The sequence below is a fragment of the Plecotus auritus genome (assembly GCF_963455305.1).
Source record: "Plecotus auritus genome assembly, chromosome: 4".
NCBI classification, from domain to species: domain Eukaryota; kingdom Metazoa; phylum Chordata; class Mammalia; order Chiroptera; family Vespertilionidae; genus Plecotus; species Plecotus auritus.
Window position 1 is genome coordinate 81,554,612 of NC_137775.1, and position 72,089 is coordinate 81,626,700.

General features: G+C 40.6%; 1 protein-coding gene across 1 annotated transcript; it reads left to right on the forward strand.

The window, feature by feature from the left end:
- The first annotated feature begins 6,380 nt into the window (after positions 1-6,380).
- On the forward strand, positions 6,381-27,654 carry KLHL31 (kelch like family member 31). Its single transcript, XM_080664600.1, has 3 exons — positions 6,381-6,627; positions 20,231-21,435; positions 23,098-27,654. Exons 2-3 carry the CDS (start codon positions 20,264-20,266, stop codon positions 23,828-23,830), a joined length of 1,905 nt encoding a protein of 634 aa, XP_080520726.1. The 5' UTR covers positions 6,381-6,627; positions 20,231-20,263; the 3' UTR covers positions 23,831-27,654.
- Positions 27,655-72,089: the final 44,435 nt, after the last annotated feature.

Below are 72,089 nucleotides of genomic sequence, written 5' to 3' on the forward strand. Positions count from 1 at the left end.
TCTCCCTCAGTTCCCTTATTTTATTATGCATAAGAGCTGAGCTCCTGACCTAGTCTACTGAGTAACTAAAGAAGAAAGGAACCTTTTCAAAGGATACTGGCAGCTCACAGAACTAATGCTGGAGGGAAGTGAATGAAAAGCACCTGTAATTTTCAGTTGACTAGCATGCATGGAGAACCCATACCACAAAATGAAAAGAAGCCTTTGAGACCAAAGAGGCACAGTCGTACTGAGAATACTTTATAAAATTTACTTGCATAAACAACAGAAACGCTATTCATCATTCATTGAGCAATTTTCTAAATGAAGTAATCAATTAATTAATCAGATATTAAGCACTACTATGTGCCAAACACTGTGTTGTTGATTGGGACTACAGCTATGAACTCAAAGTCACTGCCATCATGCAATTGAGTAATTTAGAGCACAGGCTCTGGAACCTGACAATGTGGGTGCAAATTTTGGCTCCATTTCTTATCAGCATGTGCTCTAGAATAAGTGAAAGCTGCTCCAGTTTTCTTGTAAAACAGGAATCCTGTCTGTTAAAGATGTTATGAGGATTACATTAGTTGATACATGAAAAGCTCAGAGAAGGATACTGTATTAGTTACCTATTGCTGCATAACTTAACAGCTTAAAACAACATCCATTTACTATATCATAGTTTCTATGTGCCAGAGATCCAGGCAGAGCTTGACTAAGTCTCAGCTTTAGGGCCTTTCACAAGGCTACAACCAAGATGCTGGCCACTGACGTCTCATCTGAAGGCTCATCTGAGTAAGGATCCACTTGCAAGTTAATATAGTGGTAGTTGGCAGGATTCAGATCTTTGGGGGATTTGAGACTAAGGGCTTCTTTTTTTTTAGCTGGCTGCTTCTGGCCTGGGCATCTCCAGCATGGCACTGGGCTTCATCAAAGCCAGCAAGAGAGAAAGACTGCTATTAAGATGGAAGTCAGGATCTTTTGTAGCCTAACCCAGAAGTCACATCCCCTCAACTTTGAGGTATTCTATTACGGAGAAACAAGTTACTGAATGTGAGGAGATCACATAAGGTTATAAATCCCAAGATACAAAGATCATTTGGGGTCATCTTAGAAACTACCTTCCACAGAGACCTCATACAGAATAAGTACCAATACATGCAACCTTTTGTTATTTATGTCACTTATTGTCCATTGCGGAGTTGTTGAATTGTGACATGAAGGAAATAGAAGGCACTGTGGAAGCATAGAATATGCGATAAAAATTCAAGCAAGGACTTCTTGAGTAAGTGATATTTAAGCTAAGATGCAAAGGATGAGTTAGAAGACCTTAAACAGAATGAGGAGAAAGACCTCCTCAGGCAGTTGGGGGAGCAAGTAAGAAGACCTTACACAGGACAGTTAATGTGGTATATTTGAAGCACTTGGAGGGGACTGGTTTTGCTAGAGCATGAAGAGATTGCAGATGTAGAAGAATCAGATGGCTGAAAGTCTCTGCAAGCCAGAGAAGGATTTGGGATCTTATCCTGAGGATATGCAAAGCTGTTGAATTTTCTGCAGGGGAATTACATGATCACATTTAAAAATATCACTTCAGTTACACTGTGTGGAAAATGGATGGCAGGGAAGCAAGAGTGGACATAGGAAGGCCATTCAGAAGGATTTTGCACTGTTTCAGGTGAGAGGTGGTGATGTCTTGGACCACAATGATAGCATGGGGGTGGGGGGGTTAGAGATGTAATAACAGGATGTGGTGATTAAGCAGATGTGGCTATGGGAGTGCAGGGTGGTGAGGAAGAGGTAAATGATGACGCAGATTTACCCTTTAAGAAACTGGGTTGTTTACTATCAAAGTGACTGTTATAGGAGGAACATATTTGGGGGGAAAGGATGACTTTCGTCTTGGAAATAATGAGTTTAAGGGGCCTGTGAGACATTTAAGAGTGTATGAGCTCATCTGCTGGATGCAGTTTTGAGGATCGAAGAGAGTCTAGGATAGCTCCCAAGTATTTTAATCTTCAAGAGTTGGGTAGAAGACCTTCCACTAGGAAAGGAGACTGAGAAGAAATAACCAGGGCATTTGAAGAAAACAAAAACCAATGGGAAAAGAGTACTTTTAGTAGGAATGATTAGTCAGTCAACTGTGTGGAATACTTCTGAAAGGTCAAGTACTGGCAAATATCCAAAAAAAACTTAGTAACTCCATGTTATTTATGACTTTGGCCAACCCACTTTGGTAGAAGGTAACCAGGGAAGCCTGCTTGGATTGAGTTGAGGGAGAAATGGGAAGCAACATGATAGGGGAAGCAGATGTAGATACATATAATATAGCTGAGAATTTTGCCTATGAAGAAGTGGAGAGAAATATGGCATTACCTGGAGGGGAAGGAATGAAGACTAAATTAAAAGTTGTGTTTGTTGTATTTGTTTTAAATAGGAGAGTTTGAGTACCATTAGTGGTAGAAATTGCCTGGCAGATATGGAGGGTTGGGTACAGGTGAGTGGGGACAACTGAACAGGTTGTATCTGTAATCAAAAGCACTAGTAGAGGGGCTGGGTTTAGAAGGAGGGCTGTTCCATTTTAACAAATTAAAGGAGGAAAGATTGGGGACTTCTTCCAGGTAGAGTTGAAGATTTGGTGTTGGAATATTGAGTGCATTCTGACAGAATGGCTTCTATTGCCTTTTTGACAAACCTTTTCCCTTCAAATATTTAGTAGCCAAGTACTCTAAATCCTTGCTACTCTAAGTGTGGTCTTTAGACCAGCAATATCAGCATTACCTGTGAGTTTATTAGAAAAGCAGATATTGGGCTCCCTCCAGACATACCTTATCAGAATTGATATTTAACAAGGTCTTCAAGTAACTCCTCTGTATATTAAAGTTGAGAAGCAGCACACAAATTGACTTCCTATTGGTAGTATGAGTTGAGAAACTGATAAATTATCAGAGCTATAATCAACAGCAGATAGGTATATTTTGAGGACCATGGGTTATTGTCCCACTGTTTTTTTTTTCTTTTCGAAAAAACATTTGTGTGTTTTTTTTGCTAGAGAATCCCTGTGAATTGCTATAAGAAGCAACTAGAATAAGTACAAAGCAAAATATCACAATACTTTTCATCTTTGTATTTTACTCTGTTGTCAGTATTACTTTTTTATTCAACAAATATTTATTGAGTACCTACTATATGCTAGGCATTCTCTTGGTTCTGGGGTTATAGTCGTTAACAAAAAGAAGTCCTTGCCTTTGGGACTTCATTTCCCTCATTTAGCTCACGTTTACACCTGCCATTATAATAGTTCCTCATATACATCCTCAACTCTCTTGTCCTCTAACTTCATCTTATTCAATATTCATTAATTCATTCATCCTTTTATCCGGTTAATAAACAATTATTTATCATCTACTATGTGCCAGGCACTGTTTTAGGCATTTGAGATTCATCAGTTTTATCAAAATAGATAAAGATCTTTGCCCTCATGGAGCTTATATTTAAATTTATCTGTGGCAGAGGGTAGTAGGAAGTTGCTGAAGGAGAGATAGGCACTAACAATGAAAACAAATAAATTGCCCACCTTGAAAAAATCCTTTTGCAGTTAAATTCAACTCTCCGGTTTGTCTGCAGCTGAATTTGGCTTAAGAAAAACATACAGGCAAGCTGACAGGTCTCAGACCAACAGTCATGGCTGTTACCCTCAAGTGGGTCTCCTATCCTGCCTGGTCCATGTGGCCCATGTTCCCCCTCACTCTTCTAGACAATTCGATACCTTTTCCTCCTCAAACAACTGATACCACCTACTTTATCCCAATAACTTATCTAATATTTTAATACTAGAGGCTCAGGGCACGAAATCGCGTGAGACCCAGAATCCCACCGTGCCGCAAGACCCATTAGTGCACCTCCTGGTGACCAGTTGTTTGGTTGTTATGGCGTTACGGCATTACAATGTTACGGTCACTGGCCCTTTATAATATAGATTTTCATAAAACTAAATTCTGCTGAGGTTATACTCCCCAAATGCCACAACATTCTTTCTAATGTTGTGGGGAGAAATATGGCATTATGGCACACTTTTAAAAAACATAAACATTAATAAGTAGGCCCCATTACTTTAAGGGTAAAAATCAAATTTCAAATACATTGCAGTTGTCCAGGCTCCTTATCTACCCATGTTTCATGTCCCCAATATTTCCAGCATATCAACCACAGCGGTAATTGAATGCTTGCATGTGGTAGCTACTCTGTAAATGTGTTTTTGATTGAAATATTTTTTTAGATTTTCCATTTTTGCCATTTACTCTTCCAATTGTGTTCATAACACTGCATCAAATAATATTCTATTAAAAGGAGTATCTCAGTGTTGTTCCAGTAAAACTGAAAGTAATCATCTTGAACCCTTGAAGGCAATAGTGTTGGTTCCAACACCTACTTCTTTGAAGGCCCTTTCCATCATCATTCAGCATTATCATAAATACTGATATAAGACTGATTTTTATCATAGTCAGAGTAGAGTTGAATGCTCTGGGCCTTTGCTGGAGTTGATGAGGTGGAAACAAGAAGGATCACTTGGGAATCATTCTTTATTAGCTTAATATAAGCCACAGAATTAAGTACTCCTGATTTACTTCTGATTCATTCTGAGCTAGAGATCTATGGGTGAAAGCAAAGAATGAAAAACACAACCAAAATAATTATCCCTACTAAAGAGCTGGGTGTAATTCAAATAGAAGTGGTAACTAAGATGCTATCCAATGAGTTGAGAGGTGTCAGGAGAACTGGAACCCAACACTTAGAGTCTTAGAGTTTTGGAAAATATCAGCGACGATCCAGTGCAAGCCCAGCCAGAGCGAGAGTCCCCTCTATGTCACCCCAGTCCCATAGCTTCTTTTACTTCCATCCTTTTAATCATTAGAAACTGGCTCCTTTTCTTCATTAGAACCCAGTTGTCATCAGAGTTTTCTTTCCTTATTTTTAAATCAGTTCCCTGGAATTTCTACCCATTGGGCCTAATTTTTGACACCTTAAGCTGCAAAAATTGTAAATGAATGTCTTTGCTGCACAACACCCCCTAAAACACTAGCACTCAGAAGTCTCATGTGTCCTAATCCTCTCTTAGTCCTACCTTTTTGCAGATGGTCCCAATATGCACAGCTCTGGAGTTTTCTTCATTCCAGCTATCTCCTTCAGGGTGCAGGATAATTTCTCATTGTGCCAAGACATCAAAGCAATACTTAACACATGATCTGACTAATGAAGAATAATCAGAACATTTATTTTTTATGACTTTTATTAATTTTTAAAGATTTAAAAATTTTATTTTTTAGAGGGAGAAGGTAGGGAGAGGAAGAGAGAGAGAGAAACATCCATGTGAGAGGGAAACATTGTTGGCTGTCTCCTACACACCCCCTACCAAGGATGGAGCCTGCAACAAAGACATGTGCCCTGATGGCAAATCAAACCAACAACGCTTTGGTGCACAGGATGACACCCAACCAACTGAGCCACATGGGCCTGGGCCTGAACATTTATTTTCCATGACCTATTTTTCTATTATTGCAGCCTAATATCAAGCTAATGTTTTTAGCATCCATTTCACACTCTTGGTGCCTATTAAAAGCTTGTGGTCAATTATAATCCTCTGAATTTTCTTTTTCACATGAAGTGTTGCCAAAGTAGATATTTTTTCCATCCTGCATGGGTACCAGAGTATGTGTTAATCCTAGACGTCCCTATGAATCACTGGATAATCAAGGACTGGTCGTGAACTTCACCTTATGAACTAGACATTGACTCTAATAATGCAAGTGCCATATGTCAGGTACCATAGACAGCACCTGGTCCTCCTAAACATGTGCTCTTCTTCTAAAGAGCATCCATTTATACACTCAGTCTTTTCCCAGGACCTGAGGTCACCAGGTGACTTATCTTTCTAGAAGCTAATTTTTATCCACAACCTTCCCTTCCTCTTATGAAGTATATTCACTCTAATCACTGCTCCCACCAATTAAATACACACCTGATCAATTTTCTTTTCTCACACCAAAATTGATTGAGCTCTTGATTTAAAAAAAAAAAAACAACGCAAAATCAATCCTCCGCCCCCCGCTCCCCTTCCACTGCCCCTGGCTGGTGTGGCTTAATGGTTGAGCATCGACCTAAGAACCAGGAGGTAACAGTTCAATTTTGGTCAGAGCACATGCCGGGGTTGCGGGCTCAATCCCCAGTGGGGGATGTGCAGGAGGCAGCGAATCAATGATTCTCATCATTGAGGTTTCAATCTCTCGCTTTTCCTCTCTGAAATCAATTAAAAAAACACACACCGACAAAACAAAAAATAACTGGGCAGGTCAAGAAACCCAACTCCCCTCCTCCAACCAGAGCTCCGCCCTCTGCCCGGGGTAGCCTGAAGTTGAAGGCCAAGAGGGAGAGGAGGACTCACACTGCTGCTGGGGCGACAGCACAGGCTCAGCTGCTTCAGACAGTGGGACTGCAAAGGGTCACTCTAAAAATTGCTGCTGGGACTTGTCAGGTGGCTGCTGGTGGCTCCCCTTCTTCCTTCTCTCCCCATAGATTGCTTCCCAAGAGGAGTCTGCTGCTGACACTTCATCATCACAAGTCGGGGACGGTACTCAACACAGGAGGGTAAGGAGCTGGGGCCATACTCCCCAATTCCTGTCTTCCAGATTCTGAGGTGTGTGGCTCTGTGGGTGGGAGAGGGTGGCGTGTCTGAGTGTTTGCAGAGCAATTTCACTGAAGGCGTCTGCAGCTGGGTCAGATTGCCCAGGTCCCTGATTTGAATTTGGGAACCAGAAGCCATTTTCTTGAAATCGAAGGAATGTGATACATTAGGCAAAGGTCATACATAGTCATAGAAATTCATGAGAGGATGCTTTAGAATAGTAACATTACTTGTAATTTCTAACAATCATTTTAAGTCTCTAAAGTCTGATGTATGTTTTTCTTCCTCTATTTTATAGAAAAAAGATGGGGAAATTAAAATTTTTAGTATTGTTCACAGAGCTTAACATTTCTTCTCCATTTTTTCAATCAGGAACCAGGTACACATTAGGTACCCAATAATTTTAGATAAAATTAATTCATTGTAATGAGATGGTAGCAAAATAAATTAGGAAACTTTTCAAATTCCCAGTAATATAACCTATTGACAAAATAGAACACCCCTCCCCGGCCCCCTCCCCTGCCGCAAAAATGAACAAATTTGTAATTTAACTGTAAAACAAGTTTTTGTTCTAAATGTGCACATATGGTTATACGGACATAGGTTTTAGATTAGAAATCATGTTGGAAATGAAACAGTAAAGTGGAATCCCCCTCCCCCCTCCCCTCCCCCCCCCCCCCCCCCCCCCCCGCCCCTTATGCTGGACTTAACTTAAAATGGCAAGCAGCAGGGCCTGAGCCCAGCGTTTCTATTCCGGGAGTCGGTGCTGATGAACCGGGACAGATGCAGCGCTTGGAATGTGGCCGGACCGGAGCTCGGGCAGCTGATTCGCCCCTTTGGCAGGAAGACATTCTGGGATCCCAGCTCACTCTGGCATGGGAGTGACAGTGACACTTTAGCACACATGGCTTTTCAGCTTGCCCTGTGTAGTCGCTCCCTGGGGCAAGGATGGAAGGCAGCGGGAAAAAGAATGTTCTTAAATATAAAGTGACAATTCTTTTCTATAATCAGTCCTAGGAGCTTTTCATCTAGATCTGTTTCAGGGCAGGAGGAACTTGATTTCAAGGGTGATACTTTCACATAGACTTGCCCACTCGTAGAAGAGGGTAGAATTGTGTTACCCATTTCATGACAGCATCGTGGTTCTGGGTCTGTTTTGGGTTGTGGACCTTTTTGAGAACCTCGTGAAAGCTTTGGGCCCACGCTACAGAAAAAAGCACATAAACACACATGCCCAACCTGTTTCACAATATTCCCGAAAATGTCATGGAATGCATGGACTCACCAACCCAGATAAAGTTTGCTAGATAAAATACAGGACACCCAGGTACATTTGAATTTTAGATAAATCATAAACCAGTTGTTAGTATAAGTATGTCCCAAATATTGCATGGGATATACTTACACTAAAATGTGATTCGTGGTTTATCTGAAATTCAGATTTAACTGGAAATCATGTATTCTTATTTGCTAAATCTGCCTACCCAGACGCGTACGTGTGACTTCCAGGTGAAGAATCCCCTGTCTCAGTTGGATTATCCATGTGTGAGTCGATTCCTAGATTCTAGAAGGCCATATTGGGGGAGAAGTCATACAGGACCAGACTTTGGCAATTCTGACAGCAAAACCCAGCATTTATTCTTAACTCTGTGTAAAATTTTAGAACTGGAAGGTACCCATCTCCTCATTTGGCAGGTGGCTAACCTGAAATCCTAAAAGGTTGGGTGTTTTGCTGCAGGTCCATCGGCTGGTTAGAGCAAAGTGAACACTAAAACCCAATTTTCATTTCTATGACAACCAAAGAGACATTAGTCTTAGAAACTATATTTCCAATCCTCCTTCCCACCCAACAATCTCCTCTCCCCAACCTTAAACACACACAGCAGAGTAGGAAAGAGAAAGAGCTATTTTAGTAAAATTTGCAACTAAACCAAAACCAAAAACTTTAGCACTGGCTCCTTGCATCGTGTATTCAGGATTGGAAAATAGAAGTTAACTTGATGTGTAAAGTCTGTATACTTCATCAGTAAAAGTAAGGCACAGGCATCTAGCTAAGTTGATCCATAAAAAATTGATACTATTTGTCTTTAAACAAAAATTGATAATTCTATATTCAACCTAACACAAGGAAGTATTTATTCTCTGGTCAACAAATTAATAGAACCTGTTTCTATTTTTGGCTTATCCACCTTTTGGAGTTTCATATCTTTTTTTAATTATTATTAATTTCAGAGAGGAAGGGAGAGGGAGGGAGAGATAGAAACATCAATGATGAAAGAGAATTATTGATTAGCTGCCTCCTGCATGCCCCCCACTGGGAATCGAGCCCGATACCTGGGCATGTGCCCTTGACCAGAATCAAACCCGGGATCCTTCAGTCCCCAAGCCAACGCTCTATCCACTGAGCCAAACCAGCCAGGGCTGGAGTTTCATATCTTTACTACCCCTAATAACATAACTAAATCCATAGACTCTGTCCGAAAATAAATGTATCTTACATTTAAAAGGGCAATGCATTTATTTCAATGTTTGGAGCTATAAAGAACCAGTTCATGTTCTCTGTATTCAGATTTTGAATTTATAAATCTCAGTCCTACCTCACTCAGTCTCTATCTTCTCCTATTGGAAAGAGCTAACTTTTTAAACTGCTACAGATTTTAACCTGCCCTGGATTTAAAGGAGGCAATATAGGGGGTCAGGGTTCAATCTGGGTTTGATTGTGACCTTGTGTGACGTTGAGTACATTTTTAAAACTCTCTCTGACCTTAATTTCTTCACCTGTAAATGAATTTAATATAACCTACATTTTAGAATTTTAGTGAGACTTAAATTCAAAAAAATAAAACACTTAAGGCTCAGCACACAGTAAGCCCTCAATTAATAAACGCTAGCTATATAATTATTATTCTAGGTAGAAATGGAGGTAACAATTTACATTTGATTCATTATATAGATTCATGCTTGGTAATTTATATTTAGGAATTATTTATTAACATACTTAAAATTGAAAAATACAAAAGATGATGAAAATTGTGATGGCTCACATAACTGCCCAACTATTTATTGGGTGTTGAATATATGACATGGTCGTCATAGAAATGACACAAGAGCCAAGATCTGCAGTGGGCAGTGGGAGGAGAGCATGGAATTGCATCTCTGTTACCCTTCTGCACAGTTTCTAATGGAGGAGACCCAAAAAGCTGCTCTGGGTGATAGTGGATGGAGCAGAGAGGGGAGGAGGCTGTGGTGTCCATGGCCAGAGAAGGAGAATTCTCTGGGTGCCCTCCACAGAATGAAGGGATCGCCCTGTAGCATGGGGAGCCTTCTACACCCCTCTGCACCCTGTGGAAAGTTTCTTCTTTCACTCACAAAAGGGAAGGGACAGGGACTGGAAATGCCTCCAAATGGCTGCTTGTCCCATTACACAACCTCAGCTGCTGTGCCCAGACCAATTCTTTCCACCATGGTAGGGACCGTGTGAAAAGTGCAAGCCACTAGTAGTCTGGGGAGGGGTGGAAGGTGGAGGAAGGCTCTGTATTGATCTTCCTCTCTTTGATTCCAAAGGGCAATTCATTAGAGTCTGCTCTGTTGGGAAGAAGAATCAAACCCTTTGTGCTTTGGAGAAAACAGAGAACCAGTCTTAAAACTTTCCCAGCCACAGGCAACTCAGCAAGGCTTTCCTCCTCATCATCCAGATCATAACCCCAGTCAAATCCATCCCTTGAGTATGGTAACCATGGTGATTGCCCTGGCTACCAAGCCTGGAGATTTCCCTGAGCAGATGGCCACAAAGCAGTCACTTGTTAAAAAAATAAAATAAATAAAAAACAACAATGATAATTAAAACTCCCTTCCAATTTTTAGTTAATATATAATTGAATCAGTAAGAATGAAATGCTTTCAGAATTTATTACTCAATGTCTAGGCTATGCTTTAGGTTATATATGAATATATACATCATTTTTGTAACCTTTTTCTTGCAGCCACATTTTTACTATCATGTGACCATCATTGGTAATCACTAATAACATGACCCAGAAGTGCAGAGTGAACATTTGTAAAATTGTAGGAAAAACAGTGAGAGTTTCTGTACAAATCGCTTTTGACTACATGCTCACATATGACCTAGTGACTAATACTTTTTTGTAAATATTCAGGTATTTTTCTATTCAGCCTCTATTAGCCCATAATATCAGCCTCAAAGCCCAGCACCATCACCAAATGAGTAAATAGAAGTGAATTAAATTGTTCCACTTGACTTTCACATATCTACTCCTAAGCTGTCTTTTCTTTCATAATTTCTTCCTTTTAAGCTTGCCCTTGCTCTTCATTTAAATGTGATTCTGGGAAAATGCTGGTTGATCAAGTGAATGTGTGTGTGTGTGTGTGTGTGTGTGTGTGTGTGTGTGTACCCAGTGTGACACGCCTTGTGTCTGTACTCTCCAGAAAGGCCCCAGTATGAGGGGCCTACAGAATTCTTGAGGGCTTCCCTGTCTGCTAGAGAGAACAGAGCCTCTTGGGTTTTGATCCCCCATAATGAGGAAGCCAGTCTTCTCTGCTGTAGGGTCCGGAGCACACAGTGCAGCTGCCCTTACCATTCTTACTGGCTTGCAATCCTCCTTCAATTGAGAAAAGTGGTGGCTGGAGCCCCAAGAGGGAATGGAAGAGCAGGGCCGGTGGAAGGGCACTTACCAGGCTATCAGAGCCAGTGAACATCTCTGCAGCCTGGAGGACATCAGAGCTTTGTCCAGCTTCAAAGAAGTGGCCCTGATCCCCAGACTCCTCTGAGGGGTCTGCAGAGACCTTATTGGAGGGACATGGCACAGACTGAGATCACCTGGGCAGGTGGATGCACAGCTTCACCCTCAAAGGTGCAAACCTAGGAATAGGATGTCATGGTAGCCTAGCCAGCATGGCTCAGTGGTTGAACATCGACCTATGAACCATGAGGTCACGGTTCAATTCCCAGTCAGGGCCCATTCCCAGGTTGCAGGCTCCATCCCCAGTGTGGGGCTTGCAGGAGGCAGCCAATCAATTCTCTCTCATCATTGATGCTTCTTTCTATCTCTCTCTCCCTCTCCCTTCCTTTCTAAAATCAATAAAAAAAATTATTTTTTCAATTCATGACAGCTCTAGTAAAGACAGGCAATTTATGAGCATATCTGGGAAAATACTTCCACCAGGAAAGGAAGTTGTCCAGAGGCTGTGATTTTAATAATCTTTTTTTTTTTCATATTTAGAAAAAATTTATTTTACTAAGTGTTTGAGATTATAGGTCACCTCTAATTATGGTGATTAATTAAAAATTCATCAAGTATCTGAAGATGGTTAGGTTAGAACCTCACATCCTACTCCTATTTCTTTTATGATGATAGCAGGTTTTTTATTTGAATTTATTGGGGTTACATTAGTTGATAAAGTTATATAGGTTTCAAGTGTACAGTTCTATAATATATCATATTGTACCGTGTGTTCACCATCCAAGGTCTAGTCTTCCATCACATTTGTCTCCTACCAGTTTCTCTCTCTACCTCCCCTAGAGAGAGCTAAAGAAGCCAGTTATTTCTACAGAGTGATTTTGAAGACTCTAAAAGCCCTTTCTTATTTTAAAAAATAGATATTAAAAATACTATTAAAATATTAATTAATAATATTATTAAAATTAAGTATTATTTAAAGCAGAAAATATATATACAGGGATGGGAAAAGTAGGTTTACAATTCTGAGTATGCAAAATTATTATTCTTGTATTATTTATTAATTATTGTATTTTTTACCATACAAACAACTGTAAACCTACTTTTGTCTGTGTGTGCATACGTGTGTGTGTGTGTGTGTGTGTGTGTTTCACAGTGGCTACTCCTAGAAATTTGTATGTGAGTCATAGAAGGACACTGATAAAATATAAATTAATTAATTTAAAAAGCCACCAAAAAGCATGCATATCTGGGAGGAAGAGTATACGTGCTCATTAATTGATTGGCTTGGATCATTTGTCAGACTAGTTAATGTATTACTGAGTAGGGCCCTGAAGAAATGGGACACAGGCAAGAACATTCAGATAGAGAGGGGCATGAGGGTTTCCATGGCAATGCCAAGGTCAGCGTGAAGGCCAGTCAATGGAGGGAAGAGAAGTGGCAACAGGAAATAAGAGAAGGAAGGCCATGGAAGAACTTTCACTGATTTCATCAGGTTGACCTCTTCCTTCGTGGAGATTTCTGAATCCTTCTCCATTACATACTAACTTTCCAAGTTCCAGCCCTTCCTGGCATATAAGAGCCTGTATGTCTTGGCCTAATATTATCTCCCCAACTGTCTCCCTCACGACTTCAGGCATCTTCATCTGCACATCCTATGCTGAGTCATGCCTTCCTGCTTCAGGTATTTCCTCCACTTGTAATGGCCTTCTGCCTCCTGTACCCATTCCTCTTAAAAACACTTTGGTACCAGGACTGGCAAGATTTTTGTCTGCAAACCTAACCATCATAACACCACCCCATCAAAATAGTTCCTTTAATTTGAATCTTTAAATCCATAGATTCAGTCTATTCCATGTAATCTGTTGTTTTGCTTATACAACCTATAACCAAATGTCACAGGTTTTCCAAACTTCCAGGATTATCATTATCATTTATATAAAAATAAAAATAATCTGTTCTTCAGCCTATCTAATTGCACACATTCCATTTCTCCCCCTGATATTTTCAAAAATCCCTTGGAAATGTTTATATATTCCAGAAATTCCCCTGGTTGCCGTTTGCCCGTTCTCAAGCTGGGTCACTCTGGATGCTTGTCCCATGTCGCCTCCTGCTCCTCATGATTGCTTCTCCATGATGTGGCAGCTTTCTCTGATTCGCCTCGTCCCAAAACTTAAACTTGCTTTACTCCCAAAGAAACAACGAACAAGGGTTGTTGATGTTAATGAAAATGATTCAAATTTTTTTGAACCCTCACTTTTTGCCAGATTCTCTTCCAAATGCTGTATGCATATTTCTTCACCAAGTTTTCACTGACAACCCTATAGGCAGACACTATTATAATCTTCACTTTAGATGATAGGTCAATGGAGACTCTTAGAGGTTAGATAATTTATCTATGGCAAGTTACACTTCAGGTAAGTAGTGCAGCTGGTATTTATATTATATTGTATTTTCATTTTTATTCACTATGAAATATTATCTAATTTCCTTTGTGATTTCTTTTTTGATTCATGGATTATTTAGAAGTATATTATTTAATATGCAAATAGTGGTGGCTTTCCTAGATAGTTCATTGCTATTAATTTCTAGTTTAATTACAATATGATAAGAGAACATACTCTGTATGACTTCAATGCTTTTAAATTTACTAAGACATGTTTTGAGACCCAACACAGAATCTGCCTTGGTGAATGCACTATATACACTTGAGAAGAATTGTTAGGTATGATGTTCTAGAATCAATTAAATCTGGGTGATTATAATGTTCAGATAATCTATACCTTTACTGATATTTTTTTCTAGTTATTCTATCAGTTGCTGAGAGAATTAATTAACATTTTAAAATATGACTGAGGAAATGCCCATTTCTCCCTTCACATATATTGAAGCTCTGTTATTTGCATATATACATTATGATTGCTATATCTTCATGATGATATATTATTGTAAAGTTCCCTTTTTATCCCCACTAATTTTTTCTTGAAGTATATTTTATCTGATACTAATATAGCCACTCCAGTCTTCTTATGCCTACTATTTCTATGATAAATCTTTTTCTAGCCATTTTTTTTTCCTACCTCTGTCTCTATGTTTATAGTAAGTCTCTTGTAGATAGCATGTATTTTTGGGTCTTGCTTTTTCCTTTTAATTAAAATGCTTCATCCATTAACATTTAAAGTAATTATTAATATAATTGGATTTAGGATTACATTAAATTATTTTTCAGTTTGTCCCCTCTAATTTTTATTCCTCTGTTTCAACTTTCCTGCCCTCTTTTGAATTTCATCTAAATTTATCTATTGGTTTTTCTGATATACTTTGCATTCTTAAGGAGGTTGTTCTAGGGCTCTGCTGTCCAGTACATGGTTGTCAGTCACCTGTATGTGTGGCTGAAGTGTGGCTAGTCCCAAATGAGCTATGTTCTAAGTATAACACACACTCTGGATTTTGAAGAGTTAGTAGGAAAAAAAGTAAAATATCACATTAATAATTGTCTGGCAATTACATTTTGAAATGGTATTTTGTGTATAGTAAGTTGAATAAAATGGTTTTAGGTTGTTTCACTGTGAGCATCTTTGCCACAAACATTTTGCCACATAACTAATTGACCATAAGGCAATTTTACAGTAAAAGATAAAAGAATCTACACTAATAAAAGAGAAATATGCAAATTGTACCTCCACGACGCCAATCAGACAATCAGGAGTGAGTATGCAAATTAACAAACAAAGATGGCGGGTTAATTTGCATATGCAGGCACAGAGTGACTGGGTGGGATGCCTGCTATGAGGGGGAGAACAGGGGGTGGAGGGAGCTACAGGAGCGGTGCTTTAGCTGGGAGCGAAGACTTGCAGGCTCCCGGGTGGCTGAGAGTGAAGCCAGGGGAAAGAAGGCCTATTCTTGCACGAATCTTCATGCAACAGGCTTCTAGTGAAATATAAGAGGCACTTGTAAAAAAGACTTGATGAAACATGAAAAGTTAATAACAAAATTAAAGACTTTATTGCAAAAATTGAAAATATATTGTCTTTGAAGTCTTTCATTCATAGTATTTTACTTCTTTTCTTTTTCACTACAATTTCTTCCTTCATAAAGAGATTTATCAGTTTCCAACTAAAGACTCAGTAATAAAGGCTCTGGAAGACTGTTGTGAATTAGTAGCTGCCTATTTTATATTTGCTATAGCTTGGCAAACTTTTGGTTTTGATGGGTGGAGGGGGATGCCAACTGAAGGATTTGCCAAAACTGATATGTCATTATTTTCCAGTATACAAGCTGGCTTTACACATAGCTTTGCAGCCTGGCTTTATATGCAGTTGTTTTAAGACCAACAGGTCTACCTGTCACTATATGGACCTTTATGAGAGCTAAGATTTACATAATATAATAAAATGTGAGTATGTGAGAAATGAAACCAAACTGACAACCTGTTATTTCATCTTTTATGGCAAAATTGCCAATGGCCAATTCGTTATACAGAAAAATGCTTGCAGAGAAAAATGCTTGGGGCAAAGATGTTTACTGCAAAACTACTGGACACAGAACAAAATATATTATTACAATTAATTTCACTGGTTTCTTTTTACCTTTTTAGTATGACTCCGGAAAATTTTTAATTTACATGTGGCTTATTTATATTTCTATTTGATAGCACTACCCTAGTGATTATATTAGGCAAAGTTAAAATTTTCACAGGCCCTATAATTAATATTGAACCAATTCACATAAAATATAGAAACCTTGCAACTGCACAGATTCCGTTACCACCATCTCCCCATCATTTATTGTCACATGCGCTACATCTACAGGCATGATCAATCCCACAAGACAATGTTACCATTTTTGTTTTGAAGAGTCAAATGCATTTTAAATAACTTCAGAGAAAAGGTAGTGTCTTATGTTTACCATCTCTGATGCTCTTCATTTCTTCCTGAAGATTTAAATTTCCACTGGGCCTCTCTTTTCCAGAATTCCCAACTCACTTCCCAGTAGCTGTGGTTGTCACAAACTCTGTCTTCTGGTTCTTCAATGAAGCAGTCCTAACTCCTGGATTTGTAGCTGCCCTGGGCAGTACCAATTGCAGCCTACTTGTAGGCAGAATGCCACCAAATCAAATTGTTTTTAAAATGTCAGGGGAGGAGAGCCCTAGCCGGTTTGGCCCAGTGGCTAGACCATTGGCCTGTGGAATGAAGGGTCCTGGGTTTGATTCCAGTCAAAGACACATGCCCTGGTTGTGGGCTCAATCCCAAATGGAGCCCGCAACCCGGGCATATGTCCTGACCTGGAATCAAACCTTGACTTCCTGGTTCATAGGTAGACGCTCAACCACTGAGACGCGCCAGCCAGGCCTCTTTTCCAACCCTTGAATCATCTACAAAATCACCCCCTTTTATACTTCCTTGCATCAGTAGTTCCTCTATTTCTCTTGCCACTCTCCCTCCAGCCCCCCAATTTATAGGTTCTGTCTTTGGAACAGTCCGCCAGATAGAAGCTTTACTTGGCTTTATGACCAGTAGTAGAGTTTAGAGCTGCTACTTAAACCCAGACAGTTCTTCCTCAGATGCTGAGGTCTTCACAACCATTCTATATGATATTCCTAAAGGCAAAGAGTGGGCTAGCCAGCAGTTTATCAAACTTTATTCAGGATACTTGAGAATACCTCCCTTAAGGATGATAGAGAGAATAACAATGTAGAAAAGAAAAATTCAAAATTGGGTATCAGCTATTATTGCTCCTAGAATCACCCCCTTTTTTGGAATTCCCTGCTGGCCCTTTGTCTCCTTTGCCCCAGCATATCCTCCAGAAAACTCTGTTTTCACCAGAAGAAACAACAAAACCCTTAAAATCAAAATAATCTCAGAGGATTTACATCCTATCCCCAGGATGAGTATGTTTCAGTATAGTATCAGTTGTTAAAATACCGAGATCCCTCTGTAATGAACTGGTAAACAGCCATTTAGCGGCTTACCTGACACCCTCCCCCACCCAGAACCCCGCCCACCCCTCAGCCCTCTCCCAGGACCCCTGTGCCTCACTATAATTCAGCAACTGAAGACCTACACAAGGTACCAAGGGAACCTTCTGGAACATGGCTCCAGCACCATGGATCTGTACTAGTTAGTTAATAGGTTCTCTGTTTTACCAACCCTTGAATGTCCACTCCATATGCTGCCAATGAAATAATTTATTAATGATAAACAGAGCATTTCCGTCTGAAACATTCAGATTATTCTCCAGGATGCAGATCTCCTCCAAAACAATAAGTAGTTATCAACCCTCGATCTACATGAATAAAAAGTTGGCCAAAGGGATTCTTCCAGCAGAACAGACAACGCTTCCCCAAAGATACATTTCTGCTTCTACTCTAGATGGTGGAAACTGCTGTTAGGAAAAAAAAAAAGTCACCCTGCTTTGCTTACCTAGTTTTTTGTTGTGATTTTGTACTTGTCATTCTTGTCTCTTTAACGTAAATTACTCCACCAGCCCCAGCACAGTACTGCCCACACAATAGGAGGTGTTGATGATAACTGCTTGCTGAGCAAAATTTTTAAAATTTTCCCCAGAGAAATCCAACAAGGGAACCCTCACCACTTAAGTCAAATACATTTGAAGACTAAAATGACAGTGGGTTAAAAATCTGTTTCACAAGGTAAGGATGCATTTGGCGTTGCCTGCAAGAAAAAATAAGGAAGGACCAATGAATGTGCTCCAGTCTTATAAACAAACTAAAGGCCCAGTGCATGAGATTCGTGCACTGGAGGTGGGGAGGGGGCGCAGGGGGGCTGGGAGGGTCCCCTCAACCTGGCCTGCACCCTCTCACAGTCCGGGAGCCCTCGGGGGATGTCTGCCTGCCAGCTTAGGCCTGCTCCCTGGACATCCTTAGCGCTGCCACAGAGGTGGGAAAGGCTCACACCACTGCCACTGTGCTAGCCAGCCCTGAGACCAGCTTCTGGCTGAGCTGCAGTCCCCCTGTGGGAGTTGAGTGTCTGTCCCCTGGTGGTCAGTGCACGTCATAGCGACTGGTCATTTAGTTGTTCAGTTGATTTGCATATTACCCTTTTATTATATAGGATATAAGTGTGAATTTGACAATTTGAGCTTAATGAGAAAGATAAAAGCCCTTATATCTCTATAAGGTTCATTCCTAGATTTAGAATTTTAGTGTCAAAGTATAAATATAGTTTTTATTTGTAATAGACTGCCAAATTATCATTCAAGACTGTATCAGTTCTACAAATATAGAGAGCACCACATCAATATTTGATGTTATAAATATTTTAAAATATTTTAACCATCAGAAAAACAAAATTTGACCTCAAAAAATAAAAGGGTTTCAGTTGACAGTTTCCTAATAATTATTAGTTTACTTTTTAAAAATATTTATTAACTATTTGTGTTTTATCTTCTTTAAATGACCTAGTTACCTGAGCATAGTTTTTGTCTGTTTTTTAATTGATTTGTAGAAACTCTTTAAATATTGTATCAAATGGCCTTTTTTTCTGGCAGAAATATCACCGATGTTTGTTTTCACAGTCTGTTGCTTGTCTTTTAAACAGTTGGTGTTGTTTTGTAGAAGTTTTCATTGTTTTTCTATATTCAGATATTTCAGTCTTTTCTTTTATGGCTTCTGAATTTTGTGTTATACTTAATAGGGCATTTCTCACTCTAAGATTAAGTGGAAGGGAAACTACTTTGCCCTAGTTTATGTGTAAATTTTGTGTGTGAGAGAGAAAGAGAAAGAGATTTAGATATTTAACTCATTTGGAAATTTTCTCAGTGAATATGTAGAGTAGAAATCAACTGAACTAATGTTATCATTACAAGTCCTTCCCCATTGATTTTTAAGTGCTACATTTATTATTTACATATATATATAATCTACATTTTATATTGATTCCTGAATTTTAGTATTTTATTGAGGAAAACTTCAGAATAGTTATAACTCACTTTTTCATGAGAGTAAACCAAGCCCTTCAAGTGATATTTAACTACTATTCCATAATTATTGTACAGCTATATCAGAGAATATTTGGTCCTTCCTGCTATACAAAATTACTTGGCAATATGGCTATGGAGTGGTCTTATTTAATAAGATAAAGATTGTCTTGAGGCTGAAGTAAATTGTCAATAAAATATGCATCTACTGTAATGTAAGTTCTTAAATCTATTTTTGAGGATTAAAAAAATCTAATTAAAAAACACATGCTTCATAACACATGTTACAACAATTCAAAATTCAAAGAACAATTAAAATAAACTAACAAAGTGGAGACAGATGCATGGATACAGAGAACAGAGCGGCAGCTGTCAGAGGGGAGAAGGTTGGGGGCTGGGTGAGAAGGGTGAAGGTGTTAAGCAAAGAAAAAAAAAGAAAGACTCATGGACACAGTCACTGTATGGTGATTGCTAGAGGGAAGAGGGTGTGGGGGAGGTAGAAGAAGCAAAAGGGGGTATAAATAGTGATGGAGGGAGACTTGATTGGGAGTGGTAAACACACAATACAATATACAGATGATGTATTGTAGAATTGTATACCTGAAATCTGTATAATTTTATTAACCAACTAGAGGCCCGATGCACGAAAACACGTGTAAGAGTAGGCCTTCCTTCCCCTGGTGGCCAGACTGGCTTCCCTCCGGCACTAGGGACCCAGGCTGCTTCCCTCCTCTGGCCACCCATAGGAACCCAGGACCTGGCTGGCTTCCCTCCACCCCAGCTTGGTCAGGAGGATGTCTGGAATGACATCAGGAAGATGTCTGCTCTAATTAGCATATTACCCTTTTATTATTATAGATGTCATCTCAGTAAATTAAATAAAAAATAAATGAAATAAAATAATACTATTCCTTTTTTTTTTTTTTCCTAGCAAGCTCTTGACTGTGATCGTGTGTTTGCCAACATGGCCCCCAAAAAGAAGACTGTCAGAAAGAACAAAGGAGAAATCAATGAGATGACCATAATTGTAGAAGACAGCCCCCTAAGCAAACTAAATGCTTTGAATGCGATCCTAGAGGGAGGCAATGGCCTTAGCTGCATTTCTTCTGAATTAACAGATGCTTCTTATGGCCCCAACCTCTTGGAAGGTTTAAGCAAAATGCGCCAAGAGAGCTTCCTTTGCGACTTAGTCATTGGCACCAAAACCAAATCCTTTGATGTTCACAAGTCAGTGATGGCTTCATGCAGTGAGTACTTTTACAACATCCTAAAAAAAGACCCATCTACTCAAAGGGTGGATCTCAACGATATCTCACCGCTGGGCCTGGCCACTGTCATTGCATATGCCTACACTGGAAAGCTGACTCTCTCCTTGTACACAATAGGAAGCATTATTTCTGCTGCTGTTTATCTTCAGATCCATACCCTTGTAAAGATGTGCAGTGATTTTCTGATACGAGAGATGAATGTTGAGAATTGTATGTACATTGCTAACATTGCTGAGACGTACTCTCTGAAAAATGCAAAAGCAGCAGCCCAAAAATTTATCCGGGATAACTTCCTTGAATTTGCAGAGTCAGATCAGTTTATGAAACTTACATTTGAGCAAATTAACGAACTTCTTATAGATGACGACTTACAGTTGCCTTCTGAAATAGTAGCATTCCAGACTGCTATAAAATGGTTAGAATTTGACCAAAAGAGAATGAAATATGCTGCAGATCTTTTGAGCAATATTCGCTTTGGTACCATCTCTGCACAAGACCTGGTCAATTATGTTCAGTCTGTACCAAGAATGATGCAAGATGCTGATTGTCATAAACTTCTTGTGGATGCTATGAATTACCACTTACTTCCGTATCATCAAAACACATTGCAGTCTAGGCGCACGAGGATCCGCGGGGGCTGTCGGGTCCTCATCACTGTTGGGGGACGCCCAGGCCTTACTGAGAAATCCCTTAGTAGAGACGTCTTGTATAGAGACCCTGAAAATGGATGGAGCAAGCTTACAGAGATGCCCGCCAAGAGTTTTAATCAGTGCGTGGCTGTGATGGATGGATTTCTCTATGTGGCTGGTGGTGAAGACCAGAATGATGCAAGAAATCAAGCCAAACATGCAGTCAGCAATTTCTGCAGGTACTTGATCCTTTACTAGGAACTGAAATGGTCCAATATTATGAGGAAATTGCCCTGACATAGAAGTAAATTAGTCATGCCTATTAGCTTAATTCATTAGCTCAGTAAATTAATAATAATAATGGGACATTTTATATACAACACTTCACATTATGTAAAGTGCATTCATGTACTGTAGAATTCTGAATAAGGCTGTGAAGTGAGCAGAGAAGATAGGATTATTCTGATTTTCCATGTGAGAAATCTGATGCCCAGAGAGGTTATAACCCTAGTAAGTGGCAATTCACATTTTCTCATTTCTAGTCTGGTGCTCTTCACAATATACTGCTTTTCTGAAAGACACTGGATACAAATTTTGTTTTTAACACTAATGTGGTAAGAAAGATTAAAATAATACATTTCTTTTAAGTGACTTATTGATGATGGTCAGATTTATAATTTGCAAATAGAATGAGCTCATTTAAAAAGTGGCAGCTAATTAATTTAAAATACTTATTTGAAGGCTAATCCCAGAGAAAATGTATTTCTGAAGCATGAAGAGTAAAAAACATAATAAATTATTCAGAAAAGCCTTCAAGTGCCATATTATTTTGTATATTTATGATAAAAATTAAACTTCCACATGTATGAAATGTTCAGGAAGTTATGCTTACAAAGTCGAATATAACTAATGAGCAAGATCTGAAAATGTGTACAGTATATGATGAAACAATTCTTCATTTCATTGTGTTACTTTAATGAATTCAAACAATTAATGGATTTTTAGCCTTTAATTTACAACTTTAGTTAAGTTTCAATTTAGGGGTTAAAAGGGACAAAGATGAATGAACATCAAACTGATGGAGTTAATTCTGTGTTTATAATACTTCAGGAAAGCATAATTTACTATAACTACTTATTTCCCTCCACTGACAATTCAACTATTGGTACTCAAATCACTGTTTTTGCAATATTGATTTTAACGCTTATAGTATACTTACTGTAACACTGAACACTAAAAAAACATATCCCTCAACTAAAATAATATTACCTACTAAAAAGTGGTAGAAAATAGACAAGTATCAAAAGTTAAGGCTTTGTTGATGCTTTTGGACATGAGTCCCATTGATCTCATTCTAAACAGATGATAGAAGACTTGGTTGAGTAACTCAGTTTACTGCTGCAATGGCCAGAACAGATGCATGAGGGGGCTGTGAGACTGGGAGAAATCCAATTAGTCAACTCCTATCTTAATTAAGCAATGAGAATGAGCTAGGGATGTTTGTGTCTGAAGATATGTGGAGTTGACTTTAATGTGGCAGTGTTCCCTTTTCTGATTGACACAAGTACCCAGTTTCCACCCCTAACCCCACCCGTAGATCCTACCCGATGAGAGATATTCGAATATGGAGGAAAGGGGACTAGCAGACCTGTCTCTGTAGGGTCTTCTCCAAAGGGTCCAATAAAAAAAGTAAATTAATCAACAGGAGGAGGGGGGTCACCAATGCCTGCCTTGCTTTTCCCAAGTGTCACACTTTTATACTGGCCTCTAGGTGAGGCGCTGCGCATAGTCAGTAGCCTCCTTGCATGGGTGGTGTTACATTCCCCCGTGGTGGTTCGTGGAGTAACTGGGGTTCCCTGGCTGCCACTACAAGGCTGTCACATTCCCTCTGCCCTTCCCAGATACGATCCCCGCTTCAACTCCTGGATCCACCTGGCCAGCATGACCCAGAAGCGCACGCACTTCAGCCTGAGCGTGTTCAACGGGCTCCTTTACGCCGTGGGAGGCCGCAACATAGAGGGCAGCCTGGCCTCGATGGAGTGCTACGTGCCCTCCACCAACCAGTGGCAGCCGAAGACGCCCCTGGAGGTGGCGCGCTGCTGCCACGCCAGCGCGGTCGCCGACGGCCGAGTGCTGGTGACCGGCGGCTACATCGGCAACGCGTATTCGCGCTCCGTGTGCGCCTACGACCCGGCCGGCGACTCGTGGCAGGAGCTGCCGAGCATGAGCACGCCCCGCGGCTGGCACTGCGCGGTCACGCTGGGCGACAGGGTGTATGTGATGGGGGGCAGCCAAGTAGATGCGCGCGGGGAGCGCGTGGACGTGCTGGCCGTGGAGTGCTACAGCCCCGCCACCCGCCAGTGGAGCCACGCGGCGCCGCTGCCGGTGGGAGTGAGCACCGCGGGCGCCTCGGCGCTGCTCGGCCGCGCCTACTTGGTGGGCGGCTGGAACGAGGGCCAGAAGAAGTACAAAAAGTGCATCCAGTGCTTCCACCCCGAGCTCAACGAGTGGACGGAGGATGACGAGCTGCCCGAGGCCACCGTGGGCGTGTCCTGCTGCACCCTCTCGATGCCCAACCACGTGACCCGGGAATCCCGAGCCAGCTCGGTGTCCTCCGTGCCAGTCAGTATCTGACGCCAGGTAGATGCGGAGTTGCGGGAAGGACAACTATTTATTCGTGGTTAACCTTTGACTTAGCCGGAAAATATGTAACATTTACTGCAACGATTGTATTTTCAAATATATCGAGGCATACGTCTTGATAGTTTTAATTCCTGGTACGGCATGATCTACCTCCTTTTTTTTTAAGCAAAATTCAGGGCCATTGCCAACAAAGAAAAATAGAATTACTTCAGCGGCCACTGGGTGGCAGATAGAGTCGTTGTAGGCACTCTTCCACGTGGCAAGTTTCCCAAATGTATAGCGGTTACACCCACATTTGAGAAGTTCCCTCTTTGCTTAAGTACTTACCAACCGGTACTTATGACACTTATGTGAGTAAGTGATTTCATGGACAAGGTTATTTCCCCCTCTCTTTTCTTTAGGAAGCTGAAAATAGTCATTGATAGGTTTTATTGTAAAATGGAACTCCATAAAGACTTAAGGTTTAATTCCGTATTTAGTGCAGTTTCTTTTCCTGTCCATGACTGAGTGAAGGATGTTGAAAGGCATCCCATGACAACGTCCTAAAGCTTATAGCAAAGTCTGACTGGAAAGTAAGAGGATTCCACCCGGGGCTGTCACGGCGATGCCTTGGGGTTATCCCTGAGCCCCTTCTTCCTCATGCCTCAAGCCCCAGTGTATTTCCACCATACAAGTCTGCTCTCCAAGAAGGAACTGATGCTAGTCATTTAGTTTCTAGCGTAAATTTGAATCACTTGTCCTTTTGCCAGAAGTATTTGCCCTTTAAGCCATGCTCCCTATTAAAGGAATTGCAAGTATCTTGGGAGCCTTACTCTCACCCTAAAACCTATACCAAGATGATTAAAAGCAACTTTGATTCTAATGTACTAAGTATGCTCCAGGAAGAACACCAAATAAAACTATGTCCTTAAGCATCATTAACTTCAAGCTTATATAGACTAATTTGATTTCACCCACTCTTTTACATAGATGAAAATGGAAACATCTGAAATTCTTGGATTTGGCCATAACAGGATGAGTGGGTTGTCCTGTTGGTAAATGCCATTGTTTCTGATTTTATAGCAGTCCTCCTGATTTTTTAATTAAAAACATAATACATTCATTTCACATGGAAATATTAAAATAATGTATGCATATTCTTATATATATTATTAACCCCATCTGCTCCAAATTAGCTTTGCAAATTAATGTGTATCCACTTGATATGATTTTTTCTTACATATTTGCCAAATTTTGGAGCCAGGGAACAAATGTAGTAAATGATACATATTTTCCTTTCTTATAATTTATCACTTTATTCTTTGATAGTTTATTTGTTTTGGAGAGGAAGTAGCCTTTCAATTATGGGCTCTATGCAATTAGATTTTGAAAAAGAAAACAAACTATTTAAATGGTAAAACATGAGCTGTACCGAAATATAACTGGGTTTTCATTAATCCCATCCTCTCCCACCTTGTGTAGATAGGTTGTTGCTAGAGTTACAATATTTATATTTAAAATATTTTATTCGAACTGTGAAAAGTGGTTTATATAGTACACTTTGTGGAACAATTTTATGTCATTGCCCCTTATGAAAAGTTCAGTCTCTGGGTATTTACTGGTAATACTCTGGTAAAAGCTAAAACACTAAGTTAAGTATAAGTTAAGTACAAGACATTATTAATAATTAAAAACCACTGGGCTGTTTCTTCACTCCACACAGAGCACGAGGAGCTTCCCCAAGTGCAGAGCAGGTCCCTTGACTTCTTATCCACCCAGGCCGGAAAGTAAAGCTGTGTGAGAAACCAGTGTGTGGAGCCAGTTAAATCGCTGAGCTCCTAAATTCCAATGCACAAACATAGAGCATCTTTTATCCTTGCAGCATCGTTGGTAAAATAAACTTTTCCTATTTCATCAATTATTTTGGCCACAACTTACAAAGCTCATGTTTGGTATAAATGTATGTTCTCATGCAGTTGAGGAGCCTATAGTATATTGTTAATTTAGAAAGAAAAAAAAAGAGGGGATTTATTATGGATTACAGATCGTAAGTGGCAAATAGACATAATTCCTTCATGCACACTGGTAGATCTGTCTCCCATTGAAATCCCAGAAGTATTGTAACATGGAGGACCTAAGGCGTAAAATGAAATAAGAATCAATCAGTTGTGACAATTTATTACAGAGGAATGAAGAGAGATGCTGAACATAGAGGCTTTGTCATCTGTTGGATCTTAATAAGCTAAGTGGTGCAAAACCTTGACAGTGGCTTTCTAGAAATGAAACTGGAGACATGTTAGAGCTGGAAAAGTCATTTCAAATTACTATTTGATGTATTTTCTACATTGTTTATCTGAAGACTCAGAGAAATACACATACCTGGGCTTACCAGGTGCCTGGGTACATTGCAGTTCTATCTTTTGCTTCAACAGTTATGTCAATAACTAAAGACCACTATGAATTTGGCATGCCAGAATTTCTGACAGAACAAATAGAAACATAAGGAGCATGGAACATTAGAGTTGGTGAAAGTTTTATATCCTGGAACCTCCTGCACTGGCAACTGAAAGAGGTGAAAATATACAGAATCAAAATATTATGCGTCACCTTTCACGTGTAAGTGAAATATACTCTTTAACTACTGAAGCAGTTGCTCCTAAAAATCTTGCCAGTTTCTCCATGTTGCCCAACTAGAAAATTATTTCATTTTTATAATGTTTTAAGCTTACATTCAATTACTCTCTCCAGTCTTAGGATCTAACCTGGTACCTCTTTTTATTTTTCTGCAAGAAAAGGACTTGTTATTTTTGTAATGCCAGAGCCCTGTGTGATTAAATAAAAGCATCAGGTCAGTGTATCAGAGAAATAGCCTGTTACCCAGCTGCTGACACAATGAAACTCAAGTTCTCCTTTTCTGAATGGGCCAGAGACCTGGTGTGGGAGACTCCAGGAAGCCAGATTTAATGCAGTCTGTCCATTTTTAGGTAGGCTCTTGGTGCCCAGGTGTCATCCCCGATACCCTAGTGGCTTTCGGTGGCTTTGATGAGTTTTCGTTTTACTTCCTATATTGTAAGAATGGTTATGAGTAGAAAGTCAGTGGTGGTACAGATTCATATAATTCTAAACGAGGATTAGATGGTAGTGAAATGTTTATGAGTGCGGAAGGGTAACTGAGGTAATAAGGAAGTGAGATGTACTGAATGGCTCTATGATTGAAGGCAGAGCAGCGAGCATAGTAAGTGTGTTTCATAAACATGCATGTAAATAGAGGTTTACCTGGAAATAGGTGTTAAAATGTCAATTTTTTGCTGGTTATCCTGACCAAATATCTTCAGAATGTATCTAAGTTACTAGAAAAAAGAAACTGAAATCACTTCATTAATTTTTTTCTGCATTTCAAAGAAATGAATTTCTAGAATCTTCTCTGAATTCTTCTCTGAACAAATGTTCTCTGAGTGAGTTTGATGCCCATCCCAGCCACTGATGAGCAGCATTAAAAGGAATTATTTTTTAGTATCTCTTTTCATACCAGTAAGAACTATAGCGTAGTTTCCTAAATACTCCTCCATGGTAATTATGACAACTGAAGGTTCTAAATAATAAAAAATTACCCTCCAGAACATTCAGAGGGCAAAGGTCATTTACATTTCCCTCTCAGAGAATTTGAAATAAAATACTTGCCTTGGACACTCTTAAAAAAAAGTATTTATTCAGCAAATTTTGGGGAATTATTTTGTTTGTTTGTTTGCTTAAAACATTCTGGTACTATATAAGGAGCAACAAATTAAAATGTATGTAGTGTTTATAACCTCATCACTATCAATAAAGCTGCATTCAAAAAGATCTTGTCAGTGGTCAAATGGGGAAGGTTATAAAGTGTCTTTTTATGATGGTTGGGGTGGGTTTTCCCCCTCTATTTAGTTTTCATGATGATTTACCCCAACAAAAACAACAACAAAAGAAGAAATGCTATCCAGAGACGGAGAAGCATCAAACAAACTGTCAAACTTCAGAGGGAAGGCAGGGGAGGGTGGAGGTGGGGGTAAGAGATCAACCAAAGGACTTGTATGCATGCATATAAGCATAACCAATGGACACAGACACTGGCGGGGGGGGGGGGGGGGGCGGTGAAGGCATGTGCTGGGAGCTGGGAGTAGCCAGGGAGAGGCTAATGGTGGGAAAAGGAGACATATGTAATACCTTAATAAAGAAAAAAAAAGAAGAAGAAATGACAGATATTGAAAAGCTGCTCCAATAGCTTGAAGACAAATGAAAGAAAAAGGCATAAAACATCAGTAAGTGACTTGGCTTATAAACTCACACAAAAGCTAATTCAGACAAAAGTTCAAGTCTGGTCTATCTCCCCTGATCACTTAGAAATTATAGGTCAAGTGTGGTTTCCCATCTCATTTCCACCCTGACCACAGCCACCCTGGCACAGACTCGGATCCATCATCATTTGCAAGGAGACCACTTTCTAGGAGATGAAACTGTCCAGACAAACCCTCGTGGCTTTTCTCTGCCACCTCACCTTCCAAATGAGCAAATGACATGTAACCAAGATAAAATTCTCAGCCTTTGATCCGATTTAGTAGCTAAGTAACAACACTTAGTTGAGGCCAGCTTTGTCATTTCTAGAAAATCCTAAATGGTAGCCACACTTTTTCTTATATTTCTCCAAGTCTTATAACCATTGCAGGGGTAGGGAACATCGGCCTGCAGGCTGTGAAAAGTCTGGCCCTGCCAAGGCATCAGGGTTGAGTTAATGAAATGTTTGACAAAATATAGCAGGCTGCTTTTTAAGTTGATAATTTTGTATGTCCCGCAAATGATGTTATAATATCCAAATGGCCTTTGGTTCTCCACCCCTTATTTATTTTTATTTATTTATTTTTAAATTTATTTTATTGATTTTTTTACAGAGAGGAAGGGAGAGGGATAGAGAGTTAGAAACATCGATGAGAGAGATACATCAATCAGCTGCCTCCTGCACACCTCCTACTGGGGATGTGCCCGCAACCAAGGTACATGCCCTTGACCGGAATCGAACCTGGGACCCCTCAGTCCGCAGGCCGACGACACTCTATCCACTGAGCCAAACCGGTTAGGGCTCCACCCCTTATTTAAAGAGACAAGGTCATCCCAAACAGAAACCAGTGGGCGCTGCATTCCCAGTTTTGAGCAGTCCCCTGAGTTCCTTGGAGTTTTCTTTGAACTCCCACATAGCTCCAAGCTTCACTACAGGTTTGAACTCCCTTCCACATGTGCACATAATCCACCCAATCCAATTCATGGCACATGTGAAATTACCTATGGGCACTAATTACATCCATGGCACCCTAGTACGTATCCAAGGAATGACCATTTTGCACCCTCTGTATTTGGCAAGCTTGGTAGATAGGCTAGAGACTAAAAGATATTCAAAGCCTCCTCTAGGCTTTCCTCTCATTGGGGGGTGAGGAAGTGAATCAGAAGGCCCATTTCTGGAGAGATAGGCCTTGAAGGAAAGAGGAATTCCAACACATGTCGCCTAGAAACACCCTACTTGGCCCCTCTGTTTTCCTTTCTAGCCACAGCCACAGGTTGGTTTATGAACCTAGGTGTAAGCAGCATTACTCCTCTGCCAGCAACAGTCTCCCACCAGACATGCTCCTTAGGGAGTGGCGAGGAAGGAAAGCACTTTCCTCCAACCTTTGGAGGGATGCATTAGCCTCTGATTAGCCTAAAGAGCCTATATGGGTCCTTTCCTTATCTTGTCCAAGGAAGTGTCTTATGAAGGCAGGCTGACTCATCCTGGAGAAACTACCAGTGAGACTTTGCCTTGCTATTCATCCCAGCTATGGAAGTGACTTGCAATCTTCAAAAAGGAAAGCCTTTTAAAATTACCGTTATTTAGCCTAGAAGGGATGATGTATTAAAATGGAAGAAGCACGACCTTCATTATAGTAATGAACATTTCTCTTCATTCCACCTTCATCCCCACCATTGGGAGGGAAATGTCCAGTGATATGAATGGAAACTTTATGCCTTTTCATCTGTTGTTTTTGCTCTGTGCTCACACCTAGGTTTATCACCATAGGCTCAACATTCAGAAATTCTGTCTCTTTAAATCTTGGGGATATCTCTACCCTCAGTTAGAGGGGACAACTGAGCAGAATCTGTTTTGGGTGGGCCAGGTATGGAAGCAGTCACTGTCAATGCCACCCACAACATGTGGGCCAGCACTAGGCATATGGCCTTACCTAGATGCAAAGAAGCTGGGGAAAAAGAAAAGTTTTCTTTTATGCATTTTCTCTGCATAAGAAATGATTACAGGGGAGAAACCAAGATGGCGGCATAGGTAAGCACCTAAACTGCTGCCTCGCACAACAATTTCAAAACTACAACTAAAAGACAGAACAGACACCATCCAGAACCACAGGAAAGCTGGCTGAGTGAAAATTCTACAACAAGAAGGAAAGAGAAAAGCTCACAGAGAATTGGAGGTACGGCAAAGGGTCTTTGTGCGCACAGAGAGGAAGGGCGGCTGAGAGCCTGGCTGACTTTCTCTGGCGGAAGGGGGAAGGAAGCCCCCGATCGCACTGAACCCCAGTTCTGACTGCACTGAACCCCAGTCCTGGGCAAAACCCTGTGGACCCAGGCTCATACAGGGGGAGTCTGGACTGTCAGGTAGAGAGAAAGGCACCCGGAGACTTGGAGACCCGGGGGAGACCCAGGGGAGCCCCAGCGGGCAGGGTTCTGGAGGCACGCGTGCCAGTGTGCACAAAGGCTGTGGAGGTTGCCACAGGCTTTCACTAGCAGAAGGGAGTCCGAAGCTCCTGACTGCACTGAACCCCAATTCTGACTGCACTGAACCCCAGTTCCAGGCGAGCCCCTGGGGACCCGCGCTCTTATGGGGGGAAATCTGGACTCTCGGGCGGAGACTCGGGAGCCGGGGAAGGCAGAGGTCTGGAGGTGCACGCATGCCAGTGTGCACAAAGGCTGCGGAGGTTGCCACAGGCTTTCCCTAGTGGAAGGGAGTCAGAAGCTCCTGACTGCACTGAGCCCCAGTTCTGATTGCACTGAACCCCAGTTCCAGGCGAGCCCCTGGGGACCCACGCTCTTGTGGGGGGGGGGGGAATCTGGACTCTTGGGCGGAGACTCGGGAGCCGGGGAAGGCAGAGGTCTGCAGGCGCGCACGCGCGCAAGGGCAAGGCTGACTGGAAGCCAAGACTGTCTGCTCCGCCCTGAGACTCCACCCCATCCAAGCTGAGCAGAGAGGCTATTGCAATTTGGCAAATCTAATCCTATAAGGCTGTCTCCAGCACCAAACTTCTCCCAGCATAGACACAGCTGATCCTTACAGCCAACTGGCCTGGAGGTCAATTCCTCCCAGTGATACCAACAACAATCAAGACTTAACTACAACAAGGCTGTACACACAGTCCACAAAGGGGTGCACCAAGAGTGTCCACCTCAGGTTAACTGGGGAGGCCGACCCACTGGACCATATAGGAAACCTAGCACACAAATCTACCCTACCAACTCAGGGAAGCAGTGAAAATGCGGCGTCAAAGAAACAGATTACAAATGAAAGAAATGGAGGAAAACAAACGACTGGATATAGAATTCAAAACCATGGTTATAAGGCTTTTCAAGAATATCCTAGAAAAGGCCGATAAATATAACGAGACCCTCGAAGATATGAAAAAGGACCAACTAGAAATTAAACATACACTGACTGAAATAAAAAATATTATACAGAGACCCAACAACAGACTAGTGGAACACAAGAATCAAGTCAAAGAATTGAAATACAAAGAAGCAAAAAACACTCAACCGAAAAAGCAAAAAGAAAAAAAAATCCAAAAAGTTGAAGATAGTGTAAGAAGACTCTGGGACAACTTCAAGCGTACCAACATCAGAATTATGGGGCTGCCAGAAGAAGAGAGAGAGCAAGATACTGAAAACCTATTTGAAGAAATAATGACCGAAAACTTCCCCACCTGGTGAAAGAAATAGACTTACAAGTCCAGGAAGCGCACAGAACCCCAAACAAAAGGAATCCAAAGAGGACCACACCAAGACACATTATCATTAAAATGCCAAGAGCAAAAGACAAAGAGAGAATATTAAAAGCAGCAAGAGAAAAACAGTTAGTTACCTACAAGGGAGCACCCATACGACTGTCAGCTGATTTCTCAACAGAAACTATGCAGGCCAGACGGGAGTGGCAAGAAATTTTCAATGTGATGAATAGCAAGAACCTACAACCAAGATTACTCTACCCAGCAAAGCTATCATTCAGAATGGAAGGGCAGATAAAGAGCTTCACAGATAAGAAAAAGCTAAAGGAGTTCATCACTGCCAAACCAGTATTATATGAAATGCTGAAAGGTATTCTTAAAGAAGAGGAAGAAGAAAAAAGTAAAGATAAAAATTATGAACAACAAATACATATTTATCAACAAGTGAACCTAAAAATCAAGTGAATTAAAAACCTGAGGAACAGAATAATCTGGTGAATATAATAGAATCAGGGGCATAGAAAGGGAGTGGACTGATAATTCTCAGGGGGAAAAGGGTATGGGGGGTTCAGGAAGAGACTGGACAAAAATCATACACCTATGGATGAGGACAGTGCGGGGGAGGTAAGGGCAGAAGGTGGGGTGGGAACAGGGTGGAGGGGAGCTATGGGGGGGAAAAGGAGAAACAATTGTAATAATCTGAATAAAGATTTATTTAAAAAAATAAAATAAATAAAATAAAAGTCAATGGAAAAAAAAAAAAAGAAATGATTTTGGAAACCATGGCTCTCATCTGTCCAGGGAGCAAGGAGCTACCCAGGCAAACTGCCTCCCCTCAACCTTTCACTTCTGAATCGCCTCAAACATAGCAAGTGCCTCCCCTTCCTCACTTTTGTTGAGTTATTATATCTTGCCTTTTCCCTTCTGAAGGACAAGTCCAGACAACTCTTGAAGCCTTTCTCCATTCAGAGCCCTTACAGGTCTACAACATATATTAAATGTATTATGTAAACCTTGAGTGTTTGCATAAATCTAGTTCAACAAACCACTAAGGAGCTTCCTCTAATATCAGAACCACCCTTCTGATCCCACCCTTCCTGAGTCTCTTGTCCCTCTACTTCTAAAATACTCTAAATTCTCCTTGATTTTACCTCATCTAAACAATATTGACTGGAAATTCCTCTCCAGCCTTAAGAGGAGGTCCCAGTACATGATGGTTTTGGGGGAAGAGAACATTATATAGAGTTTGGTTTTTCAAAGAGGAAATACATGCATCTGTAATAAGAAGAGAAGCTTCCTCTGGGAGAGAGGGAGAAGGAAATTGAAATGGTTGTAATCTGTCCCCCGTCTTCTTTCCCAACCTTTATGAAGTCTTTCCAAGTCGAGAAATATTTTAATCTATCACAATTCTGCATATGAGGAACAAAGGAAATTCTGCATACAAAAAAAGAATCCTTTCCTTGTTTAACAAATGGCAATGGACATAACCATGCATCAGGCACCCTGCTGGAATACCCTGGGACAGTGAAGAACCAGAATCTCCTCCCACCTCCTGGGGAGACTCTGATGCCTGAAGCACACACATTTTTTTCATTTAGATCTGGAAGAGCCAACTCTACAAACTGCAATTAAATTAACAAGCATTTAGTTTTTGCCAAATTTTGGCTCCTTGGGTCCTGTGGGGCAGAGAAAGGTAAATCCAACTTAGAGCTTGCCCTCAAGGAGCTCAGAGGTGGTAAAAGTTTTCCACTTGACTATAATTGGATTCCTGGGAGCAGGGCACCTGCAGCTCAAACCTGGGTACCCTTCAGAACCCCCAGACCTGCCTCCATCAGTGTTTCTTTCATTTTCCTTGTGGATGAAGATACTGAGGACAAGTCACTTGAGGCAGAGTCCTGGGTGATGAACAGTAAGGATCTGGGCCTGAGTCTGCCAGAGATACTGGGAGAGTGAGATATAAAAAATAAATGAAAGGTGGGAAATTCAGCTGAAAGAAGGACCTGCTGCCACACTTCAGAGGCACTCTGCAGAGGCATACTTCTGAAGGTGATGTGGCGGGCTGGAGACCAACCCTAGGCAACGTTGGGAGCCGTGTGCCAGGTGGCAAGGCCATGGGAAGAGTGTCTTCCTTCAAGGAATGCTTTGGAGTGAATGGGGACAAACTGGCTTCACTGAAAATCCATGAAATGTTAAGATATTGTCAGTCCCCCTTGATTTCTCTTGAATTCTTCCAGCTGAAATCCAGCTCAATAAGTTCGTGCCTTTGGAGAAGCCCTTCAGTCCCCTGTCCCAGCCCAGAGGGAGGGTCAAGAGCTTCAACGGAATCTTCAAATACTACCTGAACTGTACCAAGAATATGTGAGGAGCAGTAGATGAGTGGACAAAAGAGCTGTGGTACATTTACACCATGGAATACTATGCAGCAGTAAAAAAGAAGGATCTCTTAGCCTTTCAGACAGCATTGGGGGGGTGGAATCTGGAGAGTATTATGCTAAGCAAAATAAGCCAGTCAGAGAAAGACCAGTATCACATGATCTCACTCATATATGGAATCTAATGAACAAAATAAACTGATGAACAAAATAGATCCAGACACATAGAAGCATAGAACAGACTGTGGAATCTCAGAGGGAAGGCGGAGGAGGGTGGGTGGGTGGGAAGAGATCAACTAAAGAACTTGTATACATATATGCATAGTCCATGGACACAGACAATAGGGTGGTGAAGGCCTGGGGCAGGGGGCAGGGGAGGGCTAGAAGGAGGGATCAATGGGGGTAAAAGGGGGACATATGTAATACTTCCAACAATAAAGATTTAATTTAAAAAATAAGAATATGTGAGGAAACTACAGAAAACCAATCGAGGAGGTAATTTAGAAAAAGGAAAAACTTCCTAAAATGCAGGAAAGCATCAGCAGTATAAATCAAAAGCACAACTCCACCAGGACGATGGCCAAAGACCTAGAGAAAGAATTGCAGTGAACAACTTCCCGTTGCAAAAGCTGGATTGATCATCTCCCATGGGGAAAAAAGCTCAAGGAAACTCATTTGGCAGCTTTGTCAACTGAGAGAAAGGTCAACAAGCTAAGAAGAAGAAAAAAAAAATGGCCACAACAGGCAAAAATTGGCTGCAACAGAGTTTAAATTCCAGTATTCACAAGTGGCCCTATAATAGGCTGATTAATGTCCACGCCCCAGTGCCTGGATTCTGTGCACATATTATGTTACATGGCAAAAGGGATTTCACAGGTGTAATGAAGGTTATGGATCTTGAGGTGAGAAGTGGCCTGGATTAACCACGTGAACCCCATCTAATCACTTGAGCCTTTAAAAGCAAATAAATTTCTCCTGCTGGAGACAGAGTGGAAGATGAAGTCAGTGAGTTTCAAAATCAGTGTGAGAAGGATTCTCTGCACTATTGCTGGCTCTGGGATGCAGGTGTCCATGTGTGAACACCAGAGAAAGGCCTCTAGAAGCGACAGCCAGACCCCAGTAGACAGTTAGCAAGGAAACATAGACCTCAGTCCTACAACTGCAAGGAACTGGATTTTGCTAACAACAACCTAAAGGAGTGTGGGATGAGCCTCCCCTTGCTTATCCAGTTTGAACTTGGATGACAGCCTTATGAAACCTGGAGCACAGGCACCAGCCAAGCTCACCCAGACTTCTCCAGAACTATAAGACTGTAAATGTGTGTTGTTTTAAGGCACTGAGTTGGGGAGTTTGTCCAACAGCACTAGGAAATTAATGCCCCCGCTATTCAACAAGCAGCCTTGGTCTCAGGCCCGAGAGAATCAGAGCATTCCTGTTTCATCAGGTCCCCAGGGCAGGGGAGGGTTGAGCTGTGAGGACTCTGCAATCCAGGGTCACAGGCAGCTTTGATTCTGCTTTCAAAGCACCTGAGCCCTGCATATCTGTGGCTGCAGATGTGCCTTCTCCCGCTTTGTCATTTTGATTTCTCTTTTTTTAGTTTAGCTGCTATTATTTAATTGATGCTACATTTGCTCTGATAGAATTATAATTCCTAAGGCAGTGTTTTTCAAATACAGGAGTAGAAAAATTAGGTTTACAGTTGTAGTAATAATGCAACAAGTAATAAATAATAGTACAAGAATGTTTCATGTACTCACAACTGTAAACCTACTTTGCCCACCCTGTATGATGTTTGTTATAATTCTTATGCATACATTATTTCTACTTCAGTGGACCATGTAGAGTATAGATCACATAAATATTATATTTTGCTTAAAGTTGAAGGTGGAGACATTCGCAAGAATAAAGACCATTTCTCTATGCTAAGAACTGTTATTAAAAATTGTAAAAGTAGGTCAATACTTACCTCAAAAAATTTTTACTGGTTTTAAAATAACACACATGTGTTTTTGTGCATGCACACACAAATAACAATACTACCACCAGCTAAACTTAATAATATTTTTATTATTACTAATTCATAGATTACAATAGAAGAGTTGATGTTTTGTAAACATTTATTCTTTTTTTTTTTTTTTGCAATTTCATTTATTTATTTATTTATTTATTTATTGCTGCAAAAAGCTTTATAGTTTCATTTGGTCCACTGCATGGGAGAGGGCTTCGGGTGGTTAAAGAATGGCTAGTAGTTTTGGGGAGAGGCTCAGGTAAAAGCCAGACACCAGGGGAATGCAGCGGGACCCCCAAAGGCCTGTGGGCTCCAAAGGCTCCTAGTGGAGCTTGAGGGTGAGCCTTTCGAAGAGATACTCGCCCAGCCCAGCCGGGGGGCAGGCCAGCCTACGGGGTGAGTCAGGTGTCGCCCATCTTCTTGATGAGTTTCACCTCTTCACCCAGGAAGTGGTTCTCCCGGAAGTCACAGAGTTGAGGGTCTGCGCAGTAGAACCCAGGCTCAGTTTCCTCTCCAGGGCCAGGGTGGTGTCCATGGCAGCTGCCATGGCGTCCTGAGTTTTGCCCACTCATCTTGGGGAGGCTTCAGCACATCCTGGAGGAGAATGCGGCCCCCCACGCTGGTTTTGCAATTTTAAGAGATGCTCAGCACCCTCGGTTTCTTCTCCCATGGAAGAAGAGGCTCATGCCCTCGGGAGCCACATCTTCATGGTCAAAATAGAAGCCCAGAGAGAGGTAGGTGTCAGGCCGCAGAGGCAGGTTGGCCAGGTGGTTGACCGCAGCCTCCACCTCGGTGGGGGTAATTCTGACAAATTTGGGAGCTCATGGTTGTTCGGCAATAAGGAGTTAAGGTAGCAAAAAAAACGATATGTTGGCTGGTCTCGGAGGTGGTTCTGAAGGTGGTGACGGGATAAGACACAGGAGAGTGGCCAGAGGCTGGAAGAAGGGGTGTCCCTGGGTTGTTCCGTCCAAACGTTGTTGAAGCAAGAAATAGATCCAGGACCGCTGAGGGCACTATCTGCAATTTCTTTTTAACCTTTATTTTGTTGAGGATATGTTTTCCTCTTTAAATATTTCTAAATTTTATGGACTCAAAATAAGTTATTTGCCCTAACTGGTTTGGCTCAGTGGATAGAGTGTTGGCCTGTGGACTCAAGGGTCCCAGGTTCGATTCCGGTCAAGGGCATGTACCTTGGTTGCGGGCACATACCCAGAGGGGAGTGTACAGGAGGCAGCTGATCGATGTTTCTCTATTATCAATGTTTCTAACTCTCTATCCCTCTCCCTTCCTCTCTGTAAAAAAATCAGTAAAATATATTTATTAAAAAAAATAAATTCTTTTATGAAAAAAAAACAAAAAACCTTCGTGAGCGTTTGTTATGTCTAGCCACCTGCTAGGTGCTGGAGAGTCAAGATGACCATGGGTGAGTGGGTTGGGGGAGAGAAAAGAGGTTGGGGAGACAGATGGATAAACAAATTATTGCTGGACAATGCAATACGTGTGATCACAGCGTATGTGCAGAACCTTGTGGGACAAATCCTCTCTGAAGGACTCAAAGCAAAAGAGGCAAGCTTTCAACTCAATTTTTAAAAAGATTTAGAAGTTCAGTGTTACTGTGGAATATGTACTATGTTCAAAGAGCCTTATAAAGTCTATACGTTTGCCTCTCCTGGATTTTGCCCAGTTATTTAGCTAGGTGTCACCTAATTGCCTCTCCTATGGTCTTGGGAAAGTAGAGTCTAAAAACCAACAGTTTGAAAGACTGGGATTTTATACGTTGGTCTGGCATTTTCTAAACAAATGGTTTGGGTCTCAGTTTCTGTAAAATGGCAATTAGTCATAACCACTCTGCTTACTTCATGGTACGACTGTAAAGATTAAATTAGATCAGGTATGCGAAAACTATAAATTAATCTAGGTTGCAACATTTCTTTATACTGAATTGCCTGTGGCCAATAATAATAACTACTATGTATTAAGTGAGCAGATGAATCAGAGTAGTAAAATTATGTGATTCCTTGGAGTTCCATAGCACCTTTCTTCTGAAGTTTAATGCATCTGTTTCCTCTTTGGCCTCCTAATATCTTTCTGGGATAAGCTGGGGCTTGTGCTCTACCTGAGAAGGATGAGGAAAGATGAGGAAAATGAGGTAATAAAGCCCAGGATCCACAGGGTGGAATCAGGACAAACTCCAGCTGCTAATTCAGACCATTCCTTTGCACACATAGTGCACACAAAGCCAAGTGGGAATAACACCGGGACTTTTTTTCAAGTTCTCTCTTTTAAAAAAATATTTTTTAAAATTCAGAGAAGAAGGGAGATGGGGAGAGAGACAAACATCAGTGATGAGAGAGAATCATCGACCAGCTGCCTCCTGCATGCCCCCGATTGGGGACCGAGCCAGCAACCCAGGCATGTGCCCTGAACACCAGGAATCGAACCATGACCTAGGTCGACGCCCAACCACTGAGCCATGCTGGCAGGGTGACACAGGAACTTTTTAACAAATTATTTTAATAGCTGTCCAGAAAAGCTAAAGATATATTTATTCCAATTACAAATGCTCAAAGGTAAAGGTCATTCTCTTTAATATTCAACTGGGGGGGAAATCAGGCCTCTGAAGTTTAAAAGCAGAAAACATTACGGACTGACCACCTCTCCTTGTGCCCCGGGCTCCATCTCTCTCCCAATGGGCGGCACACCTTTGTGAGTGTTCCTGCTGCTGTTCTGCTCCTGCCATTCCAGGCACAGAATACCCTTCCCCATCTCCACCTGTGGGGATTCCGCCCATCCATCAGCTCAGATCCAATGCCAATGCTCCCTCACTTCAGCTGCCAGCAATGTCTCCCTCGCTTGAAGTTCCTGGCCTTAGACTAGTGGATAGAACCCAGGCCTCAGGACAGTCTGCCTGCCTCTGAACCTCAGCCTGTTATTTCCTAGCAACCTCTCTCTGCCTCTTGTTCCTTATCTGTAAGTGGGGCTGTGTTGGCAATGCTAATAATAGCAGGATCATTATAGGCTTATTAAAAAGACTAATAAGATAATGCATGTAAAGCACACCTGATGACACATGGCAATAAATATTAGCTGTCAGATTTTCTTCTATTCCTGTGCAGGTGTTTTATCCTGTACCAGGCTGCCAGTTTTCTGAGGATGGGAACTGGTCCATAGCGCCCTTGCCCAGCTCTGTCATTTATAAGCTCTGCAAACTTGGCCTATCATATAATTTCTTTAAGTCTCCGTCCCTCATGTGTAAAATGGGGATAGAAAAAAATTAAAGCCAACAATATATATTAAAGCACATGGCATAATAGCACATGGCATAATGCTAGTCATATAGTAAGCAATAAATTTTAGCCATTATTTGGTGTTTAAGAGTCTATATTAAAATTATGCTAAGGGTTAAGGCTCTGATGTAACAATGTTTCTCAGACAATATTTTCTTTTATTATTTCTAAAATTTATTGATATTAGAGAGAGAGAGAGAGAGAGAGAGAGAGATCCATTTGTTGTTCCACTTATTTATGAAGTCATTGGTTGAGTCTTGTATGAAGCCACAGCCTTGGTGTATTGGGATGATACTCTGAGTCTAATCAACTGAGCTCCTGGCCAGGGCAAGGCAGCTGCTTTATTTTAAACAAGAAAGTGGTATGAGCAGTTGTGGCATGAGTCCCCCTAACATGAGGGCTGCCCCCCACTCCCACCTGTAGTTGGGAGAAGAGTCCTATCACCTGCTTACACCTGCACACAGGTGGGCGTGGCCTTGACCGCAATCTGCATAAAGTCTTGGCATCAGGTCCCAACGGGGCAGCCAGGCAGAGACACGGGCACACACAGGGCTAGAGTTCGGGTGCCGGCACAGGGCCATGGGAGTGGAGAAAAGGCATTCCCACAGTGGCTTCTACATAAAAATCAGGCTTATGGCTCCTTCCACTAAAACATACTCTGATCAGACAACCTCCCAGAGGGTCAGAAAAGTGAGGAAGACAAGGTAGGGGTAGGTTTCCTGCCACTGTCACGCTCAGGACCATCCTGGGGAAGGGTGTGCTGGCCCGGGGCACCACTATGCCTTCTGTGCCAAGAATGCCATGTACTGCCCCTGAGCCTCAAAGTGGTCCACTGGCCAGTTGTCAGACAATATTTTCTAACATATGCAGTTGAAATTACAAATCAAAATTGGGAGGCTGGAGAAAGAAAGAGAGAGCAGGAACACATGTGCAGTGTCAGGAGGCTCAGGGCTGGGAGGTCAGCAGCTGGCAAGGTTAGGAAATCCATTCTCCATGAGACACACGGAGCCCTCACTCAACTCTGCTCTTAGAAGAGGCCATCACCTCGTCCCTGATGAGAAGAGAAAGGAGGAAGACATTGGGAAAAGCAGAGGAAGGTGGAGAGAAGGTAAGGGAACAAGTAAGGTGTGAGGACGAGTGGTGGTAGAGGGAAAGAGATGAGAGGAGAGGAGGGGAAGAGGAGCAAGGGAGAGAGACAGAGAGGACACAGAGATTTGAGAATAGGAAAGCACTAGCCTAATGGGAGTCATTTGGAGTACTTTGGCCCATACAGGATATTGTGGAAACAATGAAGGGCGGATCTGGTAGATAATGTGGAATGCATGGCGAGGTCCCACAGCTCAAAGAATAATCCCACATCCTGCCTACTATAGAATGAATTCAAGTTTGTGACAATTCCAGGACCCAACTCTATTTTTCACACCAACACAATAGTATATTTTGCTTGGTTATCATATAGGCTGAATGTCCCAGTAATAACACTACAGGGAAAATTGTGTGTTGCTTTGTTGATGACTTTTTTTCTAATTAGGGGAAGATTATACAATGTTTTGCTAGTAACTTTACTTAGATTATTCGCCACAAAGAAAACTCCTCTCCTGTGGTGAGACCCCTCATGGTATGAGTCACACACACCCTTGACTCAGTGCATATTTACAGATGTTGCATTTGCCGAGTTCGCATGTGGGTGCAAGCGTTTGACTCATCATATGATTTTAATTGTAGTCAACCCTGATCAATAAATATCAAATGACTTAATATCCATGTACTGTCCTTTTATTTTGTTTCCTTATGTTTCAGTTGGGACATTATATTGATTTTTTTAAAATTGATTTCAGAGACGAAGGAAGAGAGAGAGAGAAAGATAGAAACATCAATGATGAGAGAGAATCATTGATAGGCTACTGGGGATCAAGCCCTGACCACCTGGTTCATAGGTGGATGCTCAACCACTGAGCCACATGGGCCGGGTTATATTGATTTTTTCTTGTGTGTATAAGTAGGTTATATTACCTATGAAAATCATTTTAGGATAGTTTAAAATATTTTTGTTAGATTTGAGGGATTGGGGTGATGGGATTGAACCCCTGCCCTAGGAGCAGTTCTGACCCATCCTTAATCCTTTTCCCTCTTGACCACCTGAACCATAAGAGCTGCTGGCCTGCAGGAGCTCCCAGAACAGATGCTGGTCTCTAGCCCTCTCTTTCCTGGGTCTCTAACACCCTCCCCCCAAATGTGTAATCTGTAAATAAGTAAGCAGACCTAGAAATGGTCACGGTGTCTGATTTTATTGTGTGATAACATGATAAAACTAAAACATTACATTTTGAGAAAGTTGTGATCTTTTCAGTGAGTGGGCCTAGTTGTAGAAAATGAAACTGCTTTAAAATGGTGCCCATGTGGCTTTGATCATTCAGAAATCAAAAGCTCTATAACATACTCCAATCAAAAATCCCCTAGAGCTGGACCCCAGAGCCCATCCTAATTCAGTCCCTTTCTGGCAAAGGTGGTCCTGCAATCTTGGGCAAGTACATAGTTCCAACTTTTGCATTTGCTGAAAAGGACATAAAAAACACTGATTTTCAATGAGGAAAATATTATAACACTTAGATCCAAGATGGGGGTGTTTCGCAGGTAGAACGCCAACAGAATAATGATTAAAGTAAAGACTTTGCAGCCAGACCACCTGGGTTCATCTTAGCCCTGGCCCTCACCAGCCTTGTGACCTTGGGCCAGTTTTACTTACCCCTGTCACTCGGGTTTCTTAGCTGTAAAGTGAGGATAGCAATAGCACCTGCTCATAGGGAGGTTTCTTGTGAGAATGAAAAGAGTTAGCTTCTGTCAAGCACTAGAAGAGTGTTCAGCACACAAGAATCAATAAATGTTGGCTATTCTTCTTCTTTTTCCTGGGAAATGTCCTCCCTTTAACTCCCCAATGGGCCCATTGTAGCAGTGGAATGTTGCAGGGTGACTTGAGCAGTGCTTATATGCAAGTCTGCTATACCAGCCAGGTACCTGGTGTTCTTTATGACTGTGTCATCAAGTACAGATCAAATTAGAGGGGAAAGCTCTAGAGGAAAACAAAGGCAGCAGAGAAGTGCCCTTTGACAGGCACAGGCTAAGACAAAAGCAGTTATGTGAACACGAGCCGTATATTCAGAAGAGTTCAGACAATACTGTGCTTTGTTATATTTCATGAGTTCATAGCACCCAAAGAAGGGAATACAGTAGAACAATAGCTTACATATCAGGTTTTTCAGTCATATTATCGGTTGCTGACAGTTTGCCAAACTGCCCTCTGAATTCACATGACAAAACAAGGGAAAGTATTAAAATGATCAATTCCATTTGAGTTTAGGAGTCCAGATTATCTGAAAAATGAATCAAAATAAAACCAGAAGCTAAGCTATGCATATGATGACAGGATGATTAAGTTGATTCCATTGTTGAGGTATCTAAATAGAAGGGGAAGATGCTTAACAAACATGAGCAGAGGGGAACACACTACAGAATTTGAGTTACCATTTTATGCCAGCCCAAGGGTGGTGTATTTGTTTTCTAGAGCTGCCATAACAAATGACCACCAATTGGGTGGCTTAAAACTATAGAAATTTATTCTTTTACACTTCTGCAGGCTATAAGTCCAAAGTCCAGGTGCTAGCAAGGTTGGTTCCTTCTGGAGGTGTCTGAGGGAGAGTCTGTCTCCTAGCTTCTGGAGGTTACCAGCTATCCTTGGCATTTCTTGGCTTGTAGCTACACCACTCCAGTCTCTGTGTCTGTGTTTTCACCTGGTGTGCTCCTCTGTGTGTGTCTCTGTGCCCAAATTTCCTTCTGATAAAAACGCTAGTCGTATTAGATGAGGACCTACCCTAATGACCTCAACGTACTTGATTACATATGCCAAGATCCTGTTTCCAAGTAAGGTGACATTCACAGGTACCAGGGGTTAGGATTTCAACATATCTTTTGGGAGGTCACAACTCAACCAATAACAGGTGGTGAACTGGCTAATTGCTGAAAAGAATTAGGGTTAAGTTCTTCCCATTGGTCTGAACATCTTCATTCCTTAGATAAGGAGGGCAAACATGTTTCACCTTTCGACTTGACTTGTGGAGGGGTTTTTCACTCAAGTTTTGTTTTGGTGCTTTTTGGGGTTTTAAAAGAAAGGGCGTCTGTCTTGTCTTTATAACTATTAACTCTTTATGTAGGCAAGTCACCCTAGAGAAGGTAAAATGACAAAGGTGGTTTAGTGGCTCATTGGTGCCAAAGAAGTGGGAAAGAGAAAGAATCCAGGCCACCTGAGAGAAGTTTCTCAACTCTCACCAGGAGCCTCTGTAGGCAAAGAACTTCACTGGAGGGGAGGGGAAAACAGCAAATGGGGTCCCTCTCTTTAAAGAAAACCTGGAGCAACACATTCCAGCCCTTCTGTGTCTTCCAAGCAGGCAGGAAGTTTGGTTTAAAGCTGTTAGCTTCCAAAGTTACAAATGTAAGACAGAAGAGAAATGACAGTGATGTAGAGTTTCATGCAGGCAAAACGGCCCCTCCTTTCCCATGTACTTTAGGAAAAGTCAATTAAAAATAAAAAATCGCTCATGGAAACCGTGAAACTTATTTGTTTTTGGTTTTTTGTTGTTGTTGTTGTTGTTTTTTGTCTACCCATTTACTTATATCCTGGATCAGCAACCGTGGTCCCATGCCAAATATGATTGCTGCCTGTTTGAGAATAAAGTTTTATTGGAACACAGCCACACCTATTTGTTTTATTGTCTATCACTGTTTCCCACTACAATGGCAGAAATGAGCATTGCCGGCAAAGCCTAAAATAGTTACCATCTGGCCCTTAACAGAAAAAGTTTGCCAACCCTTTATTTACATGTAGGGAGTGAGGAACAAAAAATGCCACAACGATCCAAACAGACTGGATTGGTAAGTAGCAACTGGATTATAAGTAGCAACTTACAGTGGTAAAAGCTTGGCATTAGCACCTATTGGTACAAAACAGATAGGGTTTAAACAACTGCAAGCCCCTAGTCATCATAAGAATAGGATTGCCAAATAGTACTATCCCAGAACCAATGTAAAGGACTGGGTGACAGTCTAGTGTATCCTCAAGTTTGAAGCAGGAGGTAAAATCCTGAGATCTGACATGACTGCTATTGTGGTTCTTGCACTTTGTCCCCTTCTTTGCCTGAGTCACCAAACCATGGGAACAAATACCCAAATACTGCTGGAGACTTCTTCACAGGCTCCTCTCAGGGCACCCCAGACACCAGTGATCTTTAAAAAGTGCCTTTCAGTCCAGCTGTATGAACCAGGAGGGCACGGTTCAATTCCCGTTCAGGGCACATGCCTGGGTTGTTGGCTCGATCCGCGGTAGGGGGCATGCAGGAGGCAGCCATTCAATGATTCTCTCTCTCTCTCTCTCTCTCTCTCTCTCTCTCTCTCTCTCTCTCTCTCTCTCTCCTCCCTCCCTCCCTCCCTCCCTCCTTTCCTCTCTGAAATCAATAAAAATACAGTAAAAAAGTAAATGAGACACCTGTCATGTCCCTAGGGCTGAGGCCTCTCTGCAGGCTTCTGCACCCTGTTCCCAGCCTCTGGCTTTGCTCTAGTATGCCCATATTCTCATCTCAAACTGACTTTCTAGCCAGTCCCTATGGATGAATGCCTCTGTTGAGCTGTCTGCCTGGCTTCCCATCAGATCATCTTTACATAATCCAGGCTCTGTGGCAACAGTGCCAGACCCCATCAGTCCCAGTCTGTTCTGACCTCGTCATTTTCCCCTAAGGGCACCATGTCCAGTCTCCACCTCTAAACCACACAGGCTTCTATGTAATATGTTGGCAGTTCCCTTTTTGCAGAATCTGTCTTTCCATGAACATAACAGAAACTGAAAGGGTCTGCTAATCCTTTATATTCTAAGAAAATAAATAAATTAGCAAATACACAGCACTTGGAAGTGTACCAGACTATTATAAGCACCTAATACATGTTATGTTAGCTATATTTGATCAAGGTCTAAGCCAGTGATTACAGTTTCTTCAGTGCCCTGTGGTGTTCAGAAAGCATCTATTTCTAAGAACAGTTTTCGTCTTCCAGTTGGTAAAACTCTATTATCTCTTTTGAATATTTCCCAATTCCTGCTTTCAGATGACGAAGAAGGCTTCAGAAATGTGCCTTTAAGTGGAATGAGAAGGCAAGAATACCTGTATTTATTTTTCTTATTATTAAGCCACTGAAACCCTGTTTGGCCAACAGACAGGTGATCCTTGAACCTTCACAAGCTTTGTCTAAACAGAAGCTTTTTTTTTTTTTTCTTTTTCATCTTCCTAACAGTGTGCCTTTTATAATTTGGCATGCAGGGAGAACTATTTTTCCCCAAATTCTAGTGCAGCAAGAACTGCTAACAGTGAGAGATAGCTTATTTATCCAGCATTAACTGCAGTCCCTCACAGCAAGGATCATCTACTTTCCTGTGCTGCTAAGTTACCCCTGGTTAAGATGTGCTGACTGTTTGCTGATTTCTTGAGCTCAGGGCTCTCCATTACTGTGTCTTGCCCTTTGAGTTCTTCAACCAACTGGCCCTGGGACACAGGGCTGCAGGGAGTGTAATAGAAATCAGGAAGCAAAGTTGCCTGTTCTCCAGCAACAGCCAGAATGGGAACTGGCCTGTTTCAAAGATCATCTGGGACAAACATATGCTGTACTGTTCCTGACACCACCTGCCAGGTGTCTGCTCCAGAAGTAGCAATGTGGATGCATAATAATGAATGGGCCTGCAGGGGCCAGACCAATAACTCGGGAGCCGCTGGGACATTTCAGACAGTGGGCATGGTTCCAGATATGAGATCATCTGTGACGCTTAGAGTCAGGTCTCATTTAGAATTATTGGAGCTGGGCCCACACTGGCCTGCAGGGAAAGGGCACCCAGAGACATTTTGTCTGACACAAAGCCAAGAAGATTCCTTATGTCTATACTTGCTTTATTGTTGCCCTTATCATACAACATCATAAATATCTATCCATATTCCCCATTAAACTCTGAGCTTCTTAAGATTTATGATTGTGGAGAGAAACCAAGATGGCGGCATAGGTTAAACACCTAAACTGCTGCCTCACACAACAATTTCAAAACTACAACTAAAAGACAAAACGGACATCATCCAGAACCACAGGAAGGCTGGCTGAGTGGAAATTCTACAACTAGAAGGAAATAGAAAAGCACACTAAGACTCAGAGGAGCTGCAGGAGGCAGAGGTACTGAGACGCGCGCAGAGAGGACTGGCAACTGACTGCGCGGCTGGCTTTCTCAAGCGGGAGGGAGACAAAAGCTCCCGACTGCACTGAACTCCATTTCCGGGGTGAGACTCTGGGGACCCAGACTCATTCGGGGAGAAACTGGACTGTCTGGCAGCAGGCGAAAGTCGAGGGCGGCTTTCTCTCAGAGGTGCTTGCAGCGATTACCACGGGACACTGAGATACAGGGGCCTATTAGGGCAGGGCTGATGGGAAACCAATGCTGTCTGCTCCGCCCTGAGACTCTGCCCCATTCAAGCTGAGCACAGAGGCTTTTGCAAGTCTTGTCTCATAAGAGTGTCTCCAGGACAGAAGTTCTCCCAGCGTAGACACAGCTGATCCTCACAGCCAGTTGGCCTGGAGGTCAATTCCTCCCAGTGATACCAACAACAATCAAGGCTTAACTACAACAAAACTGTGCACACAGCCCACAAAGGGGTGCACCAAGAGTGTCCACCTCAGGTAACTGGGGAGGCTGAGCCACTGGGCCCTATAGGACACCTAGTACACAAAGCCACTCTATCAACTCAGGTAAGCAGTCAAAATGCAGAGACAAAGAAACAGATCACAAATTAAAGAAATGGAGGAAAACAAATGACTGGATATAGAGTTCAAAACCACGGTTATAAGGTTTTTCAAGAATTTTCTAGAAAAGGCCGATAAATTTAGGGAGACTCTCGAGGATATGAAAAAGGACCAATTAGAAATTAAGCATACACTGACTGAAATAAAAAATATTATACAGAGATCTAACAGCAGACTAGAGGATCGCAAGAATCAAGTCAAACAGTTGAAATACAAAGAAGCAAAAAACACTCAACCGGAAAAGCAAAAAGAAAAAAAATCCAAAAATATGAAGATAGTGTAAGGAGCCTCTGGAATAACTTCAAGCGTACCAACATCCGAATTATGGGGGTGCCAGAAGAAGAGAGAGAGCAAGATACTGAAAACCTATTTGAAGAAATAATGACCAAAAACTTCCCCCACCTGGTGAAAGAAATAGACTTACAAGTCCAGGAAGCACAGAGAACCCCAAACAAAAGGAATCCAAAGAGGACCACACCAAGACACATCATAATTAAAATGCCAAGAAGCAAAAGACAAAGAGAGAATATTAAAAGCAGCAAGAGAAAAACAGTTAGTTACCTACAAGGGAGTACCCATACGACTGTCAGCAGATTTCTCAACAGAAACTATGCAGGCCAGACGGGAGTGGCAAGAAATTTTCAAAGTGGTAAGTAGCAAGAACCTACAACCAAGATTACTCTACCCAGCAAAGCTATCATTCAGAATTGAAGGGCAGATAAAGAGCTTCACAGATAAGAAAAAGCTAAAGGAGTTCATCACCGCCAAACCAGTATTATATGAAATGCTGAAAGGTATTCTTTAAGAAGAGGAAGAAGAAGAAAAAGGTAAAGATAAAAATTATGAACAACAAATACATATCTATCAACAAGTGAATCTAAAAATCATATGAATAAAAAAATCTGATGAACAGAATAAACTGGTGAATAGAATAGAATCAGGGGCATAGAAAGGGAGTGGACTGACAATTCTCAGGGAGAAAGGGGTGTGGGGGGTGTAGGAAGAGACTGGACAAAAATCGTACACCTATGGATGAGGACAGTGGGAGGGGGGGTATGGGAAGAAGGTGGGGTGGGAACCGGGTGGAGGGGAGCTATGGGGGAAAAAAGAGGAACAATTGTAATAATCTGAACAATATAGATTTATTAAATTAAAAAAAAGATTTATGATTGTGTAATTTTCATGTTTAAATCCTCAGTGTTCATGAATCAATCAATTAATGTTAGGCTAAAAAGAACATTGTACTTCACAGTGTTAGATCAAACAGGTCAGACACTAAGGGGGCTTTAGGGAGTTCTTCAGGGTGGATAAAAAAGTGATGTCTTGCCCTAGCTGGTTTGGCTCAGTGGATAGAGCATTGGCCTGTGGACTGAAGGGTCACAGGTTCAATTCCAGTCAAGGGCACATGCTTGGGTTGCAGGCTCGATTCCCAGTAAGGGGCCTGCAGGAAGCAGCCGATCAATGAGGCTCTCTCATCATTGATGTTTCTGTCTGTCTCTCCCTCTCTCTTCCTCTCTGAAATCAATAAAAATATATATATTTTTAAAACTGATGTCTTCCTCTCCCCTGCCTCATTCTCTGAGGTCTCTCACAAATGGACTGAGAATGTTGGTCCCACTCTTGCCTTATAACTAACAGACTCTAGATGCAGGGCCCTGGAAGGACACTTAGGACTAATAAAACTCCCCACCTGCCAGTGGCATGAACTTCCTCCAAGCCTGGATAGAGGGGTTCACCCAAATGCTTGTTGTCATCTATTGTATCATCCTTTCCTAGGAAAGGAGAAAAGTGCTAAAATATCTCTGTGTCCCTGAATGTTCTTCATCTAATCTGACCAAAGTCTGGACCATGTAGTTCTTCCCATGTCCCCCTGACCAAACACAACGGAAGTATGCCCAACTCAAGTCCCACCTTGCAAGTTACAACAGTAATATGGACAGGATGGTAAGGCCGGAGTCTTTGCAATAGAAGTGACCAACCTATCATTTACCAGAAAACCAAGATCACTGCAAGTTCTTTCTATCATCCATCCCCTTGAATACTCTTTTTATGTTTTTATTTCTTTTAAGTGAAAGCAAATGTGCCTTTCATTTCCTTCATCTTAGCCTCTCACTCTAGATCTCTTTAGATTCAATGCCCTTCAAGTAGCTATTTACAACCCACTGGTTGGTTTACCATCTGAGCTCAACGTTCTGTACTCTGCCCTCTGGTCTAATATTTGATACAAGAGCAGACTCGATAAGAACCAGGACAGCACACCCAACCCTTACGAGTCACCATGTATCTCAGAAGTAACTATTTGGATGTTATAAGGGTAATCAGAAAAACCTTACACACCACAATCCCCTGGTTAAATTGAGACAGGATAAAAAGGGGGCGGGAAATAGAGGAAGGGATAGAAAGGAAGGAATTATGAGGTATGCTGGCTCCAAGCCACATGCCTTGTGGAGAAACAAATTCTTTGACCACCCCATAACGATAATTCCCAACCTCTCTGGAATCCCAGCACCCTATCATTATCCACTTGATTATCAAGTCCTAATATGACTGCCTCCACCCCTGCACTTACATAAAAACATATAGCATGAATTTATTTCTTTTCTTTATTTTAAATGAATGTGAACATGACTTTTATTGCAAATATTTTTACAGCATCCCTTGAAACAACTTGCAAGACCTTGGCTAAAAGGAACCCCATTTTAAAAAATAAACTCGAGCCCTAGCTGATTTGGCTCAGTGGATAGAGCATCAGCCTCAGTGGACTGAAGGGTCACAGGTTTGATTCTGGTCAAGGGCACATGCCTGGGTTGCAGGCTTGATCCCCAGTAGGGGATGCGATCAATGGTTTTCTCTCATCATTGATGTTTTTATCTCTCTCTCCCTCTCCCTCTCTGAAATCAATAAAAATATATTTAAAAAACAAAATAAAATAAAATAAACTTGAGCAGTTGTGAGCTGTTGCAGCACGGTAGTCACTAGGGAAGCATTACTGCAGCAGTCCTAGGAAATAGCAGCCAGCAGTTATAACTGTCACTGGACAACCAATGGGTCCATGCTGCCTGTCACTACTGGAGCCAATTAAGCAGAGACAGGGTTGAATCATATATGAGCATTTATTCCAATACTGCCAGCAATATGGGAGAGCAGCAGGTCATCCATAAGAATCTGCTCTCCAGCCCCCGATAAGCCATATATTGGGTAGGACAAAGATTACATGGGGAAGTAGGAATTTTAGGCATGGGGAAGTAGGCAAGGGGGCCTGGGGTAAGACTCCATTGTTTGGGCAACAGGTAGTTCATCTTTCCTTGGTAGTAGGCAGTTCTTGAATGGGGATGCACCTCGTTCCAAGGTTGACTCCTACGTCCAAGGTTGACTTTCAGGGGCAAGGTTGACTCCTAGGTCCTGGGGGCGTACAACTCCCAGCCAGGTTACATTGTGCTTTCTTTAATCAGAACAAAACAATCAGGGTTAACAGAGCATGAGTAATATTGCTTATTTTATTTCTTAGTCCCCAATATTCTATTTCTGCCCCTACCATAACCTCCATCTGGGAGACAATGTGCAAGAGGGAGAGTCCCTGGAAGGTCCAGACGCACCACCTCCAAAGGTATTCCAGGAGTAACCCTTCCAGTAAACCCTCTTTTATAGGAGCTAGTTTCAGTCCTTGCAAACAAATGATTCATGTCTAGATCATGCTGAATTGGCGCTCAAAAAAAGGGTACATGGAGACCAGTAAGCAGCTTGGCAGGCCCATCCCCTGCCTTCTCTCTTTGACCATCAGAGCACCCTATGGGGAGAAGAGTGAAAGAGAGCAGGTACCTCAGTGTCTGGAATCACTGGTGTGCTGCCTCGTTTTACCATAACTGGATCTTACACTCGTCTACCTAACAGAGCCATCTACCCATATTTGCCGACTTAAACTCTGGATAGAGGGGCTATTTTACTTGGCTTCTTTGACTGGTGTCTTTGGATGGAGCAAAGGAAAAAGAGACATTAAATAACAAGGAGAGGGAAAATAAAGCCATGTATGGAGACATGCAGCATTATATTCCCAAACATGCATGCTCCATTTGACAGAGCCCACAAAAGACCCCAGATTTGGGAAAAGACTCTGTTTCATGAGAGTAATTCTTCCTGGGCTTTTCAACAAAAACATTGTCACTCTCTAGGCCAGTATGGCACCCTAATTTCTACTATAAAACAAGTTCCAACTTGGTCTGGCAGTAAGGGGGAAAGGTGAAATTTGAAAAAATAATTTTCCATGCCCCACCCCCTACTTCATTGTGGTACCATTCTTGACTCCCACTGCCAGGAACCCGTAACTGCTTTATGTCCCTCGTGCCTAAGGCCTGGTCAAGGCACAGTGGTGGTGGCCCCTGTCCTCAAAGCTCTGCTTTCTGTCATGTGACTGTGGGTGGTACTAGTTCATACTGTTCGTGGCGTAGACAAACGCTTTGGGTTAAACAGGCTGACAGCACACAGCTACATAGCCCAGTGGCTTCTCTGGATCTGTTTCCTAATGTATAAATGGGTATTTCTTTCCTAGTAAGGTTGTTGAGAGGATCCAATGAGACAACAAATGCAAAGCTCCAGGCTGGGCACAGGCACATGGAAAGCTCCACACAGTACACCCTGAGGATCCTGGGCTCCTCCCCCACCTCCCGAGGTAACAAAGTACTTGTCTCCTTAGGGTGAATGTAGTGGGACCAAAGGAGCATGGAATTTAAGGACACGTTTACAAGGCAGTGAGAAGTGGGTAGGGGATGAGGACTTGCTCAGTGCCCTCCCACCCCACTGATTGGCCGAATGTGCTTTCATACACCTACTGTGGACTCAGACCCTCAGAGAGGGTTCAGGAAGCCATTCAGCAGAAAGGCTGGAGGAAGGTGACCAGTAGAAAGCACAATTCTGTATAAAGATCAAAATTGAAATTCTCCAGATAAAATTTTTTGTTGCTAATCCTCACCTGAGGATATTTTTCCATTGATTTTTAGAGAGTGAAAAGGAGGGAGGGATGGGGAGAGAGAGCTAGAGATAGATAGAGAGAAAGAGAGAAACATCAATGTGAGAGAGATACATTGATCGGTTGCCTCCTGCACACACTCCAACTGGCGCTGGGGATTGAACCTGCAACCCTTCAGTGTGCAGGCTGGCACTCTAACCCCTGAGCAACCGGCCAGGGCTCTACAGATAAAATTTTACTGTAAAAGAAAGATGGGTGCATTAATGGGAGTTACGATTTGATGAAGTTAGGATTAACTGCTGTCTTAGCTGATTTTTAATATACTGAGTTGAAAGAAAGTTTAAAGTCATTCTTATTATTAAATGCTTAGCCAATTCAAAGTTCTTTGGGTGAACTAAAATATCTTTTAACATGACAGGGAAATTAAATTACTTTTTTTAGAGCTTATGATAACTCTATTTGACTCTTTGTTAGCAAAAACTTTGAATTCATCACTCATTGAAATTAATTTTGTTCATTCAATAACTTTTAATTCCAAGAAATAGCATACTTATTAGGCTTTAACCATAGACTTAAACAACCAAATCCAGGCAGTGAATTTGAGTAAATTTAGCTGATGCTGGGGCTGGAAATTTCATTCTCTGAAATATCTTATGATTGTTAATGTGAGGATAGCAATACATGTGTACATTATTGTGTCAATCTTTAGTTTGTTGCAGTTTTTAAATTTAACTCGTTAGTTATTCCCACACCATTTTGCATAAAGAATAAAAGACCACTTAGAAGATTTTATAAAATATAGCTTGATAACGTTACACATAGGTGAAAAGAGTGGAAAACAAAGATAAGTACATGAAATAGAGTCCAACAAAAAATGTGTTCTATATTTAGTCACTTTACTACCAATTTTTTAACCAGATGAGGAAAAAGTAGTATGACTTTTCATAAGTATAAAATGTTTAACCTCTTACTTTTTCCAGTTTAAGCTTCACCTATTTGAAGGACATTCTGAAAGTATTCCAGTGTACATCTCAGAATTTCTAAGGAGTCTTCTTAGAATCAAAATCAAATCTTATTGTAAAGTTAAGTTACTATTTTTCTACCCGATCACTTGAAAACAAGGACTATCAGATCTTTAGAAAATCCTGCAAGAACACAAATCTCCCCATAGTGTAAACTCCTGGTTAAGTGATAGTATTTTTTATTTTAGGGACTGATGTAGAGATACATCTACATCTATATTTTTAAAGATGGAAAATTTCTGTATTTTTTAAGATGGAAAATTGCTTGCAGGTTTATGTTTATAGGCTTCTAAGACTTCACCCATGTCCTAATCCTCCACCTAATAAACTATTTTTGTACTTAAAATATTTTCCCAATTAAAGCTTTAGTTTTATCAGCAAAAGTAGTCACCTTGCAAATTTCAGAAACACCTAGTTTTTAGCGGGATTTAGCACTCACAATCTTAGATTTAGATTTTCTAAGGCTTAATTTTAAGTATTCTGTCCTAAATTCTGTACCACTGAATCATCAAACTCTCCCCAAAATGCCAGAGTTTTGGCAAAAAATATATATTATACCAGTGGATAACTGAAGCTTAATTCTTTTAGGAAAAAGGTACACACACACACACCCACCTCAGAATTAACCCCCTGAGAGTTGAAGAAGCTTTATTTAGCCAGTGATGAAGGGCTGCTTCTGCAGCAGTAATTGCCTGGCGCTTCTGTCCTTGCAAAATGAGAAGAGCAGCCTCCCATGGTTCAGGGAGGAAAGCTCCTTGGCACAGAGAGGCAGCTACTGACACTGGAAGTCAGACTAAGCTCAAGGCACAAAAGATAAGGGTGGCACCAATGGCATCTGATATACACGCTCTCTTTTCCCTTCTTGCCATTTATATGGTGAAGGAGTTGGGTCCCTTTGTCCTGTAGAATTTCCAACATTCTGGATTTTGTTGATCGCATCCACATAGTGTCTTAATATGTTTGCTGTCCCCTGAATTTCCTGCGCTCTAGCTCTCTAATGGGCAGCTTGCTATAGACTTGATCAGTTAGCTGTTTGGATACTTTAGCAAGAAGACATCATTGATGATAATGACAGGACTTTTCATTAGTGGCTATATAATGTCCAGCTGTCTCTCTTTGTGTGATGTTAGACATTTAGCCAAAGTCCATTATTTCATAAGTGTACAAGTGTTCTAATTCTCATTCCTTACTCATTTATTAGCAGGAATACTTCTATGAAAGAGAAACTTCCCCTGGCCAACTATTTGGTTATTCTGTGGTACTCTTAGTACAATAAAGGTAGGATAAATGCTTGATCCTTCTTTACCTTGCATTTACCAATTCTCACAATCCTCTATAGGTAACCACGAGTTCTTTATTTCTTCTGAATAGATTTAAACATGTCTGCTGTTTCAATCTATTGCTCAAATTGTTTCATTTTTGACCAGTGAAAACCCATTCAAACTGGCTTCTGAGTTCTTTTTTGTTACTACTTTGGTGGTCATTGAAAAGTTCTTGCTTTATCATTTCACACTATGTTCTAGGACCTTCTTGAATTTTTCCTGCTCCAGTCTTGAAATTAGCTGTTTTGCATTGTTTTTCAAGAATCTGGGTTCCTTTCAGTAGGAACTAGTAATAGAGACCGCAGTTTGGGTGCCATGAGAGCTCATTGCTGCTAGTCTGGTCATTGTTTCTAGACCTTGTTGATGGGCAAAGCTAAAAAACTCGTGGTTGTTGGTTGTTGTTGTTTTTTTTTTTGTTGTTGTTGTTCTTTGTTTTGTATTTTAAGAGAAATACATCCTGAGCTCATACTGATGTTTTCAATTCAAGTTAGGACTATTGGGTTTTCACTTCTTTTATCTTATATCTTTTTTTTTTTCACATACTAACACCTTGATTGTTAATAATATAAACATAATTATTTATTTGCCATATCTTATATCATATTCTTGTTTAAGAACAGCAGTGCTAATATTATTACAAACAGCATGATAACTGAAAGTAGATTAAAGTGTATGTCCAATTCTTTTTCTTCTTAGGTTTTATCCCACTAGTTTATATATTAAATTACTGTTTTTTAAAGTCAGTAGGAATAATTCTTCTCTGTGTAGTTAAGTCACTAACTCAATACAGTAATCCGATTTTGCTTTCTGTTTTTAGGATATATTTTTAAAGTTTAATTTGATTATATAATTATGAAAAATCTTTACATGGTTCCAAAGTCCAACTTGTAAAACAAACTATAGTCAGAAAGTATAGTTTCTATCCATGTTTCCTCCACTCTCTTCCCAATATATGTAACCAATTTTTAAATATTTTTTTCAGTTTTTAAAATTATGCTCTTCTGCCCTGGCCTGTGTGGCTCAGTTGGTTGATCATTATCCCATGCATGAAGAGGTCACCAGTTAGGGCATATGCCCAGATTGCAGGCTTGATCCCCAGTAGGGGGCGTGCAGGAGGCAGTAGATCCATGTTTCTCTATCTCCCTCTCCTTCTTTCTCTAAAAAATAAAAACGTATTTTAAAAATAAATAAATAAATAATAAATTATGCTGTTCTTTCATTGTTGTGATTTTATATATTCATATCCCTGCCACCTTTTTAAAAAATAAATGGAAACATATATTTTTCTCCATCTATTTTTTTTCCAGATAATAATGCATTCTGCACAGTATATAGAGGTAACAGCATATAGAGACATTCCTAGTTTATAACTGCATGATTATCCATTAATGATGTCAGAGTCCCCTGTTGGGTTATTTCCAGCATCTTGTTGTTATGAACAGAATTACAATAAATATTCTCTAAATTATAAATGGAGTTTAAAGTTTCAAAAACATAAATGTTCTAAGACCTTATTTTGGAATTGGTTAGGTAATTAATGGGTTGAAGAGTTTTGTTTGTTTAAACTGTTCATAGTATATTCTAGTTATAATCTCGTAAATGTGGCTTCTACACTTTCTCATTTTTATTATGCAGTAAAATTCCCTTGTGTCCTAGCATATGACCAGCTGCTGCAACTGGCCCATGGATGCATGAGAAAGGTATAGTCTCTGCTGTGAGACTCAAACTTAATATCTACCTACCGATGCAATTCTATTTTTCAGCATCCACCAAATGCTGTGAAAGATATGTTAGTACCTCTTACAACAATTATATTCCTGTCCATTTCTCCCTAATTTTTCAGAAACTATTTTCCTTTTTAAAATGGATATTACAAAATGGCTCATGCATCTTCATTGTGAATTATATCTTTTATCAATATAAAATGATCCTTGTTTTTCTTACAAATTTTGCTTTGAATGACAGTAATATTAGTCATTGGCTTCTTTTTTCCCTTTCTTCTTTCTTCCTTTTTTATTTTTTATTTTGTTATTTACCGCTTTATTTTTAACGTTCACAGCAGAACAGCTGCCCTTTTTTCTGGCTGATAATGGTCTCAAGATACATGTTTCTCTATCTCCCTCTCCCTCTCTCTATAAAGGGAAGTAGGCAGGGGACTCTCTCAACCTCCAGCAATGCTTTCTGCATCTGGGCAACGCTTTGACGGCTCCTGACAGGACTTCCCAGTCAAGCTCCATAAGATTTCCACATAATGATGTTTCCTCTCAGAATCTGGCTGTCGCTCAAGCTTCGTTTCCAGTGTCAGGGTTATGCAGGTTCATCATTTTTCAGTGTCTGGAGGAGACCATGGATGTATAAAGTTAGAAAAGTGCATTAGAACACATTCCATTTTAAACTGGGAGTCATGTTTTGAACATTCCCTGCTACTTGATAATATAATTTGACTTAACTTTGCATTATAAGAGCTTATCTTAAAAAGAACTTAAAGCTGAATATGACACACACACAAGAACTATATATCACAGGTGATAAAATTTACTTATAGATTTTTATTCTATGAATGTGACTATTTCAGAACTAAAGAAAACACATGACTTTGTCCTTTTACTTTTAGGTATTTTTATATTAAGAACGTATTTATTTTTAAGAACATTTACATTTTTATATTAAGAACTTCAGATGATTGGAAATTTCAACAATAACTCCATTCCATTACTCTGATATTTGCAAAAAAAATTGGGGGGAAACCTAGTTATTCAACAAACTGAGTTCTTCAAACAATACAAGTGGATCTCTAGCCATTTTAAATGACTTTATAATAGACAGATGAGAATTTAACTCTTCTATTAACTGATAAATGTAGTTTATTAAATTTTTATTTCTTATACATTTTATTCTTTTCAAAAGAACTACATTTACTAATGTCCCTTAACTTGTCATCTTTAGAGATTTTTATATTAAAAACATTTAGAGAGATCCCTCAGACAAAATTTTCCAATTTGCAGCTCAGAAAATATTATCATCCCTAAAGACCCTAAATTGAAATTCATCCATATTTCAAATTGGAAAACTGAGTCTCCAAATCACAGGACTATTTTTTTTCACTTTTTGTTTTTGAAATAATTTCAAATTTATAGAAAAGTTGAAAAAATAAGAGAAAGAAAATAATAGGAGAAAGAGGCCTGTATAACCCACATTCATCAAATATAAACATGTTTTCACATTTACTTTCCCAGTCTTTCTTCATCACTTTTTTCTCTCTGTCCATGTGTACACACATTTACACATACACACATCACAAGAATAAGAACATTCCCTTACACAATCCCAGTTCAGTTATCACAATTAGAAATTTCACATCGATGTAATAATCATTATTATATCAGTCTGTATTCCAATTCTTCCCACTTTTCTAATGTCTGTTATAGCAAGCCAGGAGCCACCACAGGACCATGAATTGCACTAAGCTGCCATGCCTCTTTAGTCTCCTCTGACCTGGAGTAGCTCCTCAGCCTACCTTTGTCTTGCCATCAACAGTTTTGAAGAATGCAGAGTGTTGTAGAATAGGAACTAGTTTCCATTCTTCTCCACCCATTCTGGAGTTGGCTTTGCCTTCACAGATAAAACTTGCTGTGTGCTCTTTTAACCTTCCAGAATCTATTCCTTAAAGGTGAATAAACATAAATTGTGGTCATGAATCTTTATGTGTTGCATCTGAATCGACATGCACATACAAAGACTTAAGGCAAATGTAAAAAGAGTGTGGCTGAGGTAGCGAGTCCTTACATAGTGCTTACTCTGTTACATACATTCCATCCTCATGGCAATGCTAGGAGATCAATACAATGATCATCGCCCCCATGTTACAGCAGAGGAAACTGAGGAACAGGGAAGTTAAGTAAGTTCGCCAAAATCACACAGCTAGAAAATGGCAAAACCTGAATTTCAACCCCAGCAATCTGGCATGAGAGGCTTCTGTGGGCCCCATCTTGCCCAAATAAACCTCATCCCCTCTTTTACAAGCATGCAGCCTGGTGAGTACTTGGTCTTTACGATAGGTTGGCATGTGTTGCAGGTAACAAAATGCAAGAGAACAACATCCTGCTCTACTGTGCAAGCCCCAGGCTCATCTGAGCCAGGTAGGAAAAGACCAGAGCAGCAGAAAGTTAGCCACAGAAACAAGTGAGCTACCTGTAAGCAGGAAATGGCAGTGTCTGGATAAATGGTCAGAGTCATACTAAGAAAGTTAAATATTTACTCAGCTGGCAGGAGTAAATATTACATTTTTAATTGTTATCCACTTTAGTCGATATTTAACTAGTGTCCACTGTGTAGGGAAAACCATATAATGCATTCTAGAAAATACCCAAATAGAAGATAGGGTCTCAGGGAGCGATAAGAATTCATGAAAAAGCAAAAGCTTGAAAATATTTTCAAAGATGTATCCATGTGTTGATAAATTAGTGTGCTACAAGGAAAACACTGTTCACACAATCCTAAGAACGCTATTAGAGTAGGAAAAGTTTAAAAAGATAAGTTTTCCCTTGAAGATGTAATTTATAAATGGGTTTAGAAAACCAAAGGGCCATGTGGCGTTAAGAGTGTCCAGAGGGGGTACTAATCCAGAGCTGGGAGTGGATAGGGAATGGGGTGTTATGGGCCTACAGGGAGAAGAGTGCTCTGGGCTCACCTCAAAAACTGAAGAACAGGAACAGCCAGCGTGACAATGAAAAGTCAGCATTAACGCATTCGCATTCGTTCCCCAGTTGGGTGAGAACATGAAGATGCACCCAGGGTCACAGATGTCAGGAAGAAGAGTCTCTCTCATAGGAGGGAAAGCTTTGGGTTTGGGTTTTGTTGTTTTTGTTTTTGTTTTTCAAGAATGTTAAAACAAGTAAGCATGAAAGAGGGCTATGTAAATAGCCCGCTGGATCAAAGTCAGAAGAAAAGCACCAAGGGTTTAAGAAAAATCCGTGTTCTGATAAGTGGTGATGCTAAAGACAGGAGGCAGCAAGTTAAGGTGGAAGAGGGTGGGGAGAATGAGGCGGACATGAGGAAGTCCCCACTCTGTGCGTTATGTTACAGATAGCTGTGGAAAATGAGATGGTAATTGGATGTTGAAGCTAGGTGATCAAGGGAGGGATATTTTTTTAAGAGGGAGCATACAGACTGACTACAAGGTCCCTGTCTGAGATTGTGCCTACAGAGCTGTAAATGAAAAATCAGTTCCCAAGGACTGCTTGTCATGACTCCAGTCATTGGGAGACTGTTCAAATGAAACAGGAACATTTGTGCAGAAAATAGAGGGGATCATAGATATAAAATTCCAAACTGTTGTGCAAACTGACTGGGAATCGAACCGTCACCTCCTGGTTCGTAGGTCGACACTCAACCACTGAATGAGTCATGCTGGCTGGGCAACCTTGAGTAGATTTCTTAATCAGCAGTGAAGTTAAGACACACAGTTTCTCTCTCTCTCTCTCTCTCTCTCTCTCTCTCTCTCTCTCTCTCTCTCTCTCTCGTGCGCGCGCGCTCTCCCTTCGGTTCATTTATCCAAATCTCAGTGTCCTGACACCTGACCATCAATCCTAGCTCCTCCACATGACCCCTGCCTGAGGTTCATAGGCAAATCTAGTCCAGAGCCTTCGAGGCAGCCAGGCAGATTCAGTTCACGTGACGTGGCCAGCCTGCCTTGTGCTTTGTGTTTTCTTATGTTGGAAGGAGAAACACCCTAAATGTGAGCTTTAGTGAAGGGAAGGTGATCATGTGGCAGCGTCTCCAGGATTAGTTCAGCAAAAGAAAGGAAGTGAAAGTCAAACTCTCCACACATGCTTTTCACTAGAGAATCACCAAATCACAGTGACTCAGCACATCGGACTTTTTTGTCATTGGTACCTGATATTATGCCATAATGACTCAAACGTTGCTCCAAACTGGTCACAACTCACCAGGTGGCCAGGAAACCTACTCAATGCAGGTAAACATGTTTGTTACATCAAAAGCAAAGGTAGAGATTGCATGGCGGAAGCAGGCAGTGATCTGGTAAAGATCAAAGGTCCCTTTTAAAAGGAATTTGTCATTGGCTCACTCTCTCACATTTAAGCTCTTGCTGACTTATTGTACACTACTCAAAGCTGCACCCAGCTAATGTTTAGAAATTCATTGGGAGCAAAGTCCAATATCAAATTTTTAAAAGTATGTGACTTGCCCTACTCATGCCTAGGTATATACTTAGTAAGGAGTTTAGGTACACCCACCCACACACAGCATGATTGTAAAAAAACAGAATGATAACTGAACACCAAAATGAGGCATAGGGGTTCAGAACAAGTCACCCCAAGATGTGCTTCTGTGATATGCAGATTATTTTTGAACTAAAGGCAACCAAAACCCTTTGGACTCAAGAAAAACTTTGCCACTCCTTTCATCCCCAGTTATCTAGAAGAATTTAAATTAGGGTCTTGCTCATAATGCAATCAGAGATAACTTTATGGCCTATCTATATGACAGAGAAAACTACTAATTACTATCTGCTCTTCTTATCATCACACAATGACCTTTCCCCCTCTAAAGCCTCTGGGAGCCTTACCTCATCCTTAGCTCAGAATGCCATATAACTTCATTTTAACTTCCTGTCATACATACTTCTCATGTGTGGGGTTTCCGACTCCCATGTATGAGGGGTTCCGATACCTATGTACATAATAAAATTTGGTTATTAATCTGTCTCATGTAGATTTAAGTATTAGACCAGTCAAAATAACTTTGAAGATTAGAGAAAAGTTTCTGCCTTCCCCACATAGATCAATAAAGGATTATTTTTAATAAGAAATAAGAAAAAACACTAGAGATTGGCCACAACTTCCCTCTGCATTGATGTATACATACACATTCTCACATGGAAACTCCTTTTCAAAAACTTTAAACCAAATGAAGGGAAACAGTTAAAACCTTAACTAAGAATGTAAGGAGTTTATAAAATATTACTGTTTCATTGTATACAGTAGACCCCTTATCCATGGCTTCACTTTCCTCAGCCTCAGTTACCAGTGGTCCACTGCAGTCTGAAGATATTAAGTGGAAAATTCCAGAAATGAGCAACTCATATATTTTAAATTGCATGTTGTTATGAATAGCACAATGAAATCTCACGCCGTTCCTCACCGTCCGCTCCTTCTCACCCTGACCGTGAATAATCCCTTTGTCCAGGCTAGTCATGCTGTATAGCTACCCGTCCCAAAGGTCATGGTATCACAGGACTTGTGCTCAAGTAACCTTTATTTCACTTAATGATGGCCCCAAAGCTATCATTACTTTTATTACAGCGTATTGTTGTAATTGTTCTATTTGATTATTATTGTTAATCTCTACTGTGCATAATTTATAAATTAAACTTTATCATAGGTATTAACCTAAAAATAAAAGGCCAAAGCGAGAGGCAACACATTTTTTTGAGATCCCAAAGAATAGCTATTAGGAAAGCACTGTTTTGGGCAGAAATCCAAATAGTGTTCTGATTAGAAGGCAAAGGCAAGGGGTGTTCATGAGAAAGGGAAGGGGAACAATTACATGAATAGAAGGAAGGAATTTCTATGGGTGCAGATAAGCAAACATAGTGATGCTAATTCGAAAGAATGTCTTTAATTTTGTGTCTTGGTCATAACAGACAGTTGTTTGGAATACTGTGCTGCTTCAGGCCCAGACCAAAGGTTAATTTGCCCATTTTAACATTCCAAAGGTCTGATGAGTAAGACATGCAAGGCAGTTTTTCAAGAATGGCAGCTCTGACTCTATTTTAAAGTGACTCCATTTTCATTCTTTTTTACATAGATATGTATGTATAGGAGAAAACAATGTTTCTAGGGTTTACTACTATCTGCGGTTTCAGGCATCCACTGGGGGGTCTCGGAACATGTCCCCACAGATAAGGAAGGACTACTGTATATCAATTTCCTTTCTCATTATTCAAAGTATATACTTTCTAAAATGTATTGAGGTGCAATATACATACGGTAACATGCACAGATGTTAAATGTGGAGCCGCTGAATTTCTCCATGTGCATTTACCTGTATATCCACCATCTAATTCATTCAAAACAGGACATCTCTGCTCTCCTCTAAGAAAGCTTGCCCCTTCCCAGTAAATATCTCTCCATACATGTCTTATTGTGACCTGTATCACCACAATTTGTCCGTTCTTGAAATTTGTGTAAGTTAAGTCTGTAAGATACATACTTTTAAATTAATTTAATTATCTTAAATACAATATATTCAAAAGGTAAAAAGTTTTTTTTCTCTCCCACCTCTGACCTCTAGCCACTTAGTTTTTCTACCCAAAGGCAACCAAAGCTTCTTGTGCTTCTCTAAGAAATATTTACTCATATCCATACATAGTATTCTCCTCTCACACAAGTTCTATAGAATGCTTTATACATATCCTATCTACATAGTGCTTCATACATTGCATTTTACACACACACACACAGAGATAATGAATATTGTTTCCTATTCAAGACTTTCCCTATTTTTACTCTGTTGCTGAGTATTCCATTACTGAACCAAGCCCCTGTTGATAAACAGGTTATTTTTGTTTGCTATGATAAACCTTTTATATATGTTATTCCACACATGGAAGTAAATCTATGGGGAAAAAAATCTTAAAACTGGGATTGCTGGTCAAAGGACACAGACATTTGCACTTTTTATAGATTTACAAAATTATTCCAATGACATAGAAGTTATTCCATTTAAATTCCAAAATAAACTCCACGGGCCTGTTTTCTCATGCCTTTGCCAACATAAGGTATTATTAAACTGTTGGATCTTTGCCCATCTGATAAGGAAAAAATGGTTTCTCAGAGTATACCTAATTTGCATGTCTCTTATTGTGAGTGAGGTTGAGCATACTTTCATGGATCTAAGAGCCATTTGTATTTCCTTTTCTGTGTTCTGTCTTTTTATATTTTTTGTTTGTTTTCCTATTTGATTGTTGGTTTATTACTTCAAAGATGATTCTTATATGTTAAGAAATTTAATTGTGAAATGTCTTACATTTCCCCTAGTTTGTTTATCTTTTTGTCCTTCCTTATGGTGGCATTTGCCATAAAGATTTATGTAATTGAATTTTATTGTATAAAATAAAATTCTGACCTTTCCACTAAAAGATTATTAAAGAAGATTCTCCCAGGGATTTTTTTTGCTGTTTGAATAGTTTGGTGTGTTTTTTTCCTCTAATGTTAAATGTCTGATTCATCTAGAATTTATTTGGGTATAAGGTGTAAGATATGGATATGACTTTATCTTTTTCCAGATGACCATTCAAGTTTACAAATGCCATTTATTAAACAACTGCCTTTTCTCTCTTGACTTGAAATGTCAAATTTGTCATATCCTAAATTTTATTCTTGTTGGGGTCTATTTCTAGAGTTTCTGTCTCCCATTGTAGATCTAGAGTTTCTATCTTTCAGAATTTTCCAGTACAAAACTGTTTTAATTATTACCTTTTAAAATATTTTAGTATCTGATAGAGTTAGCACCTTTATTCTGCACCCTCTTTCATTGTCTTTTTCAGAATTTTTCTATTTATTTTTGCTAGTTGGCTTTTCCATATAAACTTTGAATCAGCTTGTCTAGTTGGTATCTTTATTTGGATCTCATTAAATTTGTAAATTAATGTAGTATTCATATTATCTGTTGTTATCTAACAAACTACCCCAAAATGTAGTAGCTTACAAATTTACTATATTTTCTCATAATTATATTGGTTAACTAGGCCCCTCAGGAAGATTCCCACTTAAATTGTCTCAGGGGTCTGCAGTCGGGTAAAGACTTCTTCCCTCACATATTTAGTGTCTGAGCTGAGACAGGTAGAACAATTGGGGGCCAGCCAAATAGCTCTCTCTCCACAGAGCCTGTTTACATGGTTAGCTTGGGCTTCCTCACAAAATGGCAGGATCTGGTAGTCAGACTTCCTACATGGTTGCTAAGACTCCCCCCAGGCCAAGCATTCCCTCCCCCCAGGCCAAGCATTCCAAGAAGCACAGCCAGAAGCTCCAGGGCTTCTCATGACCTTGCCTCTGAAGTCACAAGTGCCATCATTTCCACCACAATTTATATTTCAAAGTAAGTTACAGGGATCCAAGTGGAGGGTACCTCACAAAAGTGTGAATAAGGGTCATTTTTTAATATTAGCTTCCATATTTAGGGAGAATGACAACATGAATGTTTTCAAAGGAAGTTGTCTGTAAGCTTTTATTTTATTTGGTTCATGCTTATAAGTAACTTTTAAGCAAAGAGAGTTTTTCATATAAAACTCAAGACAAACATTCATTCACAAGTACTAAGAAATAACTTCTGAACTATATATATAAAAAAGAAAGTTAGGGAAATGAAAGTAATACTATGCATAAAATGATACTAACATTTTAATAACATTTGATAGTCCCCAAAATGTTTTCCTCCCCAATCTCAGTTGATTTTCATTTCTATACTAGGCATTTTTATTGTTCTGGTTTCACAGATGATTAAACTGAGGCTCAGAAGGTTTCTAACTTGCCCAGGCCCCCACAAGTTGCTCTGACTCTAGAGCTTCTCTTTCCTGCAGCAGAAAAACTCAAGTGTCTATAAGAGCCAGGCGGATAATTAAAATGAGTTAACTGGCCCACTTGTGTTCTTTCGAAAGAGATACATTTTGTCTGAATTTTATGTGAATAAGATATCTTTTATTTCATCAAGTGATTATTCTCCCATGCCTAGTTAAACATGCTGTTGTCTTCATCTACCTTTGGTTTCTCATTATTGATAAAGACAGGGTTGCAAGAGATAGTTCACTTTCTCCTTAAGTCTACAAAAAAAAAATAATACCACAAACATGGTGATAAATGACAAAGGAAGGCTTTGGCATTGAGAATCAAAAAGAGAGTAGAGAGACATGCCAACTGGAAAGGGCATCGGAGTCTAATGAAAGCTGCTTCATCTCTCCAGGTTGCCATGGAGGACGATGGGCCCAGTGTTCAATGTCTTTTGATTTTCAAAAGCTGTTAAAAGTCCATATTTCAGGTGAAGTAGTCTGAAGAGGTAGAAATATTGCCAATAAATTCAAAAAAATTTTTGAAGACTGAGTGGGCTAACACTGGATTAAACAGACAGAACATATCTGAGGGCTGAATAGCCTGCGACTGCTAGCTTGCAAACTCTCATTTGGATTTCCTATCCCTTACCACTGCACACGTAGGTAGCCAAATTCTCCAAATCTCTCTCCCCACAGTATGAAATCCTCAAACTGAGAGATAAAGGTAGAAATGTATGCAAAAACAGTGAACACCACGGACCCTAGCTTAGTCTGGTCAGGCTGCTATAACAGAATACCATAGATTGGGTAGTTTTAAAAGAACAGAAATTTATTTCTCACAGTTATGGAGTCTGGGAAATCCCAGATCAAGGCACCGATAGATTCAGTGTCTGGTAAGAGCCTTCTCCCTGGTTCATAGATGGCTCTCTTCTCACTATAACTCTACATGATGGGGTATTTGTTATAAGGGCACTAACCCATTCACGAGAACTCTTTCGCTCTAATCACCCCCAAAGGTGCCACCTCCAAATACTATCACATTGGGGATTAGGATTTCAACATGTAAATTTTAGGCTGACAAAAATATTCAGTCTGTAGCAGAATTCCAACTAAGGCAACAAAAAATCCAACCCATAAAGGTTTTTCTAAATAGAAGTCACGATTACCTCTGAAGATCTGCTCACAGGAAGTGAAAGGCCAAGGAAAGAATCAGCAGACACACAGACATGAGGAATCACATTCAATGAAAAATACACAATAGAACAATCTGAAAGGAACTTGAAAATATTTCAAATGTCAAAGAGATAGAGGAAGAGAATCTATAAGGCAAAAACAAAACATTTTGAGAAAAAAAACCAAGCATATTTGAAGGGAGTCAAATGGAATGGATTGAATGTATTGATTTGACCTGAATTGAATACTAAACTGACCAATTATTAACTAGTTTTGTTGTTAATATTGCCTAAGAATAGAAAAAAAGGAACAGAAAAAATAAAGAAAACAAATACAAATTTGCCAATTTTCTTAGTCTAAAGTTATTTAGAAAGAATTTAAAAATAATTCTAAACTTTTACCTTAACTTCTAGTTGTTTGTTTGATAGTGATTTATATTAGAAGAAAAGGGGCATCATTTTACCTGAGTAAACACATGTTTAAAATGATTCAAAAGATGAGAGAAGAAGCATTGTGTAGTAATTCTTCTCTGTAGATTAAAGGTAACCTTGAAACTAACACAAATTGAAGGTGTTTCTAATTGGTAAGGTAAGTAATAATGGGTATAGACATAATACTGAGCTATAATTATCATTCCTGGGAGTGCATGTGGGTAGGGTCAATTTTTGTATATAAGAATAAATGAGAGAAAAAGGGTAGTGACATAGTGTAGCATTTAGGGATGTTTTTAGCTACAAATAACAGAAACTCAACAACAATAGATTAAGTAATAAGCTTGCCCTGTGTAGTGGAATTCTGGGCCAGTCCAAGACTGCTAAGGAGACTCAGCAGGCTTTTCTGCTTTCTACTTCCACCATCCTGAGAATGAGGCTTTTGTCTTCACGCTTCTCACCTCTTTGTTGCAAAATAGCTGCTGCACCTCCAAGTATTATATTTGCATTCCAGGTAGTGAGAATAAGGAAAAGGAGGGTGGGAAAGGGCTGAATCTGTGACCGGAAAACAAAGGCTTTCACAGAAAGCCTCCACTTATATCTTGTGGGACACTACAGGTCCCCTGGTCCCTCTAGCTGCCTGACAGTCTGGTGAAGCAAATGTTTTTAGTTTGGCACATTGAATAAAATTAGGCTCTTTTGGAAAGAGGCGATGAGAATTGGCATCAGCAGATATAGTAGGGTCAGGCCCAGCCTCACGTATTATGACTATGTTGATGATTAAATATTGAGCAAATTATGGACTAAATATAATGAGAAATCTTAGTTTAGAATAAACTCCTATTCACATTGATTTTTACTAAGTCCTTTATGCTTGCAGGGAAAAGGTGAACCAAAGCTTTCCAAGATTTTCTTTTCATTTTATTATTATTAACAGGTTTACCTTTTTTTTAGCTGCAATTGCAAAATGTAAAAAATGACCAGCAGCGGAGGAATCAAGATGGCAGCATAGGTAAACACCTGAACTTGCTGCCTTGCAAAACCACATCAAAACTACAAATAAAAGACAAAATGGATATCATCCAGAACCACGGGAAGGCTGACTGAGTGAAAGTTCGACAAATAGAGGGAAAGAGAAAAGCACATAGAGACTGGCAGGAGGTGCAGAGGTGCGGAAGAGCAGAGGTACGGAGGCGCGCAAAAGGGGCTGGCAACTGGGTACGCTGTGGTCTTTTTCAATCGGGAAGGAGATACAAGCTCCCGACTGTTGTGAACTCCAGTTCCAGGTGAGACTCTGGGGACCCAGACTCATACGGGGAGAAACTGGACTGTCTGGCATAGGACCAGAACACGAGGGCAGCTTTCTCTCAGAGGTGCTCGCAACGATCATTGTTCCTGCACGGGGCCATGGGACACAGAGACCCAGGGACCTCTCCGGGACAGGGCTGAGGGGCAACCATTGCTATTTGCTCCACCCAGTGATTCCCTGAGACTCTGACCCACCCAGTTTACAACCCCACCCAAGCTGTGCACAGAGGCTTTTACACACGAATGGCCTGGCCTTTTGCAATCTAAAACCTAACAAACTGCAGCTAGGTCAAAGAGCCCCAGAGCTTCCAAAAGAAGGCTCATTAGCAGACTGCATTACTTCACAGCTATGCCTCATCTGGGCACCTCCAAACCCCAAACAAAGAGGAGGAATCTGCAGATCTCTCTGGGTGGCCTCAGGCAGTGGCTGACTTTGCACCTCCTTGGAGATCCAAGAGCCAGTGTACCCAGTGGTCAGAGTGAGACCATACCAGATTACAACTCTTCAGATTCATAACAGACACACTCAGGGGGCAGACTCAGTGAGCACCAAAGCCCCACTGAAGCAAGTCCTGCTCCATAAGGGTGTTTCCAGCACAGCAGTTCTCCCATTGTAGACACAACTGGTCCTCACAGCCAATTGGCCTGGAGGTCAATTCCTCCCAGTGATACCAACAGCAATCAAGGCTTAACTACAAGACTGTGCACACAGCCCACAAAGGGGTGCACCAAGAGTGTCCACCTCAGGTAACTGGGGAGGCTGAGCCACTGGGCCCTATAGGACACCTAGCACACAAAGCCACGCTATCAACACAGGGAAGCAACCAAAATGCGGGGACAAAGAAACAGGTCACAAATGAAAGAAATGGAGGAAAGCAAACTACTGGATATAGAGTTCAAAACCACGGTTATAAGGTTACTCAAGAATCTTCTAGAAACCTCTGAGAAATTTAGTGAGACTCTCAAGGATATGAAAAAAAAAACAGTTAGAAATTAAGCATACACTGACTGAAATAAAGAATAATATACAGAGATCCAACAGCAGACTAGAGGATCGCAAGAATCAGGTCAAAGATTTGAAATACGTAGAAGCAAAAACACCCAACCGGAAAAGCAAAAAGAAAAAAAAATCCAAAAATATGAAGATAGTGTAAGGAGCCTCTGGGATAACTTCAAGTGTACCAACATCAGAATTATGGGGGTGCCAGAAGAAGAGAGAGAGCAAGATACTGAAAACCTAGTTGAAGAAATAATGACAGAAAACTTCCCACACCTGGTGAAAGAAATAGACTTACAAGTCCAGGAAGCACAGAGAACCCCAAACAAAAGGAATCCAAAGAGGACCACACCAAGACACATCATAATTAAAATGCCAAGAGCAAAAGACAAAAAGAGAATATTAAAAGCAGAAAGAGAAAAACAGTTATCTACAAGGGAGTACCCATATGACTGTCAGCTGATTTCTCAACAGAAACTATGCAGGCCAGAGGGTAGTGGCAAGAAATATTCAAAGTGATAAATAGCAAGAACCTACAACCAAGATTACGCTACCCAGCAAAGCTATCATTCAGAATTGAAGGGCAGATAAAGAGCTTCACAGATAAGAAAAAGCTAAAGGAGTTCATCACCACCAAACCAGTATTATATGAAATGCTGAAAGGTATTCTTTAAGAAGAGGAAGAAGAAGAAAAAGGTAAAGATAAAAATTATGAACAACAAATACATATCTATCAACAAGTGAATCTAAAAATCAAGTGAATAAAAAATCTGAGGAACAGAATAAACTGGTGAATAGAATAGAATCAGGGGCATAGAAAGGGAGTGGACTGACAATTATCGGGGAGAAGGGGGTGTGGGAGGTGTGGGAGGTGCGGGAAGAGACTGGACAGAAATCGAACACCTATGGATGAGGACAATGCTTGAGAGGGGAGGCGGTAAGGGTGGGGTGGGAACTGGGTAGAGGGGATCTATGGGGAGAAAAAAGAGGAACAACTGTAATAATCTGAACAGTAAAGATTTATATTTTTAAAAAATGACAAACAAAAAGTATGAAAACAAAAAAAATTTATAACCAAGGCAAAAGAAAAAAGTAATCCAGGCAAAAACTAGATCTGACTAGAAAAGAGGCTATTTAGAGTCTTTACTTATATGAGTTAGTATGAATGTTTATTTTATATGTGGCAGAAATATTAATGTTTGATTAAAGGGTGGTGCCCCAGGCGCTACTCAAAATATTACATAATAAATAGTCTCTTTTAAATGGAAGAGTTCTGCCCCAGCTGGTTTGGCTCAGTGATAGAGTGTTGGCCTGGGGACCCAAGGGTCCCGGTTTTGATTCCGGTGAAGGGCACGTACTGTGGTTACAGGCTCCTCCCTGGCCCGGGCCATGGTCAGGGCTCGTGCAGGAAGCAACCATTCGATGTGTTTCTGCCATATCAGTGTTTCTCTCTGTCTTTCCCTCTCTCTTCCACTCTCCCTAAAAATCAATGGAAAAATATCCTCTGGGGAGGTTTAACATCACCGATAATAATAATAATAATAATAATAATAATAATAATAAGAAGAAGAAGAAGAAGAAGAAGAAGAAGAAGAAGAAGAAGAAGAAATGGAAGAGTTCTGAGTTCCTATAGATGGCTAGGTCCAACTGTTTGAATGGAAGATTGTGGAACCATACTTACAAAGATGACCTCAATGTAAATACACAGTTTGACAGAAAGCAAAGGATAATCACATAATAACTTTAAATTAAGAGGCAGATTTTTTTTTAATTCTTAAAAAATCCTGGAATAAGATCAGATGAATATATTGCTTAAATATGAGTAATTTAAGCATTTATATATATCAGTCACTTAGGATAAAGGCATCAAGAATCATTTCTAAATTCTAAACATTATACACTTAGGAATGCTAAACTGGTTCCAGGACTAGTCCTAGAAATATCACTGACCAGTATGACTTAATATTTGTCCCCCTCCCCAATATCTCCACAGGATGTCACAGGATACGGGTACAAAAATTGCACAAGAATTCTTGGCCACTGTTTGTTACTCTGAGATTATTTTCTACCTGAAAATATGTACTAGTAAGCACATACTTCTCAGCATTGGAATACAAATGACATCTAGTAGCCCCCTCTGAACATTTGTGTGTGCTTATCAAACTTCTTCCAAAACACATTAATTTACATAATAAGTGATAGTCCAACTATTCAATGTATTATCCTGTTCAGTAGCCATATTATAGTGTACACGCACTGTATTACAGTGTTGTATAAATAGTGCTGTAAGGTACAAAAATACAACAAATTAACCTTAAGCTCTTTGCAGGGCTGCAGTGGCAGAGCTGAGCGCCAGGTGAGTGAGTAGGCCGGACAGCAGTTGCAGAGTGTTCTTCTACTTTTAGTGTGCACACAAATTGAGGGTAAAGGGGGTGTTAAAAAATACCCGTTCTGATTCAGTAGTCCTGTAGTTGGCTCAAGATTGTGCATTCCTCCCAGACTTTCAAGTGACAGCGCAAATGCCGATTGATGGGCCACAGTTTGAATAGCAAAGCCCTAAAGCTTCTTCCAACCCTGAGTTTCCATAATCCTCTGTAAAAGGGTTCGCATAATCTATCTGTGAAATGGACCATGAAAACATAGAGTAAAAACAGCTTACCACGTTAGTCTCTTAGGAGGAAAACACCTCTCAGGATATACAGTTTAAGAACTCCATGTGATTTAGAAACCCAGCCAACTTGCCAAGAGGATAATGAAAACATAATAGAGACATGGACAAAAACCTCCAAAGACTAGAAGCCTTTGCTCTGACATGCACCGAGAATATGGTTGTCCCTCCGCCAAGATTTTACTAAAAGGTAATTAAGCCCAACCTTGAGAAAACATGTGTTGTAAAGAGCCTCTTGAACCCTCAGCCTCAGTGGAGTTAGGCAA

Bases quoted from the DNA above. Each gene is read 5' to 3' on its own strand.
- KLHL31 (XM_080664600.1), top strand. From the start codon at position 20,264: ATGGCCCCCAAAAAGAAGACTGTCAGAAAGAACAAAGGAGAAATCAAT. The intron at 21,436-23,097 runs GTACTTGATCCT...TGCCCTTCCCAG, and splicing joins GCAGTCAGCAATTTCTGCAG to ATACGATCCCCGCTTCAACT.